Below are 72089 nucleotides of genomic sequence, written 5' to 3'. Positions count from 1 at the left end.
TAGATGTATAGATAGATTTTAAAAAAATACATTTTTGGCCCGCGGCTGCCTTTTTTTAAATATATATATATATATACTTTCCCTCAAAATATTCTGAAAATGTTATGATTTTTTTAGCTATATTTTATATATATATATATATATATATATATATATATATATATATATATATATATATATATATATATATATATATATATATATATATATATATATAATTAGATGTATAGATAGATTTTTAGATATTATACTCATTATTAGCTTTACCAGCTACAGTATAACACAAAACTTAAGCGTTTATTGACCTACATTGGATTGGTTTTCACGAAAACACAAAACTTATTCAGATTTAGCTTGCAAATAAAACGGAAAACATTGATAGCAAATTTGAAAGAAAATCACAAGCTGTTAAAAACAACAACTCTAAAAAAAAAAATCGCAAGCATTTTAAAAAGCTGCTACGAATTAAGTATTTTTGGCTGTAAAAATAAAAACAAAATCACCAAAAAAGCCTGGAAATTCACAAAAAATTATTTAATTTTTTTTTTTTACCTTCCCACAGCATATTCTAAAAGTGAGTTCAATTAAAGAGATGCATGATTACAAATTATACTCATTAGCTTTATCTGCTAAAACAAAATCTAATACACAACAGCTTCCAGTAGGGTTGGGTTTTATATGGCCCCCATGCATTTTGCAATGCGGTCTGCTGAAAATAATGGAAAGTGCCGCTCTACACTGCAAAGTTCGAATTGCCACGATACACATTTTAAGACATTCAACCCTCTACTGCCATTCGGCGGCTAAAGTGGATAGCGCACAAGGGTGGGAATTGGGGGTTGAATCACCAAAAATGATTCCCGGGCGCGGCACCGCTGCTGCTCACTGCTCCTCTCACCTCCCGGGGGGGTGAACAAGGGTGATGGATCAAATGCAGAGGACACATTTCACCACACCTAGTGTGTGTGTGACAATCATTGGTACTTTAACTTTAACTTAGCAGGCTTAAAATGTGTCACGTTTCATGTGTCAGGTAAACCGCAATAAATGGGGGCTATATGAATCCACTTTTATTGACCTACATTGTTTCCGCTAAAGGGCAAAACGTATTGGAATTGACACAAACAGAAAGAAGTTTAAAGCATATTAATAGGAGCCTAACACCAATCTGCCCCCTGGAAACATCTTCAATACCCTTAAATGTTGTTTCTAAAAAAGAAAAAAGAGTGCCTTATTTCACCTTGTGCCAGCGTGGGCCTTGTTGAGCGTCAAGTAAAATGCCAAAAGCAGATCCTCTCCATTCCCTTTCAAAGTATGCGCCAGGTTGAAATGCAAAGTGTATGAAAGTGTGCAGAGGACTGCAGACGTGTACTGTTTACCTGCCCCAAAGGACTGCAAGTGCCAACACAGATGCCTACTTTATGTGCAACACTGTTATATACAAAGTGTGCTTGTTTGTAACTTGCAGAGAGGCCTTGCTATCATGTAACCAGTTGATCATGTATTTTTATATTCTATTTTGTACATGGAAATAACATTAAATGACCTTTTCACAGATGACGCCTTACCACGGGATTTGAATAAAATATATATGCAGTATATATACAAATATATACAAACCTCAAAACCAGTGAAGTTGTCACGTTGTGTAAATGGTAAATAAAAACAAAATACAATGATTTGCAAATCCTTTTCAACTTATTTTCAATTGACTAGACTGCAAAGACAAGATATTTAATGTTTTTTTTTTGCAAATAACCATCATTTTAGAATTTAATGGCAGCAACACATTGCTAAAAAAGGCAGGCCAGTCTTTTACTACCAAGCCACGCTGTTGTAACACGTGGCTTGGCGTCGTCTCGCCGAAATAAGCAGGGGCGTCCATGATAACATGTGTCGCTCCAAAACCTGTATGTACCTTTCAGCATTAATGGTGCCTTCACAGATGTGTAAGTTGGGCACTAATACACCCACATACCATCACACATGCTGGCTTTTACACTTTGTGCCTAGAACAATCCGGATGGTTCTTTTCCTCTTTGTTCCGTCCACAGTTTCCAAAAACAGTTTGAAATGTGGACTCGTCAGGCCACGGAACACTTTTCCACTTTGCATCGGTCCATCTTAGATGAGTTCGGGGCCCAACGAAGCCGGCGAAGTTTCCGAGTGTTGTTGATAAATGGTTTTCGCTTTGCGTAGTAGAGTTTTAACTTGCACTTACGGATGTAGCGACCGACTGTAGTTACTGACAGTGGTTTTCTGAGGTGTTCCTGAGCCCATGTGGTGATATCCTTTTACACACTGATGTCGCTTTTTGATGTAGGGATCAAAGGTCTTTAAAATCATGGCTTACGTGCAGTGATTTCTCCAGATTCTCTGAACCTTTTGATGATATCACAGACCGTAGATGGTGAAATCCCTAAATTCCTTGCAATAGCTCGTTGAGAAATGTCGTTTTTAAACCATACCATCACGGATGCTGGCTTTTCAACTTTGCGCCTAGAACAATCCGGATGGTTCTTTTCCTCTTTGTTCCGTCCACAGTTTCCAAAAACAGTTTGAAATGTGGACTCGTCAGGCCACGGAACACTTTTCCACTTTGCATCGGTCCATCTTAGATGAGCTCGGGGCTCAACGAAGCCGGCGACGTTTCCGGGTGTTGTTGATAAATGGTTTTCGCTTTGCGTAGTAGAGTTTTAACTTGCACTTACAGATGTAGCGACCGACTGTAGTTACTGACAGTGGTTTTCTGAGGTGTTCCTGAGCCCATGTGGTGATATCCTTTTACACACTGATGTCGCTTTTTGATGTAGGGATCAAAGGTCTTTAAAATCATGGCTTACGTGCAGTGATTTCTCCAGATTCTCTGAACCTTTTGATGATATCACAGACCGTAGATGGTGAAATCCCTAAATTCCTTGCAATAGCTCGTTGAGAAATGTCGTTTTTAAACCATACCATCACGGATGCTGGCTTTTCAACTTTGCGCCTAGAACAATCCGGATGGTTCTTTTCCTCTTTGTTCCGTCCACAGTTTCCAAAAACAGTTTGAAATGTGGACTCGTCAGGCCACGGAACACTTTTCCACTTTGCATCGGTCCATCTTAGATGAGCTCGGGGCTCAACGAAGCCGGCGACGTTTCCGGGTGTTGTTGATAAATGGTTTTCGCTTTGCGTAGTAGAGTTTTAACTTGCACTTACAGATGTAGCGACCGACTGTAGTTACTGACAGTGGTTTTCTGAGGTGTTCCTGAGCCCATGTAGTGATATCCTTTACACACTGATGTCGCTATTTGATGCAGGGATCAAAGGTCTTTAAAATCATCGCTTACGTGCAGTGATTTCTCCAGATTCTCTGAACCTTTTGATGATATCACAGACCGTAGATGGTGAAATCCCTAAATTCCTTGCAATAGCTCGTTGAGAAATGTCGTTTTTAAACCATACCATCGCGGATGCTGGCTTTTCAACTTTGCGCTTAGAACAATCCGGATGGTTCTTTTCCTCTTTGTTCCGTCCACAGTTTCCAAAAACAGTTTGAAATGTGGACTCGTCAGGCCACGGAACACTTTTCCACTTTGCATCGGTCCATCTTAGATGAGTTCGGGGCCCAGCAAAGCCAGCGACGTTTCCGGGTGTTGTTGATAAATGGCTTTCGCTTTGCATATAGAGTTTGAACTTGCATTTACAGATGTAGCGACCGACTGTAGTTACTGACAGTGGTTTTCTGAGGTGTTCCTGAGCCCATGTGGTGATATCCTTTACACACTGATGTCGCTTTTTGGTGCGGTACCGCCTGAGTGCAGTGATCTCTCCAGATTCTCTTAACCTTTTGATGATATTACAGATCGTAGATGGTGAAATCCCTAAATTCCTTGCAACAGCCCATTGAGAAATGTCGTTCTTAAACTTTTGGACAATTTTCTCACGCATTTGTTGACAAAGTGGCGACCCTCGCGCCCCGTCCTTGTTTGTGAACGACTGAGCATTTCACGGAAGCTGCTTTTATACCCAATCATGGCACCCACCTGTTCCCAATTAGCCCGTTCACCTGTGGGATGTTCCAAATAAGTGTTTTGATGAGCGTTTCTCTGTCTTTTTTGCCACTGGTGCCAGCTTTTTTTTTGGAAACATGATCCAAATGAGATAAAATTTGCAAAAAAAAAAGTTTTTCCAGTCTTTATCTTGTCTTTACAGTCTATTCAATTGAATATAAGTCGAAAAGTAATCATGTGGGGGCTCGGTTGGTAGAGTGGCCATGCCGGCAACTTGAGGGTTCCAGGTTCGATTCCCGCTTCTGCCAGCCTCGTCACGAGACACTTTACCCACCTGCTCCCAGTGCCACCCACACTGGTTTAAATGTAACTTAGATATTGGCGTTCACTATGTAAAAGCGCTTGGAAGTCACTAGAGAAAAGCGCTATATAAATATAATTCACTTCATCATTGTATTCTGTTTGTATTTACCACTCACACAACGTGCCAACTTCACCAGTTTTGGTCTGTATTGTATATAAATCACAATGTCCTGCAATACTGGAGATGTTGTCTGTGTTAACTGGAGCCTCCTGTGCCTTTTTTGGGTTTTTTTTTTTTTTTTTTTTTTGTACACCAGTGTGACAAATTAACAGTTTAGTTCCACATTAATCAGCAGCCAGTGTAGGCTATACTAAACTTTTCTGTGTTTTAACCACTTTTTAATCGTTTTAATCGGATTTCTGGAAAGGTCTATGTTGGAATGATGACATTTTAACTTGGAATAACTTTGTACTGAGAAAAAAAAAAAAAGAGGCACACCATTAAACTCAATAGTTTGTGAAACTAACCAACTTTGTTGCTTTTTCCTCTGTAAGCACCTAATTATGCAAATGAGCTTCCTTTCCGCATACTAATCAGCAAACACTTCTTTGCACCGACAACAACAACAAGGGCCTTTTTCACACACTCGTACAAAAGGAACACACCCCTTCCGACCGAAAAGCGGGGAAAAGGCCACAGGCTGTTTCCCCCCTTTTCCCCGTCTTCTGTCCATCTTTTTCTCCCGCCGGAGGGAGGGAGGGAGGACCTCGCACATATTTGTGCGATGGGAGCGAGCGAAAACACACCCCGGACTCGCCATGGTTTCTCTGAGGCATGCACATGTACAACGAGGGGGGGGGGGGGTGTCAGGTTCGAAGGTCTAAATGTCCAGGGGATATAAGGGAAATTGATTGTGCAAGCGCGCCCTTAAACATCTGCGCCGGATCACAGCCAGAGGGCTTGTGCACTCGCACACTCGCCAGTGCACTGAGACTCCACTTAATGCCGGAGAAAGTCAAGAAAAGCCGCGGATGGATGTCATGGATGGAGTACACTTGGAAATAGCAGGTGAAGTGCACTGAGGTGAGTATTCCAGGAGTGGTTGCAACTCACCAATAAAGTCTGGAAGTAAGTACACTGCAGGGAAGTGCACTGAAAGGAGAGTGTAGCCAAACGTTGGCCTTAAAAAAAGAGCACTTAAGTACATTAGAGCAGGTTGCAGTTATGGCTGCACTCAGAAGGCCACATTAATTGATGTGGCAGACCACCTTAATTGATGTGGCAGACCACCTTAAATGAAGTGGAAGATCATATTAAAGAATGTGGAGGGCCACTTATATGACGTGGCAGGCCACATGAAATAACTGGCCGGTCCATATTGAATGACGTGCCAGGCCACATAAATAAAGTGGCAGGCCACATTTAATAATGTGAAAGACCACACTAAATGAAGTGGAAGATCATATTAAAGAATGTGGAGGGCCACATGAAATAACAGGCTGGTCCATATTGAATGACGTACCAGGCCACGTAAAATAAAGTGACAGGCCACATTTAACAATGTGAAAGACCACACGAAATGATGTGGAAGATCATATTAAAGAATGTGGCGGGCCACTTATATGACGTGGCAGGCCACTTGAAATAACAGGACGGTCCATATTGAATGACGTACCGGGCCACGTAAAATAAAGTAGCAGGCCACCGTGAATGATGTGGCAGGCCAATTTTATAATGTGAAAGACCACACTAAATGAAGTGGAAGATCACATTAAAGAACGTGGAGGGCCGTGACGTGGCAGGTCACTTGAAATAACAGGACGGTTCATATTGAATGACGTACCAGGCCACATGAAATAATGTGACAGGCCACATTGAATGAGGTGGCAGGGCATGGTAAATAATGTGGCGGACCATTTTGAATGGAATGGCAGGCCACATTAAATAGAGTGTTGGTCCACATTGAATGAAGTGGAAGGCCACTTTAAATAGCGTGGTAGTCTACATTGAATGAAGTGGCAGACAACTTGAAATAGTGTGGTATTCCACATTGAATGAAGTGGCAGGCCGAGGTAAATAATGTCGAAGACCACATTGAATGATGTGGCAGACCACCTAGCGGGTCATTTTGAATGATGTGGCAGGACACACTAAATGATGTGGCAGGTAACAATCAATGTGGCAGGCCACTTCAAATGATGTGGCAGGGCATGGTAATTAATGTGGCGGACCATTTTGAATGGCGTGGCAGGCCATGGTAAATAGTGTGTTGGTCCACATTGAATGAATTGGCAGGCCACATTAAATAGTGTGTAGTCCACATTGAATGAAGTGGCAGGCCGGATAAATAATGTGGAAGACCACATTGAATGATGTACAAGGACACGTAAAATAAAGTGGCAGGCCACATTTAATAATGTGACAGACCACACTAAATGATGTGGGAGGTAACAATCAATGTGGCAGGCCACGTTTGATAATGTGACAGGCCACTTCGAATGATGTGACAGGCCACCTCTAATGATGTGGCAGGGCATGGTAAATGATTTGGCGGGCCATTTTGAATGGAGTGGCAGGCCACATTAAATAGTGTGGTGGTCCACATTGAATGAAGTGGCAGGCCACATTAAAAGGCATAGTAGTCCGCATTGAATGACGTGGCAGGCCACATGAAATAGAGTAGTAGTCCACATTGAATGAAGTGGCAGGCCGAGGTAAATAATGTCGAAGACCACATTGAATGATGTGGCAGGCCACCTAGCGGGTCACTTTGAATGATGTGGCAGGTAACAATCAAAGTGGCAGGCCACGTTTGATAATGTGACAGGCCACATCGAATGATGTGGCAGGGCATGGTAAATAACGTGGCAAACCATTTTGAATGGAGCGGCAGGCCACATTAAATAGTATGGTGGTCCACATTGAATGAAGTGGCACTCCGGGCTAAATAATGTAGAAGACCACATTGAATGATGTACCAGGACATGTAAAATAAAGTGGCAGGCCACTTCGAATGATGTGACAGGCCACATCTAATGATGTGGCAGGGCATGGTAAATAATTTGGCGGACCATTTTGAATGGAGTGGCAGGTCACATTAAATAGTGTGGTGGTCCACATTGAATGAAGTGGCAGGCCACTTTAAATGGCATGGTAGTCCGCATTGAATGACGTGGCAGGCCACATGAAATAGAGTGGTAGTCCACATTGAATGAAGTGGCAGGCCGAGGTAAATAATGTCGAAGACCACATTGAATGATGTGGCAGGCCACATAGCGGGTCACTTTGAATGATGTGGCACGACACACTAAATGATGTGGCAGGTAACAATCAATGTGGCAAGCCACATTTGATAATGTGACAGGCCACGTCGAATGATGTGGCAGAGCATGGTAAATAATGTGGCGGACAGATTTTGAATGGAGTGGCAGGCCACCTAAAATAGTGTGGTGGTCCACATTGAATGAAGTGGCAGGCCGGAGTAAATAATGTGGAAGACCACATTGAATGATGTACAAGGACACGTAAAATAAAGTGGCAGGCCACATTTAACAATGTGACAGACCACACTAAATGATGTGGCAGGTAACAATCAATGTGGCAGGCCACATTTGATAATGTGACAGGCCACATCTAATGATGTGACAGGCCACATTTAATGATGCGGCAGGGCGTGGTGAATAATGTGGCGGACCATTTTGAATGGCGTGGCAGGCAACATTAAATACTGTGGTGGTCCACATTGAATGAATTGGCAGGCCACATTAAATAGTGTGGTGGTCCACATTGAATGAAGTGGCAGGCCACATGAAATAGTGTGGTAGTCCACATTGAATGATGTGGCAGGCCGGGTAAATAATGTGGAAGACCACATTGAATGATGTGGCAGGCCACATCGCGGGTCACTTTGAATGATGTGGCAGGACACTCTAAATGATGTGGCAGGTAACAATCAATGTGGCAGGCCACATTTGATAATGTGACAGGCCACATCTAATGATGTGGCAGGGCATGGTAAATAATGTGGCGGACCATTTTGAATGGAGTGGCAGGCCACCTAAAATAGTATGGTGATCCACATTGAATGAAGTGGCAGGCCGGAGTAAATAATGTGGAAGACCACATTGAATGATGTACAAGGACACGTAAAATAATGTGGCAGGCCACATTTAATAATGTGACAGACCACACTAAATGATGTGGCAGGTAACAATCAATGTGGCAGGCCACATTTGATAATGTGACAGGCCACATCGAATGATGTGGCAGAGCATGGTAAATAATGTGGCGGACCATTTTGAATGGAGTGGCAGGCCACATTAAATAGTGTGGTGGTCCACATTGAATGAAGTGGCAGGCCACAGTAAATAATGTGGAAGACCACATTGAATGATGTGGCAGGCCACCTAGCGGGTCACTTTGAATGACGTGGCAGGACACACTAAATAATGTTACAGACCACATTAAATGATATGGCAGGCCAAATTAAACAATGCGGTAGGCCATTTTGAATGATTTGGCAGGCCAAATTAAATAGTGTGGTGGGCCATTTTAAATAACGTGGAAGACCACATTGAATGATGTGGCAGGCCACGTTTAATAATGTGGCGAATCACTTTGAATGATGTAGCAGGCCACCTCAAATAATGTGGAAGACCACATTGAATGATGTTGCAGGCTACTTAAATAACGTGGCGGGTCATTTTGAATGATGTGGCAGGCCACAATAAATAATATGGAAGACCACATTGAATGATGTGGCAGGCTACTTAAATAATGTGGCGGGTCATTTTGAATGATGTGGCAGGCCACAATAAATAATATGGAAGACCACATTGAATGATGTGGCAGGCTACTTAAATAATGTGGCGGGTCATTTTGAATGATGTGGCAGGCCACAATAAATAATATGGAAGACCACATTGAATGATGTGGCAGGCTACTTAAATAATGTAGCGGGTCATTTTGAATGATGTGGCAGGCCACAATAAATAATATGGAAGACCACATTGAATGATGTGGCAGGCTACTTAAATAATGTGGCGGGTCATTTTGAATGATGTGGCAGGCCACAATAAATAATATGGAAGACCACATTGAATGATGTTGCAGGCTACTTAAATAATGTATGTGACCAGGCCACATGAAATAATGTGACGGGTCACTTTGAACGACGTGGCTTGCCACATTATGTAATTTGGCAAGCCATGTTGAATGACGTGTCAGGCCACCTTAATAAGGTGGAGAGCCACATTTAATGACATGGAGGGCCAGATTTGGCCCCCGGGCTTTGGGTTTGACACATGAGTAACACGACTCTAAGTAAAAATAAAAAGTATTCAATCCAAATGATTTCTTGAGTAATTTAAGAAAGTTCAGTGAAAAAATGACTAAAGTACTGAGTAACTATTGAGTAACTTTTCATTTATTTGGTAGTGTTTTAGTACTTTTATGACCACAAGCACAATGTCATTAATGGCTTTATTTTAACATCAAACTTGTGATACATGAAACATGTTTATTATTGTAATTTAGTCCTTAAATAAAATAGACAACTTGTCTTTTAGTAGTAAGTAAACAAACAAAGACTCCTAATTAGTCGTATGCAGTAACATATTGTGTCATTTATACACCTATTATTTTGTACACTTTATGAGGGATTATTATTTCATACTTGTTCATTTACTGTTAATATCTGCTTACTTTCTGCTTTAATATGTTCTATCTACACTTCTGTTCAAATGTAATGACATTTGGTCATTTCCTAACCAATATTCTACAACACAAATACAACGTTGAATCTACATGCTTTTTGATGACATTTAATCAATGTTGGGTGGTGATGTTGATTTGAACGTTGAAATTTGGTCATTTCCCAACCAATATTCTACAACACAAATACAATGTTGAAACAACATGCTTTTTGACAACATTTAATCAATGTTGGGTTCTGACATTCATTTGACCGTTGATATGTGGTAATTTCCCAACCAAAATTCTACAACACAAATACAACCTTGAAACAACATGCTTGCCACTACTCAGTGGCCTAGTGGTTAGAGTGTCCGCCCTGAGATGTGTAGGTTGTGAGTTCAAACCCCGGCCGAGTCATACCAAAGACTATAAAAATGGGACCCATTACCTCCCTGCTTGGCACCCAGCATCAAGGGTTGGAATTGGGGGTTAAATCACCAAAAATGATTCCCGGGTGCGGCACCGCTGCTGCCCACTGCTCCCCTCACCTTCCAGGAGGTGATCAAGGGGATGGGTCAAATGCAGAGGACAAATTTCACCACACCTAGTGTGTGTGTGACAATCATTGGTACTTTAACTTTAACTTTTAACTTTTTGACGACGTTTAATCAAGGTTGGGTTCTGACATTCATTTGACTGTTAAAATGTGGTCATTTTCCCAACCAATATTCTACAACACAAATACAACTTTGAAAAAACATGCTTTTTTGACCAAATTCAATTTATTCAATGTTGGGTGGTGATGTTGATTTGACCATTGACATTTGGTCATTTACCCAACCAATATTCTACAACATAAAAACAAGGTTGAAACAACATGCTTTTTGACGACGTTTAATCAATGTTGGGTCCCGACATTATTCTGACCATTGAATTTTTGTAATTTTCCCAACCAATACTCCGCAACACAAATACAACGTTAAAACAACATGCTTTTTGACGTTTATTCAATGTCAGGTTGTGACGTTGATTTGACCATTGAATTTTGGTCATTATCCCAACCAAAATTCTACAACACAAATACAACGTTGAAACAACATGCTTTTTGACAACGTTTAATGAATATTGGGTCCTGACATTATTCTGACCATTGGATTTTCGTAATATCACAACCAATGTTTTACAACACAAATACAACGTTGAAACAACATGCTTTTTGACGACGTTTAATCAATGATGGGTTCTGACATTCAAGTGACCATTGAAATTTGGTCAATTTCCCAACCAATATTCCACAACACAAATACAACCTTGAAACAACATGCTTTTTGACAACGTTTAATCAATGTTGGGTTCTGACATTCATTTGACTGTTCAAATTTGGTCATTTCCCAACCAATATCCTACAACACAAATACAATGATGAAACAACATGCTTTTTGACCAAATTCAATTTATTCAATGTTGGGTGGTGATGTTGATTTGACCATTGACATTTGGTCATTTACCCAACCAATATTCTACAACATAAAAACAAGGTTGAAACAACATGCTTTTTGACGACATTTAATCAATGTTGGGTTCTGACATTCAAGTGACCATTGAAATTTGGTCATTTTCCCAACCAATATTCTACAACACAAATACAACGTTGAAACAACATGCTTTTTGACGTTTATTCAATGTCAGGTTGTGACGTTGATTCGACCATTGACATTTGGTCATTATCCCAACCAAAATTCTACAACACAAATACAACGTTGAAACAGCATGCTTTTTGACAACGTTTAATCAATGTTGGGTCCTGACAATAATCTGACCATTGAATCTTTGTAATTTCCCAACCAATGTTTTACAACACAAATACAACGTTGAAACAACATGCTTTTTGACAATGTTGGGTTCTGATGTTGAGTTGACCATTGAATTTTGGACATTTCCCAACCAATATTCTACAACACAAATACAACGTTGAAACAACATGCTTTTTGACCAAATTCAATTTATTCAATGTTGGGTGGTGATGTTGATTTGACCATTGACATTTGGTCATTTACCCAACCAATATTCTACAACATAAAACCAAGGTTGAAACAACATGCTTTTTGATGACGTTTAATCAATGTCAGGTTGAGACGTTGATTTGACCATTGAAATTTGGTCATTTTCCCAACCAATATTCTACAACACAAACACAACGTTGAAACAACATGCTTTTTGACAATGTTTAATCAATGTTGGGTTCTGACTTTCATATAATCGTTAAAATTTGGTCATTTTCCAACCAATATTCTACAACACAAATACAACGTTGAAACAACATGCTTTTTAACAACGTTTATTCAATGTCAGGCTGTGATGTTGAGTTGATCATTGAAATGTGGTCATTATCCCAACCAATATTTTACAACACAAACACAACGTTGAAACAACATGCATTTTGACGACGTTTAATCAATGTTGGGTTCTGACATTCAATTGACCGTTAATATTTGTAATTTCCCAACCAATAATCTACAACACAAATACAACGTTGAAACAACATGCTTTTTGACGACATTTAATCAATGTTGGGTTCTGACGTTGATTTGACCGTTGAAATTTGGTCATTTCCAGAGGTGGGTAGAGTAGCCAGAAATTGTACTCAAGTAAGAGTACTGTTACTTTAGAGATTTATTACTCAAGTAAAAGTAAGGAGTAGTCACCCAAATATTTACTTGAGTAAAAGTAAAAAGTATGTTGTGAAAAAACTACTCAAGTACTGAGTAACTGATGAGTAACATACACACACATATCATATATATATATATATATATATATATATATATATATATATATATATATATATATATATATATATATATATACTGTATATATATATATATATACATAGATACATATACATTGATATATACAGTATATCATTTATATGTATTTATTTTGCTGTTTTTGTTTACGTACATGTTAAAGGTGTTTTAATGAATATACATGCATGTTTAACACATATAGATTCCTTTCTTTCATGAAGACTAGAATATAAGTTGGTGTATTACCTGATTCTGATGACTTGCGTTGATTGTAATCAGACAGTAGTGATGATAACGTCCACGTTTTCAAATGGAGGAGAAAAAAAGTTCCTCCTTTCTGTCTAATACCACATGAAAGTTTCCAGCTTCCATATTCGTTTTGATATACTTTACAAGAAATATATTGGCGTCAAACTCCGTAGCTTGCTAGCTTGTTTGCGCTGGCTTTCGGATACTCTTGTTTTGAAAGCGCAGGCGCGATGGAGCGGCACTTTTATTGTGAAGACAGGAACGTCCTCATGTGCGGTCAGTCTTTAGGCTTTTGACAGGATGTACGGTTGAAATAAAAAAGTATCTTTTTTCCTTCACACTTTTGATTGATTGATTGGAACTTTTATTATTAGATTGCACAGTACAGTACATATTCCGTACAATTGACCACTAAATGGTAACACCCCAATAAGTTTTTCAACTTGTTTAAGTCAGGTCATGTGACCACCTGGCTCTGTTTGATTGGTCCAACGTCACCAGTGACTGCATCTGATTGGTGGAACGAAGTGAAACGTCACCAGTAAGGCAGGCATTTTGAAGGTCTGTCTGACAGACCAAAACAAACAAAGCGTGCATTAACAGATCGATAAAAATTAGTAGCGAGTAGCGAGCTGAATGTAGATAAAAGTAGCGGAGTAAAAGTAGCGTTCCTTCTCTATAAATATACTTAAGTAAAAGTAAAAGTATGTTGCATTAAAACTACTCTTAGAAGTACAATTTATCCCAAAAGTTACTCAAGTAGATGTAACGGAGTAAATGTAGCGCGTTACTACCCACCTCTGGTCATTTCCCAACCAATATTCCACAACTCAAACACAACGTTGAAACAACATGCTTTTTGACAACGTTTACTCAATGTTTGGTCCTGACATTAATTTGACCATTGAATTTTGGTCATTTCCCAACCAATATTCCACAACATATGAAACAACCTGCTTTTTGACTACATTTAATCAATATTGAGACAACGTTGGTGTTCAACGTTGTCTCAATATTGTAATAATAATTTACAAACACAACTATTTTGCATTGTCGTTTCAACGTCACTTTTAAAGAACATGTACGTATAAAGGACGTTGTCTCAATGTATCGTGCCTACTGGGGTACAGCACTGTTTTTAATTTAATTTAATTTTTAATTTGGTACTGACGGCCACAGCCTTGCTCCCAAGAGTCCGGACACCAACTTGTGCACGTTCCGCACGTTTGAACAAAGTTTCCCTTTAAAATCCCAGAGTGAAACAACAAGTCTCCTCCGCGCTGAATGCAGCCATGGGTGGCTCATTCGGCCTCCGCCTGCCCTTCCTGCTTTCATTGTGGACTTTCTGTTGGGGCGGGGGGCTATCGGAGGGTGTGTGTGTGTGTGTGTGTGTGATATTGAACTTCAGGCTTGGAGTTGAGCCTGCTTCTCCCCACCCATCACGGAGAGAGAAAAAAGGACATTATGTGAACGCCGCTGACAGTCCTCTGGACAGGAAGGAGCGGCCACGGCCGTAAAGGGAGAGCATTAAAAAATAAATAAAAAAAGAGTGGGTGTGTTTTTTGTGCCGTCTTTTTTTCCCTGTTTTCAATCAACTTTTCACGCTCTTTTAATGTATTCCAACAGCGGGCCCACAAATAAAGGGCCCGGCTGATTTACACGGGGCATGTATGCGCGGCATTCCGCACGTAATGAACCGCTCCACATTTCCTCCTCTCGGTCAATATTTGACGGGCGGAAAAAGGATTTGAACCCCAAAGTTGTATTTCAAACCTCTCTCGCCCACTTCCCATGTAAATAGGGCCAAGTCCCCAGCCCCGACCCAAAAAAAAAAAAAAAAAAAACCCTCCACACACACACACACACACACCTCTCTCCGAGGCGGTTTAAAGGCCCGACACTGTCTCCTCGTTGCCGTGGCAACCGGCATACACTGGGGTCCTGTCGTGGCCTCTCTTGTCTTTTGTGTGTGGGAGCTCAGAGAGACAGAAAGAGAAGAAAGAGGAGGAGAGGGCGAGAGAGAGAGAGAGAGAGAGAGAGGATGAAAAGTTGGAAATAAAAGATGACATCATGCACGGCTATTTTACCCCCGGCCACCGAAAAATTTGCCGACGATTAGCCCGGCGCGGGTGCAAAATAGGTGCATTCTGGGAGCGTGGAAGAGAGAGAGAGAGAGAGAGTGGGGGGCGAGAGAGGCCCTGGCCTGAATGGGGCATTGTGGGAAGACAGTGGGCACACTGGCCAGCGACACACACAACACTAACTCACGGATGATGCCAGAGAATCTGAAAACACCCCACAGTGGGCGACAATGGCAAACTTCATCACTCCACTTGGCCACTTGTGAATACACACACACACACTGGGACACACACACACACTGGGACACACACAATGGCAGAATCCAACTAAGATGCTCTGTTATGTGAGAAATTCTGCACACTGAATTCCTTCAGTAGCATTCTAAAAGGTGCACATCATGGGAAAGGTGCGCACTCTACCGGCACATAACACTACTTCTTTACCAGCACATAACACTACTTCTCTCCCGGCACATAACACTACTTCTCTCCCAGCACATAACACTACTTCTCTACCACATACTTGCCAACCTTGAGACCTCCGATTTCGGGAGGTGGGGGCGTGGTCGGGGATGGGGCGGGGGGCGTGGTTAAGATATATATATAAGAAATACTTGACTTTCAGTGAATTCTAGCTATATATATATATATATATATATATATATATATATATATATACATTTTTTTTTTTTTTTATTACATATATATATATACATATATATATATATATCCATCCATCTCCATCCATCTTCTTCCGCTTATCCGAGGTCGGGTCGCGGGGGCAGCAGCCTAAGCAGGGAAGCCCAGACTTCCCTCTCCCCAGCCACTTCGTCCAGCTCTTCCTGTGGGACCCCGAGGCGTTCCCAGGCCAGCCGGGAGACATAGTCTTCCCAACGTGTCCTGGGTCTTCCCCGCGGCCTCCTACCGGTCGGACGTGCCCTAAACACCTCCCTAGGGAGGCGTTCGGGTGGCATCCTGACCAGATGCCCGAACCACCTCATCTGGCTCCTCTCGATGTGGAGGAGCAGCGGCTTTACTTTGAGCTCCCCCCGGATGGCAGAGCTTCTCACCCTATCTCTAAGGGAGAGCCCCGCCACCCGGCGGAGGAAACTCATTTCGGCCGCTTGTACCCGTGATCTTGTCCTTTCGGTCATAACCCAAAGCTCATGACCATAGGTGAGGATGGGAACGTAGATCGACCGGTAAATTGAGAGCGTTGCCTTCCGGCTCAGCTCCTTCTTCACCACAACGGATCGATACAGCGTCCGCATTACTGAAGACGCCGCACCGATCTGCCTGTCGATCTCACCATCCACTCTTCCCTCACTCGTGAACAAGACTCCGAGGTACTTGAACTCCTCCACTTGGGGCAAGATCTCCTCCCCAACCCGGAGATGGCACTCCACCCTTTTCCGGGCGAGAACCATGGACTCGGACTTGGAGGTGCTGATTCTCATCCCAGTCGCTTCACACTCAGCTGCGAACCGATCCAGTGAGAGCTGAAGATCCTGGCCAGATGAAGCCATCAGGACCACATCATCTGCAAAAAGCAGAGACCTAATCCTGCATCCACCAAACCAGATCCCCTCAACGCCTTGACTGCGCCTAGAAATTCTGTCCATAAAAGTTATGAACAGAATCGGTGACAAAGGGCAGCCTTGGCGGAGTCCAACCCTCACTGGAAACGTGTCCGACTTACTACCGGCAATGCGGACCAAGCTCTGGCACTGATCATACAGGGAGCGGACTGCCACAATCAGACAGTCCGATACCCCGTACTCTCTGAGCACTCCCCACAGGACTTCCCGAGGGACACGGTCGAATGCCTTCTCCAAGTCCACAAAACACATGTAGACTGGTTGGGCAAACTCCCATGCACCCTCAAGGACCCTGCCGAGAGTATAGAGCTGGTCCACAGTTCCACGACCAGGACGAAAACCACACTGTTCCTCCTGAATCTGAGGTTCGACTATCCGGCGTAGCCTCCTCTCCAGTACACCTGAATAGACCTTACCGGGAAGGCTGAGGAGTGTGATCCCACGATAGTTAGAACACACCCTCCGGTTCCCCTTCTTATATATATATATATATATATATATATATATATATATATATATATATATATATATATATATATATATATATATATATATATAAATAAATAAAATAAATACTTGAATTTCAGTGTTCATTTATTTACACATATACACACACATAACACTCATCTACTCATTGTTGAGTTAAGGGTTGAATTGTCCATCCTTGTTCTATTCTCTGTCACTATTTCAGAACACACACATTATACAAATATACATTATAAAATCAATAAGAAAACGGGAGCTCTAATTTGGGAGTCTGAATTAGGATCAGAAGTTCCTATATAAACATTGCGCACTCACGTAGCCTTTTTGTATTGATTACTGCAGCTGTGCACTGGATTCATTCACAAATACAAACTACAACTCACAAACACTTTAGAGTTAGGCTCCACCATCAGAATGTGTACTTAAACTTATAAAGATCACATGGATATTATTCAGTGAGTTGATTCACCAAAACTAACCTGTTATACAGGAGGAAAAAGCACACAGGACGTTTCAATTGTTCACAGACTGGTCGCGCTCATCAGAATGACAAGACACTTATGCAGGTGATAGCATTCAATTGGGAAGAAACGCCCTACTGCCCCCTACTGACCAATGTGAATACTGATAAATGTGTAATGACAGCTCCAAAAACGAATTAAAACCACAAAATAAAATAAATAAATCAACACAAAAATGTAACACATTATGGGTGGGTCACATATACACGTACAGTAGATGGCAGTATTGTCCTGTTTAAAAGTGTCACAACATTGCTGTTTACGGCAGACGAACTGCTTTACGGTAGACGGAAACTTGACTGCTGTTGTTGTGTGTTGTACCGCGCTGGGAGGACGTTAACGAAACTGCCTAACAATAAACCCACATAAGAAGCCAAGAACTCCCCCTCCATCATTAGCTGTTTATATTGTGGGAAAGCGGACGTGTGAACAGGCTGTCAACACGTCACTCAGGTCCGCATGGAGCTGGAGGGGGCGTGGCCTCCAGCTCCGCCTGAATTTCGGGAGATTTTCGGGAGAAAATTTGTCCCGGGAGATTTTCGGGAGAGGCGCTGAATTTCGGGAGTCTCCCGGAAAATCCGGGAGGGTTGGCAAGTATGCTCTACCAGCACATAACACTACTTCTCTCCCGGCACATAACACTACTTCTCTACCAGCACATAACACTACTTCTCTACCAGCACATAACACTACTTCTCTACCGGCACATAACACTACTTCTCTACCAGCACATAACACTACTTCTCTACCAGCACATAACACTACTTCTCTCCCGGCACATAACACTACTTCTCTACCGGCACATAACACTACTTCTCTACCAGCACATAACACTACTTCTCTACCAGCACATAACACTACTTCTCTACCGGCACATAACACTACTTCTCTACCAGCACATAACACTACTTCTTTACCAGCACATAACACTACTTCTCTCCCAGCACATAACACTACTTCTCTCCCGGCACATAACACTACTTCTCTTGATCAATGTCCGAAAAAAAGGTTGATTAAAAAGTGATATTGTGAGCATCCGGCTGAGTTAAATGCATGGAGTTGGACTGGCTGGCTTGGTGCAGAAGAAGCCTCACCCCCAACATGTGTGACCTCTTCTTCTGGTGCGCCTTTCTCCTCGACTCTCTGCTGCCCCCCAACGTGCAGACTATGAAGCACATGTTTGTGCTCACTTACAGGTAAGGTTGACTGTTTGGGGGAAATAAAGTCATATTTTCGAGGATTTGTTTCTGATTAGTAATAAAAATGGTAAAATATCAATATTAGTAGTTTTTTTTATTTTGTATAGTGGCCTTTTTTAAACACATATTCTATTTTTGGTGATGTCAGTGGGAATTAATTATTTGGAATTTAATTTTGCAATACAAAAAATATTGCAAAGCCAAGCATTCTGTTTTTTCAGTGTTGAGATCTTTTCGATTTTCTGTCTCATAATTACGACTTTTTGTCTCATCATTGTGACTTTTTATCTCATTATAAAGACCTTTTTATCTCATAATTTCGATTTTTTTTTTAGTCTCAAAATTTCTATTTTCTGTCTCATAATTTCGATTTTTATCTCATAATTATGACATTTTTATCTCATTAAAATTTCGACCTTCTCACCTCGAAATTTCGATTTTTTATCTCATAATTTCGACTTTTTATCTCATAACCATGGCTTTTTATCTCATAATTTCGACTCTTTATCTCATAATCACGACTTTGTATGTCATAATTACGACTTTTTATCTCATAATAATGACTTTCTTATTTATTAATTTTGACTTTTTATCTAATATTCATGACTTATTATCTCATAACAATTTTGGCCTTTTTATCTCATAATTTCGCTTTTTTTAGTCTCAAAATTTCTATTTTCTATCTCATAATTTCGATTTTTATCTCATAATTATGACTTTTTTTTAATCTCATTAAAATGTCGACTTTTGTATCTCGTAATTTCGATTTTTTATCTCATAATTTCGACTTTTTATCTCATAACCATGGCTTTTTATCTCATTATTTCGACTCTTTATCTCAAACTCACGACTTTGTATGTCATAATTACGACTTTTATTTCATAATAATGACTTTCTTATTTATTAATTTTGACTTTTTATCTAATATTAATGACTTATTATCTCATAACAATTATGGCCTTTTTATCTCATAATTTCGCTTTTTTTAGTCTCAAAATTTCTATTTTCTATCTCATAATTTCGATTTTCATCTCATAATTGTGACTTTTTTATCTCATTAAAATTTCGACTTTCTTATCTCGTAATTTTGATTTTTCATCTCATAATTTCGACTTTTTATCTCATAACCATGGCTTTATATCTCATTATTTCGACTCTTTATCTCATAATCACGACTTTGTAGCTCATAATTACGACTTTTATTTCATAATAATGACTTTCTTATTTATTAATTTTGACTTTTTATCTAATATTCATGACTTATTATCTCATAACAATTATGGCCTTTTTATCTCATAATTTCGCTTTTTTTAGTCCCAAAATTTCTATTTTCTATCTAATAATTTCAATTTTTATCTCATAATTGTGACTTTTTTATCTCATTAAAATTTCGACTTTCTTATCTCGAAATTTTGATTTTTCACCTCATAATTTCGACTTTTTATCTCATAATTTCGACTTTTCATCTCAGAACCATGGATTCTTATCTCATTATTTCGACTCTTTATCTCATAATAATGACTTTCTTATTTATTAATTTTGACTTTTTATCTAATATTCATGACTTACTTTCCAGAGGTGGGACCAAGTCATTGTTTTGCAAGTCACAAGTAAGTCTCAAGTCTTTGCCCTCAAGTCCGAGTCAAGTCCCGAGTCAAGACAGGCAAGCCCCGAGTCAAGTCCAAAGTCAAGACTGGAAAGTCTCAAGTCAAGTCCTAAGTCCTGCATTTTGAGTTTCGAGTCCTTTCAAGTCCTTTTAACCACAGACTAATATATTAACACAGATTGTGTATGCTTTTCAAACGCTGTATTTATTTATTAAAACAAGTGCATTTTAAATTGCAGGAAAGAAAATTGTGCTGACATTGCACTTTATAATAGCACTATTAACCAGTCATTTTAAACATTAACTCATTCCTTTACAGAACAAACACATTGAAAAATAAAGTGCAAATGTACTTATTTGTACAAAAGTGTTAACATTGAAAAAACATGACATATACGTGAACATAACAAAAAAGTTGTACTTTTTATATGTCAGGGCCCTATGCTGCATTGCATTTGCAAAAGACCAAATTAGCCAAGAGTCTGTCAGTCATTTGTGCACGATGGGGGCGTAGTATGATGCCACCATGGCTGAAAACTCGCTCCACTGGAGCACTGGAGGCAGGCACTGCCAAGACTCTCATGGCCACTCGGAACAGTGAAGGAAGAGTCTTCATGTTCAATGCCCAGAACAAATTTGATTGGATGAATGCTGTGCGATGAAAACAAAGTAGATCTAATTTGATTGGCTGTTGTACTGAGACCACACCAGCTGACACACGCAACGCTGATAGACAAGTACACGATGAAAAATACGGAGCGCTCCCGAATAACTTTTTCATCTTTGGATTTTGGGGAAAGTAGCAAGTCATGTCAAGTCATGTCAATTCAAAAGGCTCAAGTCCAAGTGAAGTCACAAGTCATTGATGTTAAAGTCTAAGTCGAGTTGCAAGTCTTTTTACATTTTGTCAAGTCGAGTCTAAAGTCATCAAATTCATGACTCGAGTCTGACTCGAGTCCAAGTCATGTGACTCGAGTCCACACCTCTGTTACTTTCTCATAACAATTTTGGCCTTTTTATCTCATAATTTCGCTTTTTTTAGTCTCAAAATTTCTATTTTCTGTCTCATAATTTCAAATGTTATCTCATAATTGTGACTTTTTCATCTCGATAAAATTTAAATGTAACTGTTTTTGTACATTTTGCTCTTCGACGCTGAAAAAAAAGAACGCTTTGTTTTTCAATTTGATTTTTTTTGTATTTCAAAATAAAATGTAGATAAACCAATCGTCTTTTGTTTTTCATTTCTCATTCATGAAAATAATGTTCAATGATAAAACAACACACTAACCTATCTTGGAACTCAGGTACTAAATCCACTGGTGGGTTGATCATGCAGAAGGTTTGTTTGTGGGGGTAAATTCACAAAAATAAATAAAGGCTAGTTTAAAAAAATAATAATAAAATTTTGTATTTTGTTTTACTTTGTTTATGTTAGTGTTGTTTTAATATTGTGTTTAATGTTTAAGGATAATAATTCGTTTGTATTTACTTTGAATTGAAAATGTATGGTTATTTGTATTTACTTATTGAAATATAGTTTGAATTAAAAAAATAAATAAATTAAAATGTTGAAAATTGCACCCCTTAGTGGTGGATGTGTACAAAACGGAAGTAAAATATTATGTGAGGTTGTACACACATTTGTAATGTACAGTCATTAAAAAAAAAAATCACACCAGTCACTTTACAATTTAAAAAAGTGTGTTAAGACACATTCATCACGTTATTTGTGTGATAAATAGGTTTCGGTATCGAGCCGTACTCCGTCCTTGGCAGTCGTAAAATACTAAAATGCTAAAATGTATCATTTCGACTTTTATCTTTTTATCTCATAATTATGACTCAACATTTAATTGTTGTTTTGTTTTTTTAGTTGTTTAAATATATATATATATATATATATATATATATATATATATATATATATATATATATATATATATATATATATATATTTACATATATATATACTTTTATATATATATATATATATATGTCTTAATAAGGTTATCCAAAAAATAGTGCTCGATACCGTAGTAGAGCGCAATATATGTATGTGTGGGGAAAAAAAAGAGATGAAATAGTCTTGTGATTTTTTTCCCCACACATACATATATATATATATATATATATATATATATATATATATATATATATATACTTTTATATGTAAGCGCAAGCTACAACATTCCGACAGTTCGCAGTCTTGTCTTTAAATGGAAACTTCCGGTTCTGGTGTGGGGATATGAGAAAAACGTGTCTTTCATCTCTTTTTTCCCCTTTCTGATCACTGATCATTTTAAAAATCAAATTTGCTTCCAATTTTGTTGAAAAAACAAATTTCAAGCTTAAATTTACGTTTGAAGCAGGCATTTTACTTACATTTTGGACAACACCGTGGTCGTTTTTTTTTTTACATTTTTTTTTTAATTAATTAATTAATTTATTTTTTATTTAAAAAAACAAACAAAAAATCAATACAATGTTTTTTACGGCACAAACAACGACATCCGGGGTATTTTAATGTTTTTTTTTGTTTTTTTTTCAAAAGCTTTATTTATAACATTCAACATTTAGTACATACAATAAAAAATATAAATACAAAGCAGCGCCAGGGGGTTTGTAAACTCAATAAAGCAACTAAAGAAGAATGCAATATATATATATATATATATATATATATATATAAAATCTCCTGATGATTGAGGGTACCCCCCCTCATGAAATAGGCCTGTAGAGATGAAATAGTCTTGTGATTTTTTTCCCACACATACATATATATATATATATATATATATATATATATATATATATATATATATATATATATATATATATATATATATATATATATATATATATATATATATATATGTAACAAAATGTAAATTCCGTAAATAATTCAAATTTGGAGCACAGCATCATCGTTTTCACAGCTTTTTAGTTGTTAGAGGTAGAGAGTGTTTTAATGTAGAGTTATAATTATTTTTTAAAGGCACAAAAAACAGGTCCGGTATTGAGAAACTTTTATATTTATGACTATAAAACTTAGCCAGTAGTATAATGATGTTGCAAAGGTAAAATTCCTTTTCAAATTTTTTTTTCATATAGTGTAAATCCAAATATCCACTGTGGTCGTTTTTTTTTTTTTTTTTTTTTTACCTCTCCCCGCGTCTTGACATTGACGTTCTGGTTACGTCACGTCATTACGACAGCAGGAACAGCATTGCTTTACGGCAGAGCGTGCTTGCTGGAGGTCAGGGGCATGACACAACATCTACCTCCGTAAACTAGCGAGAGATGCAGGTTTTATTGATAAATTACACTTTAGGTTAAAAACAAACAATCCAGGTCAAACATAACAAGTTTTGGTTCACTTGGCGGCTTTGTGTGTGAGTGTCTCGGCTCCGATCCTAAGCGTTGCATCATAGCATCTTAGCTCGGGACGGACGAGCTCTGTTGGGGCCTTTCTTTTCCCGCTCAGACATGGACAACAACTCGCAAGGCTCCGGGGGACTTAAAGGTGGTCTTGGTGGTCTCTTCGGAGGTGGAGCACCGGAATATTCCAACACGGAGCTCGCCGGCGTTCCTTGTAAGTGCCGCTGTTCGATATCAGCACAGCTAGCTTGAATGCTAGTTGTCGTGCTAGCCATAGACATCTTATAAGTAGCGCTACTGGCGCTGACGAGACGCGGGGCCGCCATCTTGGAGTGGTGATCCGCTCCACTCAGTGCAATTCATTTGTCAGGAGCAATGAACTATCAGCGCATTTAGGTCATCTTACCTCACTGAATACTAGAGATGTCCGATAATATCGGACTTCCGATATTATCGGCCGATAAATGCTTTAAAAATGTAATATCGGAAATGATCGGTATCTGTTCCAAAAAGTAAAATGTATCACTTTAATAAAACGCCGCTGTGTACACGGACATAGGGTGAAGTACAGGGCGCCAATAAACCTTAAAGGCCCTGCCTTTGCGTGCCGGTCCATTCTTCGGTATTACATTCTTCCCTTAAATCAATCAATCAATCAATCAATGTTTATTTATATAGCCCTAAATCACAAGTGTCTCAAAGGGCTGCACAAGCCACAACGACATCCTCGGTACAGCCCACATAAGGGCAAGGAAAAACTCACCCCAGTGGGACGTCGATGTGAATGACTATGAGAAACCTTGGAGAGGACCGCATATGTGGGTAACCCCCCCCCTCTAGGGAGACCGAATGCAATGGATGTCGAGTGGGTCTAACATAATATTGTGAGAGTCCAGTCCATAGTGGATCCAGCATAACAGTAAGAGTCCAGTCCACAGTGGGGTCAGCAGGAAACCATCCCGAGCGGAGACGGGTCAGCAGCGCAGAGATGTTCCCAACCGATATACAGGCGAGCGGTCCACCCCGGGTCCCGACCCCGGACAGCCAGCACCCCATCCATGGCCACCGGATCTGTGTGTCTCCCCTTCCGCAAGGGATAGGGGGAGCAGAGGAGAAAAGAAAAGAAACGGCAGATCAACTGGTCTAAAAAAAGGGGGGCTATTCAAAGGCTAGAGTATACAAATGAGTTTTGAGATGGGACTTAAATGTTTCTACTGAGGTAGCATCTCTAACTGTTACCAAATGATAATGTTTACAGTGATTGTTTTATATGTATTCTTTATGTATGTCGCTTTGGTTAAAAGCGTCTGCCAAATACTTAAACATAAACATATACAAACACCTGAAAGTATATCAGCTACGATTTCAGTACTATTGAAGATATTTGCTCCTTCTCAACTCTGTGGTAATATTCTTTTCACAAATTAGAACCCAGTAGTACGTTATTTTAAATCTTCTCAACAGTTTGCTCATTTGAGCAGGAAAACGCTGAACACCAGCCCGGCATCTTTGTTTTCTACCTGTCAACTGTCAGTTTAGGCTGCTCGCCGGCTCCTCATCACCACTTCAAGATGGCGGCCGAATTTCTCGCGTCACAGCAGTCAATGCTGCGTCTACTTATAATATGTCTATGGTGCTAGCTAGCATGTTTTTATTTATTTTTGTATTTTTAAAAAGGGTTAGGGTTAGGGTTAACCCTAACCCTTTATTTATAAATTGCAACATTTACAATTCTCAATTAATTGTAAATGTTGCAATTTATACAATACAAAGACAGTACAAAACAACGCCAGGGGGTTGTAAACTCAATAAAGTAACTAAAATAGAATGATATATATATATATATATATATTAGAGCTGCAACTAACGATTAATTTGATAATCGATTAATCTGTCGATTATTACTTCGATTAATCGATGAATAATCGGATAAAAGAGACAAACTACATTTCTATCCTTTCCAGTATTTTATTGAAAAAAAAACAGCATACTGGCACCATACTTATTTTGATTATTGTTTCTCAGCTGTTTGTACATGTTGCAGTTTATAAATAAAGGTTTATAAAAAAAATTTTTTAAATAAATAATTAAAATTACCTCTGCGCATGCGCATAGCATAGATCCAAAGAATCAATGACTAATTTAATCGCCAACTATTTTTATAATCGATTAGTTGTTGCAGCCCTAATATATATATATATATATATATGTATATATACTGTATATATATATATATATAAAACAAACTAATGTATATATATATATATATATATATAAAACAAAGTGCAAAGCCATAGGCCCACACAAGTTCAGTAAATAATTTAAATTTGGAACACCGCATCATCGTTTTCACAGCTTTTTGGTTGTTTAGAGGTAGAGAGTGTTTTAACGTAGAGTTCTAAAAAATGTTTTAAAGGCACAAAAAACAGGTCCGGTATTGAGAAACTTACATTTATGAATATAAAACTTAGCCAATAGTATAATGAAGTTGCAAAGGTAAAATTCCTTTTCTAATTTTTTTTCAACTAGCACTTTTTTATTGTAAATACTTGTTTTTGATGACGTCACAGTGACTGGAATGAGCCCCCTGTCCCCTTACCTCAACGTGGACCCTCGTTACCTGGTTCAGGTGAGCAAGACATATATTACAGACAGCTATCTGTGCTGTTGTATAAGATGTAAATGTGGCCTTAAATGTCTAATTCTGTGTTTTTTTCCCCCCCAGGACACAGATGAGTTCATTCTACCTACAGGCGCTAACAAAACCAGAGGAAGGTTTGAGCTGGCTTTCTTTACCATTGGAGGCTCCTGCATCACAGGTAAGAGCTTGCAAATGTCTCTGTAGTAGAGATGCGCGGATAGGCAATTATTTCATCCGCAACCGCATCACAAAAGTCGTCAACCATCCTCCATCCACCCGAACTAACATTTAATCAAAACCGCACCCGTCCGCCACCCGCCCGTTGTTATATATCTAATATAGACGATGCAAGGCATTAGTGAGGTTATAAAGCTTTTGCCTGTTAAAGAAAGGAGACTGATCCAATGAGGCAGAGACATTCAATGCGTGCCACGCTGTCACGGCCCAGACGCACACCAGTGCGCAATCATCTGGGAGCCGCGCTGAGCGCACCTCCAAGCGCGCTCGCGCCACTCAAACTGCTGCAGGCAGCTGCGTTCTATCTTGTTTTAACATCCTGTGGCACTCTTCTGGGATCACGGCGGACGAAACTGCTCATGCTCAGGGTGTTTGTGGAGGTTCGGGGTTTTGCACAAATGTGATGCACCATGATAGATGTCCCGGTTTTGTGACTGTCGTAGACATAAACAGCGTCGCAGCTCTTGCAAATCACGTAGCCAGCATTACTATCATCCTGATTTACAACCTCATAAAAACGAGTCCACGCTGAACTTTTCTGGCCTTTTTTTCCCCTGGTCTTTAGTATTCCATACCTGCCAACTACTCCGGTTTTCCCGTAATTAGTACGGTTTTCATCAACCTATTCCGGGTTACGGTTGCAGTGATAAAAAATATGGTTTTTCATTAATTAAAAAATAATATTTTTAAAAAAGTTTTATTCACGAAATCGCGTAACAACAATGACATTCGACCTGCTTCCCGTAACTTCCTATCGAGCCATTCCGCGAGGCTATTTACAGCACCGCTGCCAAGCACGAGGCACCTGTTGTCATTGTTTCCAAACGAGCGAACGATCATGGAATCAGCCGGAGAAAAATCGCATACGATTCTTAAACCAAAAAGAAAACTGCAGTCATTCCGTGAAGAATATTCAAAAGCCTATCCGGGAATAATTATCCGTTCCAAAAAGGGTGAAAACTACGCGAATTGCACCTTGTGCAGACAAGATTTTTCGATCATACACGGAGGAATTAGCGATGTAAAAGACCACGTTGGGACAAAAAAACACAAGTCTAATGCCGTTGCTAGCGATACAAGTGGAAAACTTTCAACGTTTTTCGGATTTTAGCCACAAAAAGGTAATGACACCAATGTTATCTATTGGAATTGTTTAGTACTGTTATACTGTTAAAAGTGTTTATACTATTTATGCTTTCAAGTCCAAGTTGAAGAAATCTTGTTAAATGTTGACAGCATAACTACCAAAATACAGAAGTATGTCCTTAATATTTTTGCAGTGCTATTTCTGTTGAAAAGTTAAAATGATTACATTAGAGATGTGATGTGCCACTTTTCAAGTGTCTGATGGCTTACATTAATTTTCATTAATTTTTCATATTTTGAATTCTTTTGAAAGGCTTACAAAAAAACGACATTTGAATTGTAATTCCATGCTATTGACAGGACTATTAATTTTAATGAAGTTAGCTTACCATGTTTACAGTATGATAATTGTGATGGAAATGTGAATTGGACCCTGGACACTAGGTTTTTCTGATTTCAAAAGTTGGCAGGTATGGTATTCCCTTTTTTAGTTTGTCGCGTACCACGTTTGCTGCCAGCGTTGCCATCTCTTTTTTTTTTCTTCTTCTGTTGTGGCGTGCTGCAGGTGCCTGCTCGTTTTTCGTATGTGGGTAACAACATTTAACTACGTATATATATTTCCGAATTGGTTTAACTGCCACCCGCCTGAACCTATTTAAAATCTAATTTTTTTTTAATTTCAACCGCCCGACCCGCGGATAAAATCTAATTTTTTTTTATTTCAACCGCCCGACCCGCGGATAATCCGCGGACTCCGCGGTTGTGTCCGCAAACCGCGCATCTCTGCTCTGTAGGGTTTGGGATAATGGATAATCGACATATAGATTTATAGTCCTTGGATTGAACTACTGTATTTTCCGTACCATAGGGCGCACCGGATTATAAAGCGCACTGCCGATGAGCGGGTCTAGTCAGGGCTATTTTCATACAAAAGGCGAATAAAGGATTATAGGGCACATTAACCTTCGTCTTGTGTTAGGGTCGGTACTGACCCATTGTAGTTTTTAAATGCATAAAGGAACCACATACATTTATTTTTTTGCATCAAGGCTTTTTGACTTTGTCAGGAACCTCTATTTCAACAAAATAAAACAGTTTTTGTTTTTTTCACTAAATTATAAAATGTTCTGGTTTAAATTATGACCTTGGTGTTGTTAGGGTCGGTTTTGACCCAGTTATAAAAATAAGATTATAAAGCAACAATTAAAGCCAAAACTGAACACACTGACAGCCAGCTCCTCTCCCAATCATGTGAGCTTTAGGGGATTCTCATTTTACCTTGTTATCCAGTACAAAAACAAACAAAGACAGGCATGTGAGGTCAATTCAGTATAGAGTTTGTGACTTGCAGAGTGCAAAAAAAGATTTACAGTGAGAGAAATACTGGATAATATTTTTGGTGAAAATGAGGGAGAGGACACAGAGCAGCATAGTGATACGGATGAACAGGTTTCTGAGGAGGAGTATCATCCAGAAGACACAGACACATCTAATGAGTCCGATGAGGAGGTCATACCAAAGACTATACAAATGGGAGCCATTACCTCCCTGCTTGGCACTCAGCATCAAGGGTTGGAATTAAAGTACCAATGATTGTCACACACACACTAGGTGTGGCGAAATTATTCTCTGCATTTGACCCATCACCCTTGATCACCCCCTGGGAGGTGAGGGGAGCAGTGGGCAGCAGCGGTGGCCGCGCCCAGGAATCATTTTTGGTGATTTACCGTATTTTCCGCACCATAAGGCGCCCTGGGTTATAAGCCGCGCCTTCAATGAACGGCATATTTCAAAACTTTGTCCACCTATAAGCCGCCCCATGTTGTAAGCCGCATCTAACTGCGCTAAAGTAATGTCAAAAAAACAGTCAGATAGGTCAGTCAAACTTTAATAATATATTAAAAACCAGCGTTCTAACAACTCTGTTCACTCCCAAAATGTACGCAAATGTGCAATCACAAACATACGTATATCAACATGGACAGAGCTGCGTGAAAAAAGCCACCCGGCCTCTTCGCGTAAACTTAAACTTACCTTAACCACTCGCTCATCTTTTCTTCATCCATCCCTTCGAGTTAGCTTTTATGATGACGCCGGCTGGAAAGGTCTCTTTTGGCAAGGTCTTCCTTTTGAATATCACCATGGGTGGAAGTTTCTGGCCATTAGCATGGCAAGCTAGAACCACAGTGAAGGATGACTTCTCATTCCCTGTGGTGCGAATATTCACCGTACGTGCTCCCGTTGTATTCACAGTGCGGTTAACAGGAATATCAGTTGCTGTGAAATAGTAATCCGTGTGCGGATGGAGAGATTGCGTCTTTTCATGAACCGGATCCCGGTCGCTTAGTAGGAGCCATTTTGTGGTCTTTACAGATGTAAACACACAAAGGAAATGAAACGTACGGTGATATCCGCGCGCTTTTTCTTCTTCTATGCGGGCGGGTGGTTGCTGACAGTAGAAGAAGCGCTTCCTGTTCTATGGGGGCGGGTGCTTACCTTGGCGGTTGCTTGCGTAGAAGAAGAAGCGCTTCCTGTTCTACCGGGAAAAAAGATGGCGGCTGTTTACCGAAGTTGCGAGACCGAAACTTTATGAAAATGAATCTTAATATTTATCAATCAATCAATCAATCAATCAATGTTTATTTATATAGCCCTAAATCACAAGTGTCTCAAAGGGCTGCACAAGCCACAACGACATCCTCGGTATAGCCCACATAAGGGCAAGGAAAAACTCACCCCAGTGGGACGTCGATGTGAATGACTATGAGAAACCTTGGAGAGGACCGCATATGTGGGTAACCCCCCCCCTCTAGGGAGACCGAATGCAATGGATGTCGAGTGGGTCTAACATAATATTGTGAGAGTCCAGTCCATAGTGGATCCAGCATAACAGTAAGAGTCCAGTCCACAGTGGGGTCAGCAGGAAACCATCCCGAGCGGAGACGGGTCAGCAGCGCAGAGATGTTCCCAACCAATATACAGGCGAGCGGTCCACCCCGGGTCCCGACCCCGGACAGCCAGCACCCCATCCATGGCCACCGGATCTGTGTGTCTTCCCCTCCACAAGGGATAGGGGGCAGCAGAGGAGAAAAGAAAAGAAACGGCAGATCAACTGGTCTAAAAAAAGGGGGGCTATTCAAAGGCTAGAGTATACAAATGAGTTTTAAGATGGGACTTAAATGTTTCTACTGAGGTAGCATCTCTAATTGTTACCGGGAGGGCATTCCATAGTGCTGGAGCCCGAATAGAAAACGCTCTACAGCCCGCAGACTTTTTTTGGGCTCTGGGAATCACTAATAAGCCGGAGTTCTTTGAACGTAGATTTCTTGCCGGGACATATGGTACAATACAATCGGTAAGATAGGCTGGAGCTAGACCGTGTAGTATTTTATACGTAAGTAGTAAAACCTTAAAGTCGCATCTTAAGTGCACAGGAAGCCAGTGCAGGTGAGCCAGTATAGGCGTAATATGATCAAACTTTCTTGTTCTTGTCAAAAGTCTAGCAGCCGCATTTTGTACCAACTGTAATTTTTTAATGCTAGACATAGGGAGACCCGAAAATAATACGTTACAGTAATCGAGACGAGACGTAACGAACGCATGAATAATGATCTCAGCGTCGCTAGTGGACAAAATGGAACGAATTTTAGCGATATTACGGAGATGAAAGAAGGCCGTTTTAGTAACACTCTTAATGTGTGACTCAAAGGAGAGAGTTGGGTCGAAGATATAATATAATAATAATAATTATCCATATATAAAGCGCACCGGGTTATAAGGCGCACTGTCAGCTTTTGAGAAAATTTGTGGTTTTTAGGTGCGCCTTATAGTGCGGAAAATACGGTAACCTCCAATTCCAACCCTTGATGCTGAGTGCCAAGCAGGGAGGTAATGGCTCCCATTTTTATAGTCTTTGGTATGACTCGGCTGGGGTTTGAACTCACAACCTACCCATCTCAGGGCGGACACTCTAACCACTAGGCCACTGAGTAGGTCTGGGGGTTAAATTGGGGGTTAAATCACCAAAAATGTTCGCCTCACCTCCCAGGGGGTGAACAAGGGGATGGGTCAAATGCAGAGGACACATTTCACCACACCTAGTGTGTGTGTGTGACAATCATTGCTACTTTAACTTTAACTTAACTTGATTTGCTGTTGTTTGTTTGACTTGCAAATCTATATTTTGTGTTCTGACTTGTTCTGCTTTTCATTTTGTGTTTGTCTTAAAGTTCTGTTGCTGAAAAAAAATACTTTTTAGCCTTTTTCTTGAAGTAAATACATATGGGTCGAAATTGACCCGTAACACCATAGATGTTACTTTAGTTAAAATTATTAAAATTAAAAAATAAATAAAACAAATTTATTTAAGAGATGTGTTTTAATACCCCTCAGTAATAGTCAGGTAACACCACAACCTCTTATTTATTTATACGATTCTCTTGAGGTTAATTTTACAATTTTTTGAAATTGAAATCTAGGGGTATACTGACAAAAAAAAAGGCCCAATGGCCCACACCAAAAATATTAAAACCAATATTTTCATGGATAAGTAAGCCTAACAAGGTAACCAAGAGATGAGAAACAAATTGGATGATAGATAATTGTTTTTAGTGTATTTTACAGCTGATTTAAGACATGGGTCAAAACCGACCCGTTAACATAAGAGATGGTAACAAAAAGCTAACACAAGAGGAAGGTTAAAGGGGTCATATTATCATTTTTTTTTTCCTAAATTGTAAACACATCCTCGTGGTCTACATACCATGTAATGGTGGTTCTTTGGTCAAAATGTTGCATAGATTATGTTTTACACATCATCAAGCCGCTTCCGCATGCGCCGTTTTGTGGGCGGTCTTATTTACGTGGCTTGCCTTTCGGTCCCCACATCTGCGGTCCTCTCCAAGGTTTCTCAATGTCCCATTGGGTTGAGTTTTTCCTTGCCCTGATGTGGGATCTGAGCCGAGGATGTTGTTGTGGCTTGTGCAGCCCTTTGAGACACTCGTGATTTAGGGCTATATAAGTAAACATTGATTGATTGATCATAGTGCAGTCTACACGTATCTCTTATGTTTGACTGCCATCTACTGGTCACGCTTATCATTACACCATGTACCCAAATAAAATAGCTTGGAGATGGGTAAGCGCAACCAGAATTATGCCGTACATTAGGCGCACCGGGTTATAAGGTGCACTGTCGAGTTTTGAGGGGGGAAAAAGGATTTTAAGTGCGCCTTATAGTCCGGAAAGTACGATAATTGTTTTCAACTCACTAAATCGTTCCGGATTATATTGTTCTAAAAAATATTCTAATTGTCCCTGAATTGTATCGGCTACCACAAATTCTGAATCAAATCAAATCGTTGTTAAAACGAATCGTTAGACCTCCATACCTGCCAACTACTCCGGTTTTCCCGTAATTAGTACGGTTTTCATCAACCTATTCCGGGTTACGGTTGCAGTGATAAAAAATACGGTTTTTCATTAATTAAAAAAAAATAATTTTAAAAATCCGCAAGGCTATTTATAGCACCGCTGCCAAGCACGAGGCACCTGTTGCCATTGTTTCCAAACGAGCGAACGATCATGGAATCAGCCGGAGAAACATCGCAAACGAGTCTTAAACCGAAAAGAAAACTGCAGTCATTCCGTGAAGAATATTCAAAAGCCTATCCGGGAATAATTATCCGTTCCAAAAAGGGTGAAAACTACGCGAATTGCACCTTGTGCAGACAAGATTTTTCGATCGGACACGGAGGAATTAGCGATGTAAAAGACCACGTTGGGACAAAAAAAACACAAGTCTAATGCCGTTGCTAGCGATACAAGTGGAAAACTTTCAACGTTTTTCGGATTTTAGCCACAAAAAGGTAATGACACCAATGTTATCTATTGGAATTGTTTAGTACTGTTATACTGTTAAAAGTGTTTATACTATTTATGCTTTCAAGTCCAAGTTGAAGAAATCTTGTTAAATGTTGACAGCATAACTACCAAAATACAGAAGTATGTCCTTAATATTTTTGCAGTGCTATTTCTGTTGAAAAGTTAAAATGATTACATTAGAGATGTGATGTGCCGCTTTTCAAGTGTCTGATGGCTTAAATTAATTTTCATTAATTTTTCATATTTTGAATTATTTTGAAAGGCTTACAAAAAAACTACATTTGAATTGTAATTCCATGCTATTGACAGGACTATTAATTTTAATGAAGTTAGCTTACCATGTTTACAGTATGATAATTGTGATAGAAATGTGAATTTTAGGCACAGAATATTTTATACAATTGAACAAGGCAGTAGATTATACAAGCTTGGACAGAAAGTTAATAATGACACCAATTTTTTTTTAAATGGAATTGTTTAGTACTGTTTTACCATTTGTCCATCCATCCATCTTCTTCCGCTTATCCGAGGTCGGGTCGCGGGGGCAGCAGCCTAAGCAGGGAAGCCCAGACTTCCCTCTCCCCAGCCACTTCGTCCAGCTCCTCCCGGGGGATCCCGAGGCGTTCCCAGGCCAGCCGGGAGACATAGTCTTCCCAGCGTGTCTTGGGTCTTCCCCGTGGCCTCCTACCGGTCGGACGTGCCCGAAACACCTTCCTAGGGAGGCGTTCGGGTGGCATCCTGACCAGATGCCCGAACCACCTCATCTGGCTCCTCTCGATGTGGAGGAGCAGCGGCTTTACTTTGAGCTCCCCCCGAATGACAGAGCTTCTCACCCTATCTCTAAGGGAGAGCCCCGCCACTCGGCGGAGGAAACTCATTTCGGCCGCTTGTACCCGTGATCTTGTCCTTTCGGTCATAACCCAAAGCTCATGACCATAGGTGAGGATGGGAACGTATATCGACCGGTAAATCGAGAGCTCTGCCTTCCGGCTCAGCTCCTTCTTCACTACAACGGATCGATACAGTGTCCGCATTACTGAAGACGCCGCACCGATCTGCCTGTCGATCTCACGATCCACTCTTCCCCCACTCGTGAACAAGACTCCGAGGTACTTGAACTCCTCCACTTGGGGCAAGATCTCCTCCCCAACCCGGAGATGGCACTCCACCCTTTTCCGGGCGAAAAGGGTGGAGTGCCATCTGTTTACTGTAAAAAGTGTTTATACTGTTTATACTTTCAATTAACAAATTGAAGTCTTGTGAAAGGTTGACAGGATAACTGGCATTAACTGTCAAAATAATTTCAAACTATTGAAGTTAGTTTACAGAATAAACATGTCAATCAACCCATATGATTTTTGCTGTAAAATTTTTGTTTTGAAAAGTCACTGTGACTGATAGAAAAGTGATGGTTTTAGCAACATTTTAACCTGTCTGAATGCTAATACCGGTAATCATTTTGCGTCGGGGGGCGAAGCCTGAACCCCCCACCAGGACTTTGTCCTGGACCTACCGGGGCCTGCGGCCCCTGGACCCTGGCTACTAGGTTTTTCTGATTTCAAAAGTTGGCAGGTATGGACCTCTAATGGACAAGCATTTCATGGGTCCAGGCACAATAATACAATACATGTAGTAATAAATCAAAACTAAGTGAGCATTAGAAGCATACTACCTCTTATTTTGGGCTGTTTTTAATCAAGTAAAATAAGTTCTTTGCATTGTCGTCTCGTAACTATTCTTGCAACTATTTATTGTAACTATTCCGCTACATTTTCAAGTAACCATTTGCTTGTTCTGGTTACAGGAGCTACATTTGGCGCTTTAAATGGTTTCAGGATGGGCCTAAAGGAGACCAGAGACATGGCATGGTCCAAGCCACGTAACGTCCAGTGAGTATGACGTACCAGTTAGGGTCTACCAGTGTGTCGGTATCGTTGCCGGTACCAAAATGTATTTTGAGATTTTTCAAAATCAAGGGAACCACAAAAAAAAAGGCATTAGCGGCTTTATTTTAACGGAAAGTCTTATGGTATACAACTTCTCTTTTAGTAGTAAAGAAGCAAACGGGTTGCAAAAGCTTCCAATTTGGCTGCTGACGTGTGCAGTAAGATATTGTGTCTTTTCCGTATTATTTTGTCAACATTTTGAGGGACAAACTGTAGAAAATCAACTACTGCTTACTTTCTGTTTAAATATGTTCTATCGCAATTTCTGTTAAAATGTAATAATCATGCATTCTTCTGTTGTTTGAATACTTTACATTTTGGGTGATACCACAAATGTGGGTATGGATCCGATACCAAGTAGTTACAGGATCATACATTGGTCATAATTAAAGGGGAACATTATCACCAGACCTATGTAAGCGTCAATATATACCTTGATGTTGCAGAAAAAAGACCATATATTTTTTTAACCTATTTCCGAACTCTAAATGGGTGAATTTTGGCGAATTAAACGCCTTTCTAATATTCGCTCTCGGAGCGATGACGTCACATCGGGAAGCAATCCGCCATTTTCTCAAACACCGAGTCAAATCAGCTCTGTTATTTTCCGTTTTTTCGGCTGTTTTCCGTACCATGGAGACATCATGCCTCGTCGGTGTGTTGTCGGAGGGTGTAACAACACGAACAGGGACGGATTCAAGTTGCACCAGTGGCCCAAAGATGCCAAAGTGGCAAGAAATCGGACGTTTGTTCCGCACACTTTACCGACGAAAGCTATGCTACGACAGAGATGGCAAGAATGTGTGGATATCCTGCGACACTCAAAGCAGATGCATTTCCAACGATTAAGTCAAAGAAATCTGCCGCCAGACCCCCATTGAATCTGCCGGAGTGTGTGAGCAATTCAGGGACAAAGGGCCTCGGTAGCACGGCAAGCAATGGCGGCAGTTTGTTCCCGCAGACGAGCGAGCTAAACCCCCTATCGATCCTAGCTTCCCTGGCCTGCTGACATCAACTCCAAAACTGGACAGATCAGCTTTCAGGAAAAGAGCGCGGATGAGGGTATGTCTACAGAATATATTAATTGATGAAAATTGGGCTGTCTGCACTCTCAAAGTGCATGTTGTTGCCAAATGTATTTCATATGCTGTAAACCTAGTTCATAGTTGTTAGTTTCCTTTAATGCCAAACAAACACATACCAATCATTGGTTAGAAGGCGATCGCCAAATTCGTCCTCGCTTTCTCCCGTGTCGCTGGCTGTCGTGTCGTTTTCGTCGGTTTCGCTTGCATACGGTTCAAACCGATATGGCTCAATAGCTTCAGTTTCTTCTTCAATTTCGTTTTCGCTACCTGCCTCCACACTACAACCATCCGTTTCAATACATGCGTAATCTGTTGAATCGCTTAAGCCGCTGAAATCCGAGTCTGAATCCGAGCTAATGTCGCTATATCTTGCTGTTCTTTCCGCCATGTTTGTTTGTATTCACTATGTGACGTCACAGGAAAATGGACGGGTGTTTATAACGATGGTTAAAATCAGGCACTTTGAAGCTTTTTTTAGAGATATTGCGTGATGGGTAAAATTTTAAATAAAAACTTCGAAAAATATAATAAGCCACTGGGAATTGATTTTTAATGGTTTTAACCATTCTGAAATTGTGATAATGTTCCCCTTTAAAGTCCTTCTGTGTCCAGGGTCATATTTCCTGAGCTTATAAACAATAATAAAATGACAATAGATTTTGTGATAATAAAAATAGTATTGACTATATATGGCTATTATACTTAGTATCATTACAGTCAATATTTATATACCATACCATACCAACTTTATTTATAAAGCCCTTTAAAAACAAGCACAGTTGAAGAACAAAGAGCTGTACACCACAAAGAAATACAGGCAAAGGACAGACTAAAAAATTACTTTTAAAACAGAGATGAAATACTCATTCAAAAAGCAAATACAAATTATCCTAAGAACAATTTGTTCGATAAAAAGCAGTTAAAAAGTTAAAAACAGTTAAAACAGTTTAAAGTCTCATGCTGGGTTAAAAGCCAGTGAATAAAAATGGAGCCACTAGGGCGGTTGGTGAGCCACTAGGGCAGTTGGTGAGCCACGGTTTAGGGCAGGGGTCTGTAACCCGCGGCTCTGGAGCCGCATGCGGCTCTTTCATGCCTCCGCCGTGGCTCCCTTTGGCTTTGAAACCAAATGTCAACAAATAATGGTTACTTGATTTATTATATTTCATTTTATTTAGTTTATTTTAATTTAACAGTTGTTATTTTGGAGAGTTCTGGGATCTTGTCATATGAAAATAAAACACATTTTAATATATTGTCGATGGAAATGTATGTCACAGCCCTTATGCGACATATCTTGCTGCCATGCAATTGTATTGTTTTTAGCGGTCAACCCCTAGCAATGGACGGATCAAAAAAGAGAAACATTTTATTTATTTACATTTTTATTAATTTGCTGTTTTTATTGATGACTAGGTAGTAGTTTAAATTTTTAGTCAAATGAATATGCCGCAGTCGTATGCCTTCAGAACATTGGAATGAGTTGATTTTTATTTTTTTTATTCTTTAATAAGGGAAAGAGCAGTGTATTTTTTTCAAATGTTCAAAATAATTTGATGATTTGCTTCGTTATACCCAGAAATACATCAAAAACGTGTTTATTTTATATAGCACAAGTGTAAGGAAACTATAAGTGGTGTTATCGTCATTTTAGGAATCTAATAGAGTTCGCGGCTCTAGGTGGGTTTTATTTGGGGGGAAATGGGCTCCATTGGCTCTAGGGATGTCCCGATCCAGGTTTTTGCACTTCCGATCCGATACCGATATTGTTTTTGCATTTCCGATCCGATACCGATACTGACCGATACTGGCCTATCCGAGCATGTATTAAAGTTTAAAGTTATTTAGCCTACTTAGTTGTCAGAATCATGTTGAAAAGGGTTTTAGTACTCTTGATAACAACTAGCCAGCTGAATTAGGGGAGTTTGAATAATACACAATGGTTGGTAACAAGAAACTGACCTGTTTATTCAAGGATAAATGCAAAATAGACAAAATTATACATGACAAACAGAAATGGCATCATTGAACTAGGGCTGGGCGATATGGCCTTTTTTTAATATTGCGATATTTTAAGGCCATATCGCGATACACAATATATATCTCGATATTTTGCCTTAGCCTTGAATGAACACTTGATGCATATAATCACAGCAGTATGATGATTCTATGTGTTTTGATTGATTGATTGAGACTTGTATTAGTAGGTTGCACAGTGAAGTACATATTCCGTACAATTGACCACTAAATGGTAACACCCGAATAAGTTTTTCAACTTGTTTAAGTCGGGGTCCACATGATACAGATATATACTATCAGATATATACTATCATCATAATACAGTCATCACACAAGATAATCACATTGAATTATTTACATTACCGGTATTTATAATCCAGGGTGTGGAGGGGGGCGCCGGATGTAAGTGTCAAAAAGACAGCCAAAAGAGTTTGATATGAGAATAAATCTAAAGTTAAAATATAGGGTAGAAATGCACCCATTTGCAGGAAATGTAGTCTTGATTTTCAACATTTTCTTTTAAGGCTTGCATGTCTACATTAAAACATTCTTCTTCATACTGCATTAATATATGCTACTTTTAAACTTTCATGCAGAGAAGGAAATCACAACTAAAAAAATCACAAATTTTTTCATACGGTGTTGATGTGGAAATTTTTGCCTCGGCATTTTGATGGTGTGGACGTGTGGCACCGAATGGAGATAAGCTTCTCGACAGACGTCACAATATTTGAACAATGATGACGAAAACTGTTTTCTCTGTCGTGTCCGTGTGTCGAAAATTGTTATGCGCTTATTTTTTTATTTGATTTTGTGCGTGGCATAGATTTGCTATGCGCAGAGGACGCTTAAACAGTGTGCAATTGCACAGGCGAGCACCTTAGAGGGAGCGTTACTCGCACGGCTGCGCTAGCATCACAGCTAACGTTAGCCATGCTGCTACCTCTCTGCTCGGGGAGGACGTATACGTATGTGACGTATGACGTGACAGTATGTGACGTGTGTCGTGACAGTATGTGACGTGTGCAAGAAGGTGCACTTGCTGTCTGTGAGAGGGAGACACAGGAAAGAGTGAGAAGAGCCTGTCGTGTAATGCCAGCAGCTAAAAGCAACTGCGTGAGAATCCACAGACCTGTGGATGTGTTGAAGGTGTGCTGGAAAATGCGGAACGGAAATTACAGAGCAGCAGAAAAGTGGAATGTATTATTTAAATCGGTGCGTTGGAAAACACGGACCAGAGTTTTTTTTTAAACTGGATCTGGATCGGCATTTTCCCATGCCTTGCCGATACGCAATTTTTGGCAAATATCGGCAGCCGATCCGATCCAAATATCGGATCGGGACATCCCTAATTGGCTCTTTGTATGCTGAAGGTTGCCGACCCCTGGTTTAGGGGGACAGGCGAAAGTTAAGTCGGAGAAAATGCGGTAGTTTTTAAATTAATGAATGTTTCTGTGCGGCCCGGTAGCAAATGCGTCACGCACCGGTGGTTGGGTACCACCGCTCTAAAGGAAAAGTGTAGCCAGTAGGTGATGAATCTGTGACCGTGACAAAGTGTCTTTTGATGTTGTCTTGCCAGGATAATCAACATGGTGACCAGGCAAGGTGCTTCATGGGCCAACACTTTGGGATCTGTTGGTAAGCAACATAATGTTGGACGTTTGTGTTGCTTTTTGCTGAATTTAATATTCAAATGTGTCTGTATTCCAGCCTTGTTGTACAGTGCGTTTGGTGTGGTGATAGAGAAGGCCCGAGGAGCTGAGGATGACATCAACACAGTAGCCGCTGGCACGCTAACGGGGATTCTCTTCAAATCAGCCAGTAGGTGTCTTTTCACGTAGGGATGGACAATTACCGTATTTTCCGCACTATAAGGCGCACCTAAAAACCACAATTTTTCTCAAAAGCTGACAGTGCGCCTAATAACCCGGTGCGCTTTATTACGATTCATTTTCATAAAGTTTCGGTCTCGCAACTTCGGTAAACAGCCGCCATCTTTTTTCCCGGTAGAACAGGAAGCGCTTCTTCTTCTACGCAAGCAACCGCCAAGGAAAGCACCCGCCCCCATAGAACAGGAAGCGCTTCACCCGCCCCCATAGAACAGGAAGCGCTTCACCTGCCCCCGGAAGAAGAAGAAAAAACGCGCGGATATCACCGTACGTTTCATTTCCTGTTTACATCTGTAAAGACCACAAAATGGCTCCTACTAAACGATCCGGTTCATAAAAAGACGCAATCTCTCCATCCGCACACGGATTACTACCGTATTTCACAGCAACTGAACCGCACTGTGGAACGGGAGCACGTACGGTGAATATTCGCTCCACAGGGAATGAGAAGTCATCCTTCACTGTGGTTCTAGCTTGCCATGCTAACTTCCACTCATGGTGATATTCAAAAGGAAGACCTTGCCAAAAGAGACCTTTCCAGCCGGCGTCATCATAAAAGCTAACTCGAAGGGATGGATGGATGAAGAAAAGATGAGCGAGTGGTTAAGGGAAGTTTACGCGAAGAGGCCGGGTGGCTTTTTTCACACAGCTCCGAAGGCGAACACACCTTCACTAAGACGGGCAGACAGCGCCGGACGACATACGCCAACATCTGCCAGTGGATCGTAAATGCTTGGGCAGATATTTCGGTCACAACTGTGGTCCGAGCTTTCCGGAAGGCAGGATTCACAGAACAACAGCGACACTGACTCCCGATGACTTCTACGAGACGGAACCGGCCATTTTGGATCCCACGCTTGCGCAACTTTTCAATTCGGACACCGAAGACGAAGAATTCGAAGGATTTACGAATGAAGAATAACTTCAGAAGGTGAGCGCTATGTTTATTTTGTGTGTTGTGACATTAACGTTCGAGCAACATTATGTTACTATTGCTCTACACCATTTTGAATTTTACTATGTTTGTGATTGCACATTTGCGTACATTTTGGGACAGAGTTGTTAGAACGCTGGTTTTCAATATATTATTAAAGTTTGACTGAACTATCTGACTGTTTTTTTGACATTCACTTTAGCGCAGCGTTTTTTTGACATTCACTTTAGCGCAGCGTAGGCGCGGCTTTTAGTCCGGGGCGGCTTATTGGTGGACAAAATTATGAAATATGTAATTCATAGAAGGTGCGGCTAATAATCCGGTGCGCCTTATAGTGCGGAAAATACGGTAATCACATTTTAATCACAGTTTCAGGTGTACTGGAGAGGAGGCTACGCCGGATAGTTGAACCTCGGATTCAGGAGGAACAGTGTGGTTTTTGTCCTGGTCGTGGAACTGTGGACCAGCTCTATACTCTCGGCAGGGTCCTTGAGGGTGCATGGGAGTTTGCCCAACCAGTCTACATGTGCTTTGTAGACTTGGAGAAGGCATTCGACCGTGTCCCTCGGGAAGTCCTGTGGGGAGTGCTCAGAGAGTATGGGGTTTCGGACTGTCTGATTGTGGCGGTCCGCTCCCTGTATGATCAGTGTCAGAGCTTGGTCCGCATTGCCGGTAGTAAGTCGGACACGTTCCGGTGAGGGTTGGACTCTGCCAAGGCTGCCCTTTGTCACCCATTCTGTTCATAACTTTTATGGACAGAATTTCTAGGCGCAGTCAAGGCGTTGAGGGGATCCGGTTTGGTGGCTGCAGGATTAGGTCTCTGCTTTTTGCAGATGATGTGGTCCTGATGGCTTCATCTGGCCAGGATCTTCAGCTCTCGCTGGATCGGTTCGCAGCCGAGTGTGAAGCGACTGGGATGAGAATCGGCACCTCCAAGTCCGAGTCCATGGTTCTCGCCCGGAAAAGGGTAGAGTGCCATCTCCGGGTAGGGGAGGAGATCTTGCCCCAAGTGGAGGAGTTCAAGTACCGTATTTTCCGCACCATAAGCCGCCCTGGGTTATAAGCCGCGCCTTCAATGAACGGCATATTTCAAAACTTTGTCCACCTATAAGCCGCCCCGTGTTATAAGCCGCATCTAACTGCGCTAAAGGAATGTCAAAAAAACAGTCAGATAGGTCAGTCAAACTTTAATAATATATTAAAAACCAGCGTGATGTGGGCGCGCATGGAGTCGTATATCAACATGGACGGAGCTGCGTGATAAAAGCCACCCGGCCTCTTCGCGTAAACTTACCTTAACCACTCGCTCATCTTTTCTTCATCCATCCATCCCTTCGAGTTAGCTTTTATGATGACGCCGGCTGGAAAGGTCTCTTTTGGCAAGGTCTTCCTTTTGAATATCACCATGGGTGGAAGTTTCTGGCCATTAGCATGGCAAGCTAGAACCACAGTGAAGAATGACTTCTCATTCCCTGTGGTGCGAATATTCACCGTACGTGCTCCCGTTGTATCCACAGTGCGGTTCACAGGAATATCAAAAGTCAGTGGAACCTCGTCCATGTTGATAATGTTCTCTGGCCGGATCTTTTTTTCAGCTATCTTGTTTTTACAATATGCACGGAAAGTAGCCAGCTTTTCTTGAAAGTCTTTAGGCAGTTGCTGTGAAATACTAGTCCGTGTGCGGATGGAGAGATTGCGTCTTTTCATGAACCGGAAACCTGTCGCTTAGTAGGAGCCATTTTGTGGTCTTTACAGATGTAAACACACAAAGGAAATGAAACGTAACATCCGCGCGCTTCTTCTTCTTCTTCTACGCGGGCGGGTGGTTGCTTACAGTAGAAGAAGAAGCGCTTCCTGTTCTATGGGGGCGGGTGCTTACCTTGGCGGTTGCTTGCATAGAAGAAGAAGCACTTCCTCTTCTACGGGGGAAAAAAGATGGCGGCTGTTTACCGTAGTTGCGAGACCGAAACTTTATGAAAATGAATCTTAATATTAATCCATATATAAAGCGCACCGGGTTATAAGCCGCACTGTCAGCTTTTGAGTAAATTTGTGGTTTTTAGGTGCGGCTAATAGTGCGGAAAATACGGTACCTCGGATTCTTGTTCACGAGTGAGGGAAGAGTGGATGGTGAGATCGACAGGCGGATCGGTGCGGCGTCTTCAGTAATGCGGACGCTGTATCGATCCGTTGTGGTGAAGAAGGAGCTGAGCCGGAAGGCAAAGCTCTCAATTTACCGGTCGATCTACGTTCCCATCCTCACCTATGGTCATGAGCTTTGGGTTATGACCGAAAGGACAAGATCACGGGTACAAGCGGCCGAAATGAGTTTCCTCCGCCGGGTGGCGGGTCTCTCCCTTAGAGATAGGGTGAGAAGCTCTGCCATCCGGGGGGAGCTCAAAGTAAAGCCGCTGCTCCTCCACATGGAGAGGAGCCAGATGAGGTGGTTCGGGCATCTGGTCAGGATGCCACCCGAGCGCCTCCCTAGGGAGGTGTTTAGGGCACGTCCGACTGGTAGGAGGCCACGAGGAAGACCCAGGACACGTTGGGAAGACTATGTCTCCCGGCTGGCCTGGGAACGCCTCGGGATCCCCCGGGAGGAGCTGGACGAAGTGGCTGGGGAGAGGGAAGTCTGGGCTTCCCTGCTTAGGCTGCTGCCCCCGCGACCCGACCTCGGATAAGCGGAAGAAGATGGATGGATGGATGGGTTTCGATTTTGGCCTTATAAAAATATTACACCCGAAACAAACACTTTATGGGCTGCGCATTGTGCATGTGAATTCCTGAACTTGTTAAAGTGACATATATGAGTGAAAACAAGACCACTTCTACTACGAGTTTGAGAACAGTTTTTTTTATTCATTATTCATATCCACTTGTCAGTTTTTTATCATTACATGATGCCTTTATCTCTATTTTTACATTTTGATAGAGGGAGGTATTTTTTTAATTTATTTTTTTACGTTATGTACATTCATATATACAAACCCCGTTTTCATATGAATTAGGAAATTGTGTTTGATGTAAATATAAACGGAATACAATGATTTGCAAATCCTTTTCAACTCATATTCAATTGAATGCACTACAAAGACAACATATTTGATGTTCAAACTCATAAACTTTATTTTTTATTTTTTGCAAATAATAATTAACTTAGAATTTCATGGCTGCAACACATGCCAAAGTAGTTGGGAAAGGGCATGTTCACCACTGTGTTACATCACCTTTTCTTTTAACAACACTCAGTAAACGATTGGGAACTGAGGAAACTAATTGTTGAAGCTTTGAATGTGGAATTCTTTCCCATTCTTGTTTTATGTAGAGCTTCAGTCGTTCAACAGTCCGGGGTCTCCGCTGTCGTATTTCACGCTTCATAATGCGCCACACATTTTCGATGGGAGACAGGTCTGGACTGCAGGCGGGCCAGGAAAGTACCCACACTCTTTTTTTTACGAAACCACGCTGTTGTAACACGTGCTGAATGTGGCTTGGCATTGTCTTGCTGAAATAAGCAGGGGCGTCCATGAAAAAGATGGCGCTTAGATGGCAACATATGTTGTTCCAAAACTTGTATGTACCTTTCAGCATTAACGGTGCCTTCACAGATGTGTAAGTTACCCATGCCTTGGGCACTAATGCACCCCCATACCATCACATATGCTGGCTTTTGAACTTTGCGTCGATAACAGTCTGGATGGTTCGCTTCCCCTTTGGTCCAGATGACACGATGTCGAATATTTCCAAAAACAATTTGAAATGTGGACTCGTCAGACCACAGAACACTTTTCCACTTTGCATGAGTCCATCTTAGATGATCTCGGGCCCAGTTTCTGGATGTTGTTGATAAATGGCTTTCGCTTTGCATAATAGAGCTTTAACTTGCACTTACAGATGTAGCGACCAACTGTATTTAGTGACAGTGGTTTTCTGAGCCCATGTGGTGATATCCTTTAGAGATTGATGTCGGTTTTTGATACAGTGCCGTCTGAGGGATGGAAGGTCACGGTCATTCAATGTTGGTTTCCGGCCATGCCGCTTACGTGGAGTGATTTCTCCAGATTCTCTGAACCTTTTGATGATATTATGGACCGTAGATGTTGAAATCCCTAAATTTCTTGCAATTGCACTTTGAGAAACGTTGTTCTTAAACTGTTTGACTATTTGCTCACACAGTTGTGGAGAAAGTGGTGTACCTCACCCCATCCTTTCTTGTGAAAGACTGAGCATTTTTTGGGAAGCTGTTTTTATACCCAATCATGGCACCCACCTGTTCCCAATTAGCCTGCACACCTGTGGGATGTTCCAAATAAGTGTTTGATGAGCATTCCTCAACTTTATCAGTATTTATTGCCACCTTTCCCAACTTCTTTGTCACGTGTTGCTGGCATCAAATTCTAAAGTTCATGATTATTTGCAAAAAAATTTTTTTTTATCAGTATAACATCAAATATGTTGTCTCTAACTGAATATGGGTTGAAAAGGATTTGCAAATCATTGTATTCCGTTTATATTTACATCTAACACAATTTCCTAATTCATATGGAAACGGGGTTTGTACATGTAGATGTATCGGGACAGATCCATTAAGAGTTTGAACAGTAATATGTAGGGATGTCCGATAATATCGGTCGGCCGATAAATGCTTTTAAAATGTAATATCGGAAATTATCGGTATCGGTTTCAAAAAGTAAAATGTATGACTTTATAAAACGCCGCTGTGTACACGGACATAGGGAGAAGTACAGAGCGCCAATAAACCTTTAAGGCGCTGCCTTTGCGTGCCGGCCCAGTCACATAATATCTACGGCTTTTCACACACACAAGTGAATGCAAATCATACTTGGTCAACAGCCATACAGGTCACACTGAGGGTGGCCGTATAAACAACTTTAACTCAAAGGGGAACATTATCACCAGACCTATGTAAGCATCAATATATACCTTGATGTTGCAGAAAAAAGACCATATATTTTTTAACCGATTTCCGAACTCTAAATGGGTGAATTTTGACGAATTAAACGCCTTTCTAATATTCGCTCTCGGAGCGATGACGTCCCAACGTGACGTCGCATCGGGAAGCAATCCGCCATTTTCTCAAACACCGAGTCAAATCAGCTCTGTTATTTTCCGTTTTTTCGACTGTTTTCCGTACCTTGGAGACATCATGCCTCGTCGGTGTGTTGTCGGAGGGTGTAACAACACGAACAGGGACGGATTCAAGTTGCACCAGTGGCCCAAAGATGCGAAAGTGGCAAGAAATTGGACGTTTGTTCCGCACACTTTACCGACGAAAGCTATGCTACGACAGAGATGGCAAGAATGTGTGGATATCCTGCGACACTCAAAGCAGATGCATTTCCAACGATAAAATCAAAGAAATCTGCCGCCAGACCCCCATTGAATCTGCCGGAGTGTGTGAGCAATTCAGGGACAAAGGACCTCGGTAGCATGGCAAGCAATGGCGGCAGTTTGTTCCCGCAGACGAGCGAGCTAAACCCCCTATCGATCCTAGCTTCCCTGGCCTGCTGACATCAACTCCAAAACTGGACAGATTAGCTTTCAGGAAAAGAGCGCGGATGAGGGTATGTCTACAGAATATATTAATTGATGAAAATTGGGCTGTCTGCACTCTCAAAGTGCATGTTGTTGCCAAATGTATTTCATATGCTGTAAACCTAGTTCATAGTTGTTAGTTTCCTTTAATGCCAAACAAACACATACCAATCGTTGGTTAGAAGGCGATCGCTGAATTCGTCCTCGCTTTCTCCCGTGTCGCTGGCTGTCGTGTCGTTTTTGTCGGTTTCGCTTGCATACGGTTCAAACCGATATGGCTCAATAGCTTCAGTTTCTTCTTCAATTTCGTTTTCGCTACCTGCCTCCACACTACAACCATCCGTTTCAATACATGCGTAATCTGTTGAATCGCTTAAGCCGCTGAAATCCGAGTCTGAATCCGCGCTAATGTCGCTATAGCTTGCTGTTCTTTCCGCCATGTTTGTTTGTATTCACTATGTGACGTCACAGGAAAATGGACGGGTGGTTAAAATCAGGCACTTTGAAGCTTTTTTTTAGGGATATTGCGTGATGGGTAAAATTTAGAAAAAAACTTCGAAAAATATAATAAGCCACTGGGAACTGATTTTTAATGGTTTTAACAATTCTGAAATTGTGATAATGTTCCCCTTTAAGCTGTACATTAAGCAAGAATGGGAAATAATTCTTATGCCGATAAAAGGTCAAATACAGAATTCAAAACAGTTTTTGAAACTAAATTGTATTTTTTCAAATTGTATTTTTTCCTATTGCCATAGGTATTTTAATTTATTGTTACTATTATAATGTTTTTACTTCTTGTTGTTTATTTTTTACTAATTTATAACCAGTTTTTTTAAATTATACCGTATTTTTCGGACTATAAGTCGCAGTGTTTTTCATAGTTTGGCCGGGGGTGCGACTTATACTCAGGAGCGACTTATGTGTGAAATTATTAACACATTAGCGTAAAATATCAAATAATATTATTTAGCTCATTCACGTAAGAGACTAGACCAGGGGTCGGCAACCTTTACCAGTCAAAGAGCCATTTTGACCAGTTTCACAAACTATAGGAAACAATGGGAGCCGCAAAATTATTTTGAAATTTTAAATGATGTAACACTGCATACAAAGTTTTTTTTGCGCTTTGTGAAATGTATGAACCAGGGATCTCAGACTTGCTGCCCACACCTTTATATGGAATTTGAAAGCTAGTGCGGCACGCGGGTTTTAAATGAATGGCGCTTGTCAGCGTCATGCGTGCCGTGACGGTACAGCATATGGCACTCACTAAAACCAGCGTGCCTGATCAGCCACACGTTGTGTGGGGCTTCCGCTTGCTCACGTAGGTGACAGCAAGGCATACTTGGTCAACAACCACACAGGTTACACTGACGGTGGCGGCATGAAAAAACTTTTTTACTAATAATGCGCCACACTGTGAACCCACACCAAACAAGAATGACAAACACATTTCGGGAGAACATCTGCACCGTAACACAACAGGACAAATACCCAGAATCCCATGCAGCCCTAATTCTTCCGGGATACATTCTACACCCCCGCTACCAAACCCCGCCCACCTCAACCGACGCACAGAGAGAGGGGGGGGGGTGATGTGTGAGGGAGCAGGGTTGGGGTGGGGGCGGGGTTTGGTGGTAGCAGGGGTGTATAATGTAGCCCGGAAGAGTCAGGGCTGCATGGGATTCTGGGTGTTTGTTCTGTTGTGTTTATGTTGTGTTAAGGTGCAGATGTTCTCCCGAAATGTGTTTGTCATTCTTGTTTGGTTTTGGTTCAAAGTGTGGCGCATTATTAGTAAGAGTGTTAAAGTTGTTTTATATAGTCACCGTCAGTGTAACCTGTGTGGCTGTTGACCAAGTATGCCTTGCTGTCCCGTACGTGTGCAAGCAGAAGATGTATATTATATAACAAGTGATGGGCTGGCACGCTGTTAATACAGATTGTAGATGGCGCCAAGTGTTGTACTATCATGGCACGCCCTTATTATAGCTATAAGGGTGAAAATCGGTGAGTTTTCTGCGGGAGGCACTGAAATCCGGAAGTCTCACGGGAAAATTGGGGCGTTCAGCAAGTTAGCTGCTTAGAGTGATCAAAGAGCCGCATGCGGCTCCGGAGCCGCGGGTTGCGGACCCCTGTACTAGACGTATAAGATTTCATGGGATTTAGCGATTAGGAGTGACAGATTGTTTGGTAAACGTATAGCATGTTCTATATGTTATAGTTATTTGAATGACTCTTACCATAATATGTTACGTTAACATACCAGTTGGTTATTTATATAACGTACATTTATTCAGCTTGTTGTTCACTATTCTTTATTTATTTTAAATTGCCTTTCAAATGTCTATTCTTGGTGTTGGGTTTTATCAAATAAATTTACCCAAAAAATGCGACTTATACTCCAGTGCGACTTATATATGTTTTTTTCCTTCTTTATTGTGCATTTTCGGCCGGTGCGACTTGTACTCCGAAAAATACGGTACTTAAAGTTGAGTTTTTGTGGTTTAATAAATACTCATGTTTTTGAATAGTTGTGAATAATCATGTTATTATTCATGATTTCAATATCAATCAAAAATACTCGTGATTATTATTTTTGTCACAATCCTCCAGCCTTAGTTTCATGTCAAATTTTTGTCAGAAGTGTGCGGACTTACAGTATGCGATGAGATCCAGAACCACATTGTTTTTTTTAATGTTTGTAGGTGGTCTGAAGGGAGTTGCCCGCGGGGGTCTGGCCGGTTTGGCCTTGTCTAGTGCCTACGCCATCTACAACAACTGGGAACACCTGACCGGAACGTCGTCGTCAACCTCCAGGATGTACTGAGCACCCCCATGGTGCCCATTTTAAACCTCCTCCTCTGACATTAGGGCCAAAGTATCCCCAGCAAAGACGACTCAGACCCCGTCAACACTTTCCAGGGCGGGATGCTAGGCCTGCTTGGTTCCACACATGATTGGCAGCACGTGGCTCAAGGACCTCCAGGCAAGCTACAAGTGGACCTTGGTAACATTGAACTCTGCCTTACAGTCAGTGCTACTGTGATATTTATGAATAATGAGTGGTTATTGATGGTCATTATTAGTCTCCATAATAAATTATGGCAAATTCTTCCCCACCATAAAAAAAAGAGCAGTCATCTATTTTTAAAAATACACTTTATTGTAAAAGCAGAGGCTGCTCAGTGCAGGAAGAAGTCTCGGATGCGCGTGCTCTCGATCCAGTGGATGTATGTGGAGGTTCTGGTGAAGACGCTGGGCTTGTTCTCCACCGTGCACCCGATGGGGCCGAAACTCACCACGCCGTGCACCTCCCAGCGGTCCCGGCCCAGCTGGCAGAGCAGAGGTCCGCCAGAGTCGCCCTGGACAAGAAGGAAGGTTGGATGGACGGTTCTTCCACTTCCGCACTTCTCTCTATAACAGGGGTGCCCAAACGCTTTGCCTCAGAGGCCCAAAGGGAAAATGGGCTAATTTCCCGCGGGCCAAACGGCGATTTGTACCATGCAACAGCACCACGAGTGAGGAATTTGTCATTTATAATCAGAGGTGGGTAGAGTAGCCAGAAATTGTACTCAAGTAAGAGTACTGTTACTTTAGAGATGTATTACTCAAGTAAAAGTAAGGAGTAGTCACCCAAATATTTACTTGAGTAAAAGTAAAAAGTATGTTGTGAAAAAACTACTCAAGTACTGAGTAACTGATGAGTAACATACACACTCATATCATATATATATATATATATATATATATATATATATATATATATATATATATATATATATATATATATATATATATATATATATATATATATATATATATATATATATATATATACATACATACATTGATAAATACAGTATATAATTTATATTTTTTTATTTTGCTGTTTTTGTTTACATGTTAAAGGTGTTTTAATGAATATACATGCATGTTTAACATATAGATTCCTTTCTTTCATGAAGACTAGAATATAAGTTGGTGTATTACCTGATTCTGATGACTTGCATTGATTGTAATCAGACAGTAGTGATGATAACGTCCACGTTTTCAAATGGAAGAGAAGAAAAGTTCCTCCTTTCTGTCTAATACCACATGAAAGTGGTGGGTTTTTGGCATCTTATTTGTCCAGCCTCCATATTCGTTTTTATACACTTTATAAGAAATATATTGGCGGCAAACTCCGTAGCTTGCTAGCTTGTTTGCGCTGGCTTTCGGAGACTCTTATTTTGAAAGCGCAGGCGCGACGGAGCGGCACTTTTATTGTGAAGACAGGAACGTCCTCATGTGCGGTCAGTCTTTAGGCTTTTGACGGGATGTACGGTTGAAATAAAAAAAAGTATCTTTTTTCCTTCACACTTTTGATTGATTAATTGGAACTTTTATTAGTAGATTGTACAGTACAGTATATATTCCGTACAATTGACCACTAAATGGTAACACCCCAATAAGTTTTTCAACTTGTTTAAGTCAAGTCATGTGACCGCCTGGCTCTGTTTGATTGGTCCAACGTCACCAGTGACTGCATCTGATTGGTGGAACGGAGTGAACGTCACCAGTAAGGCAGGCACTATGAAGGTCTGTCTGACAGACCAAAACAAACAAAGCGTGCATTAACAGATCGATAAAAATTGGTAGCGAGTAGCGAGCTGAATGTAGATAAAAGTAGCGGAGTAAAAGTAGCGTTCCTTCTCTATAAATATACTTAAGTAAAAGTAAAAGTATGTTGCATTAAAACTACTCTTAGAAGTACAATTTATCCCAAAAGTTACTCAAGTAGATGTAACGGAGTAAATGTAGCGCGTTACTACCCACCTCTGGTTATAATTAATTTTTAGGTAGTAGAAACTGTCACACAGTGGTGTGCCTAATTCACTTAGCATACAACTCTTACATTTTATGTACAAAACCACTGAAGTTGGCATGTTTTTATTTAATTCGTAAATAAAAACCGAATACAATGATTTGCAAATCCTTTTCAACTTATATTCAATTGAATAGACTGCAAAGACAAGATATTTAATGTTCACACTGAGAAACTTCTTGTTTTTTTTTGCAAATAATCCCTCACTTAGAATTTAATGGCAGCAACACATTGCAAAAAAGTTGTCACTGGGGCATTTTTACCACTGTTACATGGCCTTTCCTTTTAACAACACTCAGTAAATGTTTGGGAACTGAGGAGACACATTTTTGAAGCTTCTCAGGTGGAATTCTTTCCCATTCTTGCTTGATGTACAGCTTAAGTTGTTCAACAGTCCGGGGGTCTCCGTTGTGGTATTTTAGGCTTCATAATGCGCAACACATTTTCAATAGGAGACAGGTCTGGACTACAGGCAGGCCAGTCTAGTACCTGCACTCTTTTACTATGAAGCCACGCTGTTGTAACACGTGGCTTGGCATTGTCTTGCTGAAATAAGCAGGGGCGTCCATGATAACCTTGCTTGGATGGCAACATATGTTGCTCTAAAACCTGTATGTACCTTTCAGCATTAATGGTGCCTTCACAGATGTGTAAGTTACCCATGTCTTGGGCACTAATACACCCCCATACCATCACACATGCTGGCTTTTCAACTTTGCGCCTATTAAAATCCGGATGGTTCTTTTCCTCTTTGTTCCGGAGGACACAACGTCCACAGTTTCCAAAATCAATTTGAAATGTGGACTCGTCAGACCACAGAACACTTTTCCACTTTGCATCAGTCCATCTTAGATGAGCTCGGGCCCAGCGAAGCCGGCGGCGTTTCTGGGTGTTGTTGATAAATGGCTAACTTGCACTTACAGATGTAGCGACCAACTGTAGTTACTGACAGTGGTTTTCTGAAGTGTTCCTGAGCCCATGTGGTGATATCCTTTACACACTGACGTCGCTTTTTGATGCAATAACGTCCTGAGGCATCAAAGGTCCGTAATATCATTGCCTACGTGCAGTGATTTCTCCAGATTCTCGGAACCTTTTGATATTACAGACCGTAGATGATGAAATCCCTAAATTCCTTGCAATAGCTGGTTGAGAAATGTTGTTCTTAAACAATTTGCTCAGGCATTTGTTGACAAAGTGGTGACCCTCGCCCCGTCCTTGTTTGTGAATGACTGAGCATTTCATGGAAGCTGCTTTTATACCCAATCACGGCACCCACCTGTTCCCAATTAGCCTGTTCACCTGTGGGATGTTCCAAATAAGTGTTTGATGAGCATTCCTCAACTTTCTCAGTCTTTTTTTTGCCACTCGTGCCAGCTTTTTTGAAACATGTTGCAGGCATCAAATTCCAAATGTGCTCATATTTGCAAAAAATTAAGATTTTCCAGTTTGAACATTAAATATCTTGTCTTTGTAGTCTATTAAATTGAATATAAGTTGAAAAGGATTTGCAAATCATTGTATTCTGTTTTTATTTACCATTTACACAACGTGACAACTTCACTGCTTTTGGGGTTTGTATTAAATCTGGTCTCTTATCTTTTGGCGGGCCAAACCAAATGCCACGAGCCCCACTTTGGGCACCCCTGCTCTGGATGCCGTACGGCCGACGTACCTGACAAGCAGCAGGCGGATCCCCCGTATCCCTGAAGCCGGCGCAGATCATGGAGTCTCGGACGCGGTCGCCCCAGAACTTCTTCTGTCGACAGGTTTTGAAGTCAATGACAGGAAGTCGGGCTTGATTGAGGGCTTCGGACAGGGACACGTTCTCCTTCCCTCCTGGAACGTTTCAAGGGAATCGTGTCAAGTTTCGACATCAGACCAAAGTAGTCGAGTTTGTCCTCACCCCGGGTGTCGCCCCAGCCCGTCACCCAGCAGTAGTGCCCCGGCTTCAGGTTGGTCTGCTTGCGCGGCAGGCAGGCGTAGCGGATGAAGTTGGACGGGAGGATGTCGGCGCCGGCCTTCACCAGAGCGATGTCGTAGTCCAGCTCGCTGTGGGCCGGGTAGCGGAAGTTCTCGTGCCGGTAGATCCTCTTCACCGGGAAAACCCTCTCCACCAACTCGGAGCGCTTCAGACGGTGCTTCCCCAGGACGATCCTCCACGAGCTGGCGTCCTCCGCCTTGCCTCTGGAAGGAATAAGAAACGCTGCGTTCAAACAACCACGGAAGTTCCCCCTCCACGTGGTTCGTCTTACTTTTGGAAGCAGTGAGCAGCAGTGAGGATCCAGTTCTTGTGGATCAGAGTTCCTCCGCAGACGTGGATGTAGTGTTTGCTACCTCTGGGCCGAACCTGACAGAACCAGAGAGAACCATCACACACTCGACTTAACGATTCGATCCGGTTCCTGAGGTGACTATTCCATTTAGAATCGATTCAAACCGATTCTCGCCATGTATTATTTAGTATAATAATTATAATGAGTCCTTTTCAAAACAGGTTACAGGTGGAGAAGGCATTCGACCGTGTACCCCGGGAAGTCCTGTGGGGAGTGCTCAGAGAGTATGGGGTAGCGGACTGTCTTATTGTGGCAGTCCGCTCCCTGTATGATCAGTGTCAGAGCTTGGTCCGCATTGCCGGCAGTAAGTCGGACACGTTTCCAGTGAGGGTTGGACTCCGCCAAGGCTGCCCTTTGTCACCGATTCTGTTCATAACCTTTATGGACAGAATTTCTAGGCGCAGTCAGGGCGTTGAGGGTATCTGGTTTGGTGGCTGCAGGATTAGGTCTCTGCTATTTGCAGATGATGTGGTCCTGATGGCTTCCTCCGGCCAAGATCTTCAGCTCTCACTGGATCGGTTCGCAGCCGAGTGTGAAGCGACTGGGATGGGAATCAGCACCTCCAAGTCCGAGTCCATGGTTCTCTCCCGGAAAAGGGTGGAGTGCCATCTCCGGGTTGGGGAGGAGATCTTGCCCCAAGTGGAGGAGTTCAAGTACCTCGGAGTCTTGTTCACGAGTGAGGGAAGAGTGGATCGTGAGATCGACAGGCGGATCGGTGCGGCGTCTTCAGTAATGCGGACGCTGTATCGATCCGTTGTGGTGAAGAAGGAGCTGAGCCGGAAGGCAAGGCTCTCGATTTACCGGTCGATCTACGTTCCCATCCTCACCTATGGTCATGAGCTTTGGGTCATGACTGAAAGGACAAGATCACGGGTACAAGCGGCCGAAATGAGTTTCCTCCGCCGAGTGGCGGGGCTCTCCCTTAGAGATAGGGTGAGAAGCTCTGTCATTCGGGGGGAGCTCAAAGTAAAGCCGCTGCTCCTCCTCATGGAGAGGAGCCAGATGAGGTGGTTCGGGCATCTGGTCAGGATGCCACCCGAACGCCTCCCTAGGAAGGTGTTTCGGGCACGTCCGACCGGTAGGAGGCCACGGGGAAGACCCAGGACACGCTGGGAAGACTATCTCTCCCGGCTGGCCTGGGAACGCCTCGGGATCCCCCGGGAGGAGCTGGACGAAGTGGCTGGGGAGAGGGAAGTCTGGGTTTCCCTGCTTAGGCTGCTGCCCCCGCGACCCGACCTCGGATAAGCGGAAGAAGATGGATGGATGGATGGGTTACAGGTTAGCTTCTGTTGGTTGGCCTAGAATTGTCATTTTAAAATTGAACATAATGTCATGGCTGTCTTTGAGTTTCCAATAATTTCTACAACTCTTATTTTTTTGTGATTGAGTGATTGGAGCACATACAAATGTGCTCATAAGTTTACATACCCTGGGAGAATTTATGATTTCTTGGCCATTCTTCAGAGAATATGAATGATAACACAAAAACCTTTCTTCCACTCATGCTTAATGGTTGTGTGAAGCTATTTATTGGCAAACAACTGTGTTTACTCTTTTTAAAACAAAATGACAAAAGAAAGTACCCAAATGACCCTGATCAAAAGTTTACATACCCCAGTGACTTTGATATGATAAAAACACAAAAGTTGACACAAACAGGTTTGAATGGCTAATCAAGGTTCCAATCCTCACCTGTGACCTGTTTGTTTGTAATGAATGTGTGTGTATAAAAGGTCAGTGAGTTTCTGGGCTTCTGACAGACCATTGCATCTTTCATCCAGGGCTGCACACGTGTTTCTGGATTCTGAGTCATGGGGAAGGCAAAATAACTGTCAAAGGATCTGCGAGAAAAGGTAATTGAACTGCATAAAACAGTAAAGGGGTATAAAAAGATATCCAAGGAATTGAGAATACCAATCAGCAGTGTTCAAACGCTGATTAAGAAGTGGAAAATGAGGGATTCAGGTAGACCAGCAAAGATTTCAGCCACAACTGCCGAGATGCAAAGAAAAATCCACTAATAACTTCAGCTGAAATACAGGACACTCTGAAAAATTGTGGCGTGGCTGTTTCAGGATGCACAATAAGGAGGCACTTGAAGAATAATGGGCTGCATGGTCGAGCGGCCGATAAGTTCAATTTTGGTCTCCATCCATCCATCCATCTTCTTCCGCTTATCCGAGGTCGGGTCGCGGGGGCAGCAGCTTAAGCAGGGAAGCCCAGACTTCCCTCTCCCCAGCCACTTCGTCCAGCTCCTCCCGGGGGATCCCGAGGCGTTCCCAGGCCAGCCGGGAGAGATAGTCTTTCCAGCGTGTCCTGGGTCTTCCCCGTGGCCTCCTACCGGTCGGACGTGCCCGAAACACCTCCCTAGGGAGGCGTTCGGGTGGCATCCTGACCAGATGCCCGAACCACCTCATCTGGCTCCTCTCAATGTGGAGGAGCAGCGGCTTTACTTTGAGCTCCCCCCGAATGACAGAGCTTCTCACCCTATCTCTAAGGGAGAGCCCCGCCACCCGGCGGAGGAAACTCATTTCGGCCGCTTGTACCCGTGATCTTGTCCTTTCGGTCATGACCCAAAGCTCATGACCATAGGTGAGGATGGGAACGTAGATCGACCGGTAAATCGAGAGCTTTGCCTTCCGGCTCAGCTCCTTCTTCACCACAACGGATCGATACAGCGTCCACATTACTGAAGACGCCGCACCGATCCGCCTGTCGATTTCATGATCCACTCTTCCCCCACTCGTGAACAAGACTCCGAGGTACTTGAACTCCTCCACTTGGGGCAAGATCTCCTCCCCAACCCGGAGATGGCACTCCACCCTTTTCCGGGAGAGAACCATGGACTCGGACTTGGAGGTGCTGATTCTCATCCCAGTCGCTTCACACTCGGCTGCGAACCGATCCAGTGAGAGCTGAAGATCTTGGCCGGAGGAAGCCATCAGGACCACATCATCTGCAAATAGCAGAGACCTAATCCTGCAGCCACCAAACCAGATACCCTCAACGCCCTGACTGCGCCTAGAAATTCTGTCCATAAAGGTTATGAACAGAATCGGGGACAAAGGGCAGCCTTGGCGGAGTCCAACCCTCACTGGAAACGTGTCCGACTTACTGCCGGCAATGCGGACCAAGCTCTGACACTGATCATACAGGGAGCGGACTGCCACAATCAGACAGTCCGTTACCCTACACTCTCTGAGCACTCCCCACAGGACTTCCCGGGGTACACGGTCGAATGCCTTCTCCAAGTCCACAAAGCACATGTAGACTGGTTGGGCAAACTCCCATGCACCCTCAAGGACCCCGCCGAGAGTATAGAGCTGGTCCACAGTTCCACGACCAGGACGAAAACCACACTGTTCCTCCTGAATCCGAGGTTCGACTATCCGGCGTAGCCTCCTCTCCAGTACACCTGAATAGACCTTACCGGGAAGGCTGAGGAGTGTGATCCCACGATAGTTGGAACACACCCTCCGGTTCCCCTTCTTAAAGAAAGGAACCACCACCCCGGTTTTGGTCGATTTTGGTCTCATCACTCCAAATGACTTTGTTCCAGAAGTTTTGAGGCTTGTCTCTGTGCTGTTTGGCGTAATGTAAGCGGGATACTTTGTGACATTTGCGCACAAATGGCTTTCTTCTGTCGACTCGACCATGCAGCCCATTTTTCTTCAAGTGCCTCCTTGTTGTGCATCTTGAAACAGCCACGCCACAATTTTTCAGAGAGTCCTGTTTTTCAGCTGAAGTTATTTGTGGATTTTTCTTTGCATCTCGAACAATTTTCCTGGCAGTTGTGGCTGAAATCTTTGCCGGTCTACCTGAATCCCTCATTTTCCACTTCTTAATCAGCGTTTGAACACTGCTGATTGGCATTCTCAGTTCCTTGGATATCTTTTTATACCCCTTTCCTGTTTTATGCAGTTCAATTACCTTTTCTCGCAGATCCTTTGACAATTCTTTTGCCTTCCCCATTCCACAAGTCAAGCTTTATGTATACAGCACTTTAAAACAACTTAAGTATAAGTATAACAGTTTTTGGATTTTTTCAAAGGGACCGTAGTCAGACCAGTGAGGTCTGTAAATAATGTAAGGCGCGCGTCCCCACCAAGACCGGTAAATACCACGCCATCTTAGCCGCGCTCACCCTTTAGAGCACAGCTGTAACTTCTTGGCACTAAACCTGCAGAACTTAGTTCTTTTTAGGTGTCTTTATGTTTACATTTTCACACTTTTCACTATTTGGTTGCACTTTATTTAGCATTTCTTACATATTCCTTTTTTTTGCACCTTCATTTGAAGGGGTTATTGGTAAGTGTTCAATTCAAGTCAATCTTTATTTATACAGCACTTTAAAACAACTTAAGTCTAAGTATAACAGTTTTTGGATTTTTTCAAAGGGACCGTAGTCAGACCAATGTGGTCTGTAAATAATGTAAGGCGTAATACTATGCCGTCTTAGCCGCGCTCACCCTTTAGAGCACAGCTGTAACTTCCTGGCACTAAACCTGCAGAACTTAGTTCTTTTTAGGTGTCTTTATGTTTACATTTTCACACTTTGCATTATTTGGTTCCACTTTATGAAGCATTTCTTACATATCCCTTATTTTTGCACCTTCATTTGAAGGGGTTATTGGTAAGTTTTCTATTCAAGTCGAGCTTTATTTATACAGCACTTTAAAACAACTGAAGTATAAGTATAACAGTTTTTGGATTTTTTCAAAGGGACCGTAGTCAGACCAATGTGGTGTGTAAATAATGTAAGGCACGCCGGTAATACCATGCCATCTTAGCCGCGCTCACCCTTTAGAGCACAGCTGTAACTTCCTGGCACTAAACCTGCAGAACTTAGTTCTTTTTAGGTGTCTTTATGTTGACATTTTCACACTTTATGAAGCATTTCTTACATATTCCTTATTTTTGCACCTTCATTTGAAGGGGTTATTGGTAAGTGTTCAATTCAAGTCAAGCTTTATTTATACAGCACTTTAAAACAACTTAAGTATAAGTATAAGTATAACAGTTTTTGGATTTTTTCAAAGGGACCGTAGTCAGACCAATGTGGTGTGTAAATAATGTAAGGCACGCTGGTAATACCACGCCATCTTAGCCGTGCTCACCCTTTAGAGCACAGCTGTAACTTCCTGGCACTAAACCTGCAGAACTTAGTTCTTTTTAGGTGTCTTTATGTTGACATTTTCACACTTTATGAAGCATTTCTTACATATTCCTTATTTTTGCACCTTCATTTGAAGGGGTTATTGGTAAGTGTTCAATTCAAGTCAAGCTTTATTTATACAGCACTTTAAAACAACTTAAGTATAAGTATAAGTATAACAGTTTTTGGATTTTTTCAAAGGGACCGTAGTCAGACCAATGTGGTCTGTAAATAATGTAAGGCGTAATACTATGCCGTCTTTGCCGCGCTCACCCTTTAGAGCACAGCTGTAACTTCCTGGCAATAAACCTGCAGAACTTAGTTCTTTTTAGGCTTCTTTATGTTTACATTTTCACACTTTTCACTATTTGGTTCCACTCTATGAAGCATTTCTTACATATTCCTTACTTTTGCACCTTCATTTGAAGGGGTTATTGGTAAGTGTTCAATTCATGTCAAGCTTTATTTATACAGCAGTTTAAAACAACTTAAGTATAAGTATAACAGTTTTTGGATTTTTTCAAAGGGACCGTAGTCAGACCAATGTGGTGTGTAAATAATGTAAGGCACGCTGGTAATACCACGCCATCTTAGCCGTGCTCACCCTTTAGAGCACAGCTGTAACTTCCTGCCACTAAACCTGCAGAATTTAGTTCTTTTAAGGTGTCTTTATGTTGACATTTTCACACTTTATGAAGCATTTCTTACATATCCCTTATTTTTGCACCTTCATTTGAAGGGGTTATTGGTAAGTGTTCAATTCATGTCAAGCTTTATTTATACAGCACTTTAAAACAACTTAAGTATAAGTATAACAGTTTTGGGATTTTTTCAAAGGGACCATAGTCAGACCTATGTAGTCTGTAAGTAATGTAAGGCGCGCGTCCCCACCAAGACCGGTAAATACCACGCCATCTTAGCCGCGCTCACCCTTTAGAGCACAGCTGTAACTTCCTGGCACTAAACCTGCAGAACTTAGTTCTTTTTAGGTGTCTTTATGTTTACATTTTCACACTTTTCACTATTTGGTTCCACTTTATTTAGCATTTCTTACATATTCCTTATTTTTGCACCTTCATTTGAAGGGGTTATTGGTAAGTTTTCTATTCAAGTTGAGCTCTATTTATACAGCACTTTAAAACAACTTAAGTATAAGTATAACAGTTTTTGGATTTTTTCAAAGGGACCGTAGTCAGACCAATGTGGTCTGTAAATAATGTAAGGCGTAATACTATGTCGTCTTAGCCGCGCTCACCCTTTAGAGCACAGCTGTAACTTCCTGGCACTAAACCTGCAGAACTTACGGTAGTTCTTTTTAGGTGTCTTTATGTTTACATTTTCACACTTTGCATTATTTGGTTCCACTTTATGAAGCATTTCTTACATATTCCTTATTTTTGCACCTTCATTTGAAGGGGTTATTGGTAAGTTTTCTATTCAAGTCGAGCTCTATTTATACAGCACTTTAAAACAACTTAAGTCTGAGTATAACAGTTTTTGGATTTTTTCAAAGGGACCGTAGTCAGACCAATGTGGTCTGTAAATAATGTAAGGCGTAATACTATGCCGTCTTAGCCGCGCTCACCCTTTAGAGCACAGCTGTAACTTCCTGGCACTAAACCTGCAGAACTTAGTTCTTTTTAGGTGTCTTTATGTTTACATTTTCACACTTTGCATTATTTGGTTCCACTTTATTTAGCATTTCTTACATATTCCTGATTTTTGCACCTTCATTTGAAGGGGTTATTGGTAAGTTTTCTATTCAAGTCGAGCTCTATTTATACAGCACTTTAAAACAACTTAAGTATAAGTATAACAGTTTTTGGATTTTTTCAAAGGGACCGTAGTCAGACCAATGTGGTCTGTAAATAATGTAAGGCACGCTGGTAATACCACGCCATCTTAGCCGCGCTCACCCTTTAGAGCACAGCTGTAACTTCCTGGCACTAAACCTGCAGAACTTAGTTCTTTTTAGGTGTCTTTATGTTGACATTTGCACACTTTATGAAGCATTTCTTACATATTCCTTATTTTTGCACCTTCATTTGAAGGGGTTTTTGGTAAGTGTTCAATTCAAGCTAAGCTTTATTTATACAGCACTTTAAAACAACTTAAGTATAAGTATAACAGTTTTTGGATTTTTTCAAAGGGACCATAGTCAGACCTATGTAGTCTGTAAATAATGTAAGGCGCGCGTCCCCACCAAGACCGGTAAATACCACGCCATCTTAGCCGCGCTCACCCTTTAGAGCACAGCTGTAACTTCCTGGCACTAAACCTGCAGAACTTAGTTCTTTTTCGGTGTCTTTATGTTTACATTTTCACACTTTTCACTATTTGGTTCCACTTTATGAAGCATTTCTTACATATTCCTTATTTTTGCACCTTCATTTGAAGGGGTTATTGGTAAGTGTTCAATTCATGTGAAGCTTTATTTATATAGCACTTTAAAACAACTTAAGTATAAGTATAACAGTTTTGGGATTTTTTCAAAGGGACCGTAGTCAGACCAATGTGGTGTGTAAATAATGTAAGGCACGCTGGTAATACCACGCCATCTTAGCCGTGCTCACCCTTTAGAGCACAGCTGTAACTTCCTGGCACTAAACCTGCAGAACTTAGTTCTTTTTAGGCTTCTTTATGTTTACATTTTCACACTTTATGAAGCATTTCTTACATATCCCTTATTTTTGCACCTTCATTTGAAGGGGTTATTGGTAAGTTTTCTATTCAAGTCGAGCTCTATTTATACAGCACTTTAAAACAACTTAAGTATAAGTATAACAGTTTTTGGATTTTTTCAAAGGGACCGTAGTCAGACCAATGTGGTGTGTAAATAATGTAAGGCGTAATACTATGCCGTCTTTGCCGCGCTCACCCTTTAGAGCACAGCTGTAACTTCCTGGCAATAAACCTGCAGAACTTAGTTCTTTTTAGGCTTCTTTATGTTTACATTTTCACACTTTTCACTATTTGGTTCCACTTTATGAAGCATTTCTTACATATTCCTTACTTTTGCACCTTCATTTGAAGGGGTTATTGGTAAGTGTTCAATTCATGTCAAGCTTTATTTATACAGCACTTTAAAACAACTTAAGTATAAGTATAACAGTTTTTCGATTTTTTCAAAGGGACCGTAGTCAGACCTATGTAGTCTGTAAATAATGTAAGGCGCGCGTCCCCACCAAGACCGGTAAATACCACGCCATCTTAGCCGCGCTCACCCTTTAGAGCACAGCTGTAACTTCCTGGCACTAAATCTGCAGAACTTATTTCTTTTTAGGTTTCTTTATGTTTACATTTTCACACTTTGCACTATTTGGTTCCACTTTATGAAGCATTTCTTACATATTCCTTATTTTTGGACCTTCATTTGAAGGGGTTATTGGTAAGTGTTCAATTCATGTCAAGCTTTATTTATACAGCACTTTAAAACAACTTAAGTATAAGTATAACAGTTTTTGGATTTTTTTCAAAGGGACCGTAGTCAGACCAGTGAGGTCTGTAAATAATGTAAGGCGTAATACTATGCCGTCTTAGCCGCGCTCACCCTTTAGAGCACAGCTGTAACTTCCTGGCACTAAACCTGCAGAACTTTGTTCTTTTTAGGCTTCTTTATGTTTACATTTTCACACTTTTCACTATTTGGTTCCACTATATGAAGCATTTCTTACATATCCCTTATTTTTGCACCTTCATTTGAAGGGGTTATTGGTAAGTTTTCTATTCATGTCAAGCTTTATTTATACAGCACTTTAAAACAACTTAAGTATAAGTATAACAGTTTTTGGATTTTTTCAAAGGGACCGTAGTCAGACCAATGTGGTGTGTAAATAATGTAAGGCGTAATACTATGCCGTCTTAGCCGCGCTCACCCTTTAGAGCACAGCTGTAACTTCCTGGCACTAAACCTGCAGAACTTTGTTCTTTTTAGGCTTCTTTATGTTTACATTTTCACACTTTTCACTATTTGGTTCCACTATATGAAGCATTTCTTACATATCCCTTATTTTTGCACCTTCATTTGAAGGGGTTATTGGTAAGTGTTCAATTCATGTCAAGCTTTATTTATACAGCACTTTAAAACAACTTAAGTATAAGTATAACAGTTTTTGGATTTTTTCAAAGGGACCGTAGTCAGACCAATGTGGTCTGTAAATAATGTAAGGCGTAATATTATGCCGTCTTAGCCGCGCTCACCCTTTAGAGCACAGCTGTAACTTCCTGGCACTAAACCTGCAGAACTTAGTTCTTTTTAGGTGTCTTTATGTTTACATTTTCACACTTTGCATTATTTGGTTCCACTTTATTTAGCATTTCTTACATATTCCTGATTTTTGCACCTTCATTTGAAGGGGTTATTGGTAAGTTTTCTATTCAAGTCGAGCTCTATTTATACAGCACTTTAAAACAACTTAAGTATAACAGTTTTGGATTTTTTTCAAAGGGACCGTAGTCAAACCAATGTGGTGTGTAAATAATGTAAGGCACGCCGGTAATACCATGCCATCTTAGCCGCGCTCACCCTTTAGAGCACAGCTGTAACTTCCTGGCACTAAACCTGCAGAACTTAGTTCTTTTTAGGCTTCTTTATGTTTACATTTTCACACTTTATGAAGCATTTCTTACATATTCCTTATTTTTGCACCTTCATTTGAAGGGGTTATTGGTAAGTGTTCAATTCAAGTCAAGCTTTATTTATACAGCACTTTAAAACAACTTAAGTATAAGTATAACAGTTTTTGGATTTTTTCAAAGGGACCGTAGTCAGACCAATGTGGTCTGTAAATAATGTAAGGCGTAATACTATGCCGTCTTAGCCGCGCTCACCCTTTAGAGCACAGCTGTAACTTCCTGGCACTAAACCTGCAGAACTTAGTTCTTTTTAGGTGTCTTTATGTTTACATTTTCACACTTTTCACTATTTGGTTCCACTTTATGAAGCATTTCTTACATATCCCTTATTTTTGCACCTTCATTTGAAGGGGTTATTGGTAAGTGTTCAATTCATGTCAAGCTTTATTTATACAGCACTTTAAAACAACTTAAGTATAAGTATAAGTATAACAGTTTTTGGATTTTTTTCAAAGGGACCGTAGTCAGACCAATGTGGTCTGTAAATAATGTAAGGCACGCTGGTAATACCACGCCATCTTAGCCGCGCTCACCCTTTAGAGCACAGCTGTAACTTCCTGGCACTAAACCTGCAGAACTTAGTTCTTTTTAGGTGTCTTTATGTTGACATTTTCACACTTTTCACTATTTGGCTCCACTTTAAGTTGACCGAAGTGCTGCACAGAGCACGTAAGACAATACAAATCAATAAAAACTGAATAATAGAATAAACAGTATTAAAATAACAGCACATTTAAAACAATTTTGAATTTTGTTTACATTGAGTACATGCTTGTGTTGACATTTCCTTTCCTTTCTGCCTTGATAGCTGAGAGGATTATAAATAACGGAAGGTTACACTTGGAATAACATTTTTTACATTTCATATATTTTTCTTGTTTTTGATAGGTCATAAGAAAATCAATAATTATTGATATTGATTGATATAACACACCTATATTGTGATACAGTTTTCAGCCATATATCGCTCTTGTATTGTCGTATAGATCAGTGTTTTTCAACCTTTTTCGAGCCAAAGCACATTTTTTGCGTTGAAAAAATGCGGAGATAACGCCACCAGAAGAAATCATTGAAAAACGAAACTCATTTGACGGTAAAAAGTCGTCGTCGCAAGTGTTGGATATGAATTTAAACCATATAACTGTTAGAATAATTGTTTCTAAATTATCACAAACACTTTGTGTTACATTGAGGGTCTGGTGAGAAGACAAAAGCTGTCTTTGAAACCTACCAAGAGTAAGGCTCGTAAAACTCCACTGCGTAGGGGTGGAAAGCAAGATGAAGGTGTTCCTGTGTTCTTTCATGTATGGTAATCAACAGAAAGATATTGTTCTAACCCAAGGACTTCAAAGCGGAAAGAAGACATGATCTGCCCAATTTCCAGACGACCTCTTTTTGAACCCCGTTTTTGAACTGGCTTACGAACGTCTTTTTGAACTATTTTACGAACTCTTTTTGAACTGACCTTTTCTGTGAATTGTTTACGACCTTTTCTGTGAACTTTTTGTGTCCTTTGGAAACAGCGGTGGCCATGTGGTCGTGGAGGGTCCAAAATAAAAGAAGGAGGCGTGCATATCTTTTGGCAGAGCGTGCTGAGATACTGTGCAAAGGTACAGTGTACAGACGACTCTCCTCAATATTGAGTCCAAATTGAATTCTGTCTCTGTTTAATTCTTTGCCTCTTGTCTTGTTTAATAGATGTCATCAGTGTTTGAACCTGACGATAACTCTTGTCTCAAAGTAGGTGTACTGTCACATCACACCCTGACTTATTTGGATTTTTTTGCTGTTTTCCTGTGTGTCGTGTTTTAGTTCTTGTCTTGCGCTCCTATTTTGGTGGCTTTTTTTCCCTTTTTTGTTGGTATTTTCCTGAAGCAGTGTCATGTCTTCCTTTGAGCGATATTTCCCGCATCTACTTTGTTTTAGCAATCAAGACTATTTAAGTTGTTACTATCCTTCTTTGAGAGGACATTGTTGATTGTCATGTCATGTTTGGATGGACATTGTGGACGCCGTCTTTGCTCCACAGTAAGTCTTTGCTGTCGTCCAGCATTCTGTTTTTCTTTACTTTGTAGCCAGTTCAGTTGTAGTTTCGTTCTGCATATCCTTCCCTAAGCTTCAATGCCTTTTCTTAGGGGCACTCACCTTTTGTTTATTTTTGGTTTAAGCATTAGACACCCTTTTTACCTGCACACTGCCTCCCGCTGTTTCCCACATCTACAAAGCTACCTGCCGCCACCTACTGATATGGAAGCGTATTACACGGTTACTTTGCCGAGCTCTTGACAGCACCGACACTCAACAACAACACACATTTTGCAGACTATAATTACTGGTTTGCAAAAAATATTTTTAACCCAAACAGTGGTTGAAAAACCCTGATATAGATCATATAGACAGTACTTTAGCTCCATGTCTATGTAATATGACATTAATATGCATACCTGCAGAGAGACCTGCCAGGGCCATGAGTGCGGTCTGGCCTCATTGCCTGACACGATCCTCTCGACCATGTTGGGCTTGAAGTAGGCCGTCCCGCAGTCTTTGGGCCAGTCTAGGAATTAAAAGACACCTTTTAGACCGGAACCATGTTTTTTTGTTGTAGTTATAACGTGTGTGTTGGTGTGTGTGCGCGCTCACCCAGGTGCAACACCTTGTGCTGAGGCTGCCTGCCGGGCGTCAGCGTGTACCCGGCCCGACTCAGCGGAGGCAGCAGCAACAGCAAACACACGACGTGAAGCGGGGCGTCCGTCATGGTCATCTGCACGATCACCCGGGCCTGTGCACACCCTGACATTTATAGCAGGAGGCGAGCGGATGTCCATTGACAGGTACACATGTGCTACACACACACACACACACACACACAATGAGCAGTGTGACAACAAGGCGCTGGATTTTTCTCCTGCAGCGACAACTTTCCACAAAAAAGCCTTTTCACACACAAACACACACGTATCAGAGTACACAAGCATCATGCCATATGACGTCGTCACCTCTTTGCAAGAGGAACTGAAAGCAGCAGCCCATTAAAAGTCATTAATAATAATAATAATAATAGATTTTATTTGTAAAAAGCACTTTACTTTGAGTAAACAACCTCAAAGTGCTACAGTGTATTAAAAAAAAAAAAAAAAAAACTAGAACAGCCAAATAGCTAGAAGGTACAGAGCCCCTAAAGGGACATGGGGGAATGTTATTTTTTATAATTTTTTTTTTTTTTTTTTAGACATGTATCTTGTGCGCACAAGAAACTTTTTATGAAGTTATAAAAAATAAAAATGTATATATAAATATATATTTTTTTAGACATGTATCTCGTGCGCACGAGAAACTTTCTTGTGCGCACGAGAAACTTTTTATAAAGTTATAAAAAAATAAAAATAAAATTTTATAATTTTTTTTTTTTTTTTTAAACGTGAGAAAAAAAGTTTCTCGTGCGCACGAGATACATGTCTAAAAAAAAATTATAACATTTTTTGTTTTATTTTTTTATAACTTTATAAAAAGTTTCTCGTGCAAATAAACACGAGATACATGTCTAAAAAAATACAAAAATAAAAAATTATACACATTTTTATTTTATTTTTTATAACTTTATAAAAAGTTTCTCGTGCGCATGAGAAACTTTTTATAAAGTTATAAATAAAAAAAAAATTATATATATATATATTTTAATTTTTTTTAGACGTGAGAAAAAAAGTTTCTCGTGCGCACGAGATACATGTCTAAAAAAAATTATAACATTTTTTGTTTTATTTTTTATAACTTTATAAAAAGTTTCTCGTGCAAATAAACACGAGATACATGTCTAAAAAAAATACAAAAATAAAAAATTATACACATTTTTATTTTATTTTTTATAACTTTATAAAACGTTTCTCGTGTGCATGAGAAACTTTTTATAAAGTTATAAATAAATAAAAATTATATATATAAATATTTTTATTTTTTTTAGACGTGAGAAAAAAAGTTTCTCGTGCGCACGAGATACATGTCTAAAAAAAATTATAACATTTTTTGTTTTATTTTTTATAACTTTATAAAAAGTTTCTCGTGCAAATAAACATGATATACATGTCTAAAAAAAATACAAAAATAAAAAATTATACACATTTTTATTTTATTTTTTATAACTTTATAAAAAGTTTCTTGTGCGCACGAGAAAGTTTTTATAAAGTTATAAAAAAAAAAAAAATTATAATTAATTTTTTTTTTTTAAGACGTGAGAAAAAAAGTTTCTCGTGCGCACGAGATACATGTCTAAAAAAAAATTATAACATTTTTTGTTTTATTTTTTATAACTTGATAAAAAGTTTCTCGTGCAAATAAACACGAGATACATGTCTAAAAAAAATACAAAAATAAAAAATTATACACATTTTTATTTTATTTTTTATAACTTTATAAAAAGTTTCTCGTGTGCATGAGAAACTTTTTATAAAGTTATAAATAAATAAAAATTATATATATATATATTTTTATTTTTTTTAGACGTGAGAAAAAAAGTTTCTCGTGCGCACGAGATACATGTCTAAAAAAAAATTATAACATTTTTTGTTTTATTTTTTATAACTTTATAAAAAGTTTTTCATGCAAATAAACACGAGATACATGTCTAAAAACAATAAAAAAATAAAAAATTATACACATTTTTATTTTATTTTTTATAACTTTATAAAAAGTTTCTCATGCGCACGATAAACTTTTTATAAAGTTATAAATAAAATAAAAATTAAATATATATATTTTTATTTTTTTTAGACGTGAGAAAAAAAGTTCTCGTGCGCACGAGATACATGTCTAAAAAAAAAAATTATAACATTTTTTGTTTTATTTTTTATAACTTTATAAAAAGTTTCTCGTGCAAATAAACACGAGATACATGTCTAAAAAAATACAAAAATAAAAAATTATACACATTTTTATTTTATTTTTTATAACTTTATAAAAAGTTTCTCGTGCGCATGAGAAACTTTTTATAAAGTTATAAATAAAAAAAATTATATATATAAATATTTTTATTTTTTTTAGACGTGAGAAAAAAAGTTTCTCGTGCGCACGAGATACATGTCTAAAAAAAATTATAACATTTTTTGTTTTATTTTTTATAACTTTATAAAAAGTTTCTCGTGCAAATAAACGAGATACATGTCTAAAAAAATACAAAAATAAAAAATTATACACATTTTTATTTTATTTTTTATAACTTTATAAAAAGTTTCTTGTGCGCACAAGAAAGTTTTTATAAAGTTATAAAAAAAAAAAAATTATAATTTTTTTTTTTTTAGACGTGAGAAAAAAAGTTTCTCGTGCGCACGAGATACATGTCTAAAAAAAAATTATAACATTTTTTGTTTTATTTTTTATAACTTTATAAAAAGTTTCTCGTGCAAATAAACACGAGATACATGTCTAAAAAAAATACAAAAATAAAAAATTATACACATTTTTATTTTATTTTTTATAACTTTATAAAAAGTTTCTCGTGTGCATGAGAAACTTTTTATAAAGTTATAAATAAATAAAAATTATATATATATATATTTTTATTTTTTTTAGACGTGAGAAAAAAAGTTTCTCGTGCGCACGAGATACATGTCTAAAAAAAAATTATAACATTTTTTGTTTTATTTTTTACAACTTTATAAAAAGTTTTTCATGCAAATAAACACGAGATACATGTCTAAAAACAATAAAAAAATAAAAAATTATACACATTTTTATTTTATTTTTTATAACTTTATAAAAAGTTTCTCATGCGCACGATAAACTTTTTATAAAGTTATAAATAAAATAAAAATTAAATATATATATTTTTATTTTTTTTAGACGTGAGAAAAAAAGTTCTCGTGCGCACGATACATGTCTAAAAAAAAAAATTATAACATTTTTTGTTTTATTTTTTATAACTTTATAAAAAGTTTCTCGTGCAAATAAACACGAGATACATGTCTAAAAAAAATTCAAAAATAAAAAATTATACACATTTTTATTTTATTTTTTATAACTTTATAAAAAGTTTCTTGTGCGCACGAGAAACTTTTTATAAAGTTATAAAAAAATAAACATTTTTTATAATTTTTTATTTATTTTTTTTAGACGTGAGAAAAAAAGTTTCTCATGCGCACAAGATACATGTCTAAAAAAAATATTTATAACAATTTTTTGTTTTATTTTTTATAACTTTATAAAAAGTTTCTCGTGCAAATAAACACGAGATACATGTCTAAAAAAAATAAAAAATTATACACATTTTTATTTTATTTTTTATAACTTTATAAAAATTTCTCGTGCGCATGAGAAACTTTTTATAAAGTTATAAATTAAAAAAAATTATATATATATATTTTTAAATTTTTTTTAGACGTGAGAAAAAAAGTTTCTCGTGCGCACGAGATACATGTCTAAAAAAAAATTATAACATTTTTTGTTTTATTTTTTATAACTTTATAAAAAGTTTCTCGTGCAAATAAACACGAGATACATGTCTAAAAAAAATACAAAAATAAAAAATTATACACATTTTTATTTTATTTTTTATAACTTTATAAAAAGTTTCTTGTGCGCACAAGAAAGTTTTTATAAAGTTATAAAAATAAAAAAAATTATAATTTTTTTTTTGTTTTAGACGTGAGAAAAAAAGTTTCTTGTGCGCACGAGATACATGTCTAAAAAAAAATTATAACATTTTTTGTTTTATTTTTTATAACTTTATAAAAAGTTTCTCGTGCAAATAAACACGAGATACATGTCTAAAAAAAATACAAAAATAAAAAATTATACACATTTTTATTTTATTTTTTATAACTTTATAAAAAGTTTCTCGTGTGCATGAGAAACTTTTTATAAAGTTATAAATAAATAAAAATTCTATATATATATATATATTTATTTTTTTTAGACGTGAGAAAAAAAGTTTCTCGTGCGCACGAGATACATGTCTAAAAAAAAATTATAACATTTTTTGTTTTATTTTTTATAACTTTATAAAAAGTTTTTCGTGCAAATAAACACGAGATACATGTCTAAAAAAAATACAAAAATAAAAAATTATACACATTTTTATTTTATTTTTTATAACTTTATAAAAAGTTTCTCATGCGCACGATAAACTTTTTATAAAGTTATAAATAAAATAAAAATTATATATATATATATTTATTTTTTTTAGACGTGAGAAAAAAAGTTCTCGTGCGCACGAGATACATGTCTAAAAAAAAAATTATAACATTTTTTGTTTTATTTTTTATAACTTTATAAAAAGTTTCTCGTGCAAATAAACACGAGATACATGTCTAAAAAAAATTCAAAAATAAAAAATTATACACATTTTTATTTTATTTTTTATAACTTTATAAAAAGTTTCTTGTGCGCACGAGAAACTTTTTATAAAGTTATAAAAAAATAAACATTTTTTATAATTTTTTTTTTTTTTTTTTTTAGACGTGAGAAAAAAAGTTTCTCATGCGCACAAGATACATGTCTAAAAAAAATATTTATAACAATTTTTTGTTTTATTTTTTATAACTTTATAAAAAGTTTCTCGTGCAAATAAACACGAGATACATGTCTAAAAAAAAATACAAAAATAAAAACTTATATATATATTTTTTTTTAGGCATGTATCTCGTGCGCACGAGAAACTTAATAAAGTTTATAAAAAATATATATATTTTTTAATAATTTTTATTTTTTTTATTTTTTTAGACGTGAGAAAAAAAGTTTCTCGTGCGCACGAGATGTCTAAAAAAAAATTTATAACATTTTTTGTTTTATTTTTTATAACTTTATAAAAAGTTTTTCGTGCAAATAAACACAAGATACATGTCTAAAAAAAATACAAAAATAAAAAATTATATATATATATTTGTTTAGGCATGTATCTCGTGCGCACGAGAA

General features: G+C 39.7%; 2 protein-coding genes across 2 annotated transcripts; one reads left to right on the top strand and one right to left on the bottom strand.

Annotated features, from left to right (window-relative positions):
• Positions 1-23735: 23735 nt before the first annotated feature.
• Positions 23736-50408, top strand: timm23a (translocase of inner mitochondrial membrane 23 homolog a (yeast)). The gene is made up of 7 exons (XM_061931722.2): positions 23736-24135; positions 26492-26550; positions 26647-26740; positions 35573-35657; positions 40395-40453; positions 40526-40636; positions 49903-50408. The coding sequence occupies exons 1-7, from the start codon at positions 24030-24032 to the stop codon at positions 50022-50024; spliced, it is 636 nt and encodes a 211-aa protein (XP_061787706.1). The 5' UTR covers positions 23736-24029; the 3' UTR covers positions 50025-50408.
• Positions 50359-66981, bottom strand: LOC133577733 (elastase-1). Its single transcript, XM_061931721.1, has 6 exons — positions 66828-66981; positions 66632-66741; positions 54317-54411; positions 53968-54248; positions 53737-53900; positions 50359-50559 (listed from the first exon to the last, which is right to left on the bottom strand). The coding sequence occupies exons 1-6, from the start codon at positions 66946-66948 to the stop codon at positions 50380-50382; spliced, it is 951 nt and encodes a 316-aa protein (XP_061787705.1). The 5' UTR covers positions 66949-66981; the 3' UTR covers positions 50359-50379.
• Between the last annotated feature and the right edge of the window lie 5108 nt (positions 66982-72089).

Source organism: Nerophis lumbriciformis, linkage group LG39, assembly GCF_033978685.3.
Source record: "Nerophis lumbriciformis linkage group LG39, RoL_Nlum_v2.1, whole genome shotgun sequence".
Taxonomy (NCBI): domain Eukaryota; kingdom Metazoa; phylum Chordata; class Actinopteri; order Syngnathiformes; family Syngnathidae; genus Nerophis; species Nerophis lumbriciformis.
The sequence above is the reverse complement of the archived record's forward strand: the minus strand, read 5'-3'. Positions and strand labels throughout refer to the sequence as shown.

What these genes read in the sequence shown, in the direction of transcription:
- timm23a (XM_061931722.2), top strand. Translation starts at nt 24,030, where the DNA reads ATGGACAACAACTCGCAAGGCTCCGGGGGACTTAAAGGTGGTCTTGGT. An exon ending in ACCCTCGTTACCTGGTTCAG is followed by an intron (nt 26,551 to 26,646) that starts GTGAGCAAGACA and finishes TTTCCCCCCCAG; the next exon opens with GACACAGATGAGTTCATTCT. An exon ending in CAACACTTTGGGATCTGTTG is followed by an intron (nt 40,454 to 40,525) that starts GTAAGCAACATA and finishes TCTGTATTCCAG; the next exon opens with CCTTGTTGTACAGTGCGTTT.
- LOC133577733 (XM_061931721.1), bottom strand. Translation starts at nt 66,948, where the DNA reads ATGACCATGACGGACGCCCCGCTTCACGTCGTGTGTTTGCTGTTGCTG. An exon ending in GCTGCTCACTGCTTCCAAAA is followed by an intron (nt 54,249 to 54,316) that starts GTAAGACGAACC and finishes TATTCCTTCCAG; the next exon opens with AGGCAAGGCGGAGGACGCCA. An exon ending in ATCCGCCTGCTGCTTGTCAG is followed by an intron (nt 50,560 to 53,736) that starts GTACGTCGGCCG and finishes CTTCTTGTCCAG; the next exon opens with GGCGACTCTGGCGGACCTCT.